The 52,858-nt window shown below is 36.6% G+C and overlaps 6 protein-coding genes across 8 annotated transcripts in view; 1 reads left to right on the forward strand and 5 right to left on the reverse strand.

Annotated features, from left to right (window-relative positions):
• LOC129576235 (serine-rich adhesin for platelets) overlaps positions 1 to 13,649 on the reverse strand; it is a 76,189-nt gene extending 62,540 nt beyond the window's left edge. Inside the window, exons 1-2 of the mRNA XM_055460942.1 lie at positions 13,452 to 13,649; positions 3,607 to 4,195 (exon numbers count right to left, since the gene is read on the reverse strand). Of these exons, the coding sequence (XP_055316917.1) occupies positions 3,607 to 3,952 (346 nt within the window). The 5' untranslated portion in view covers positions 3,953 to 4,195; positions 13,452 to 13,649. The remainder of the gene's footprint in view (positions 1 to 3,606; positions 4,196 to 13,451) is intronic.
• A 5,611-nt stretch (positions 13,650 to 19,260) lies between these two features.
• LOC129576346 (mRNA (2'-O-methyladenosine-N(6)-)-methyltransferase) lies at positions 19,261 to 24,236 on the reverse strand. 2 transcript variants are annotated; one of them, XM_055461296.1, is made up of 7 exons: positions 22,797 to 24,236; positions 21,788 to 22,727; positions 21,583 to 21,685; positions 20,941 to 21,483; positions 20,627 to 20,752; positions 20,307 to 20,450; positions 19,261 to 20,127 (listed from the first exon to the last, which is right to left on the reverse strand). In XM_055461296.1, exons 2-7 carry the CDS (start codon positions 22,689 to 22,691, stop codon positions 19,896 to 19,898), a joined length of 2,052 nt encoding a protein of 683 aa, XP_055317271.1. In that variant the 5' UTR covers positions 22,692 to 22,727; positions 22,797 to 24,236; the 3' UTR covers positions 19,261 to 19,895. The 2 variants fall into 2 exon arrangements, with proteins under 2 accessions (XP_055317271.1, XP_055317270.1); XM_055461295.1 differs by having other exon boundaries at positions 23,958 to 24,214.
• Positions 24,237 to 24,505: 269 nt separating this feature from the next.
• LOC129576348 (uncharacterized) lies at positions 24,506 to 26,331 on the reverse strand. The gene is made up of 3 exons (XM_055461298.1): positions 25,592 to 26,331; positions 25,214 to 25,458; positions 24,506 to 25,116 (listed from the first exon to the last, which is right to left on the reverse strand). The coding sequence occupies exons 1-3, from the start codon at positions 26,130 to 26,132 to the stop codon at positions 24,742 to 24,744; spliced, it is 1,161 nt and encodes a 386-aa protein (XP_055317273.1). The 5' UTR covers positions 26,133 to 26,331; the 3' UTR covers positions 24,506 to 24,741.
• A 57-nt stretch (positions 26,332 to 26,388) lies between these two features.
• On the forward strand, positions 26,389 to 29,630 carry LOC129576347 (trafficking protein particle complex subunit 12). Its single transcript, XM_055461297.1, has 6 exons — positions 26,389 to 26,641; positions 26,739 to 26,800; positions 26,876 to 26,992; positions 27,929 to 28,267; positions 28,351 to 28,596; positions 29,020 to 29,630. Exons 1-6 carry the CDS (start codon positions 26,521 to 26,523, stop codon positions 29,578 to 29,580), a joined length of 1,446 nt encoding a protein of 481 aa, XP_055317272.1. The 5' UTR covers positions 26,389 to 26,520; the 3' UTR covers positions 29,581 to 29,630.
• Positions 29,631 to 34,410: 4,780 nt separating this feature from the next.
• On the reverse strand, positions 34,411 to 35,753 carry LOC129576349 (uncharacterized). Its single transcript, XM_055461299.1, has 4 exons — positions 35,417 to 35,753; positions 35,156 to 35,347; positions 35,007 to 35,093; positions 34,411 to 34,924 (listed from the first exon to the last, which is right to left on the reverse strand). Exons 2-4 carry the CDS (start codon positions 35,257 to 35,259, stop codon positions 34,789 to 34,791), a joined length of 327 nt encoding a protein of 108 aa, XP_055317274.1. The 5' UTR covers positions 35,260 to 35,347; positions 35,417 to 35,753; the 3' UTR covers positions 34,411 to 34,788.
• A 5,542-nt stretch (positions 35,754 to 41,295) lies between these two features.
• LOC129576350 (tubulin beta-1 chain) lies at positions 41,296 to 51,154 on the reverse strand. 2 transcript variants are annotated; one of them, XM_055461301.1, is made up of 3 exons: positions 50,461 to 51,154; positions 41,962 to 43,147; positions 41,296 to 41,742 (listed from the first exon to the last, which is right to left on the reverse strand). In XM_055461301.1, exons 1-3 carry the CDS (start codon positions 50,746 to 50,748, stop codon positions 41,642 to 41,644), a joined length of 1,575 nt encoding a protein of 524 aa, XP_055317276.1. In that variant the 5' UTR covers positions 50,749 to 51,154; the 3' UTR covers positions 41,296 to 41,641. The 2 variants fall into 2 exon arrangements, with proteins under 2 accessions (XP_055317276.1, XP_055317275.1); XM_055461300.1 differs by having other exon boundaries at positions 41,296 to 43,147; positions 50,461 to 50,933.
• Between the last annotated feature and the right edge of the window lie 1,704 nt (positions 51,155 to 52,858).

The raw sequence follows: 52,858 nt of genomic DNA on the forward strand, positions 1-52,858 counted from the left end.
CTCTCTCTCTCTCTCTCTCTCTCTCTCTCTCTCTCTCTCTCTCTCTCTCCCGCTCTCTTCCGATCATTTTTTACATGTTCATTAAACGAGATGGAAATGTTCACACCGACAATGCGAACAAGCGAAGAAAAGTACACACAACCAATCTACAAAGTCCAATTGGAATGGAGCGCCATGGAGTGTGAGTGTTCTCTAGAATACGGGTCACATCGATTTGACTAATGATGTGAAAATACGACGGCGTCAGAGTTTTTTCAATCGCATTCTTTCGTTTTTATGGTTCTCTCTTGCTTTTTATTTTCATTTTATTTCAGTTTTTTGTTGTTGTTCGTTTTTTTTTAATGCCTTTTCCGCTTTTCCAAGTGCACTTGCTATATCGAGCTGTGACATTGTTTGTGACATGCGAACTTGTCAATGTTATCTCAGCCACATGCAAACCTCAGCAGTGCACACTCCGTCAGGAACTGACATGATCATAAAATAATGGCAAATTACTAGAATGTAAATTGTTTCATTCTTTTGTTTCCAGCAGCTCATGGTATAGTGGCACGGTGGCACGGTGGCGCGGTGCCTATAGGCTGTGTACGTCTAATTTACGATGTCGTTTATGTCATCCGCACAACTTCACGTCAACACACATTTCTTTTTCATGTTCTTTTGATTTTTTTTAACAAGACACAAAATATAGATTGGCCTACTTCATTTAGGACCTGTGAAGCAGGGCAAATTGCTGTGGCAAATGCGGAAAATCATAATTTGTTTTCAGATTTTATTGAACATTTAACTTTTTTTGCGATTTTTTTTCACGAAATATGGTCAATTATGGAAAAACGAAGTAAAAAAAAGTGAAAAGTAATGAAAAAATTGAATAAAAAAAAACTGTTGAATAAAATCGAAAAATGCTACGAAATCTCTTGAAGCAGGAAAAATATTTGAATAGAAAATTTCGCTCAAAAAATGATGGAAACGAAGTAGAAAAAAAATCTACGGAAATCACCAGAAATGAATCTAACAAAAATCAAATCCAGAAGACGAAGGAAAAAATTCACGAAGAAATGGGAAACAGATATCGAATGTGAGAATTGAATTGCAAGTGCCAGAAAAAAATTAATCTGAAAACAATCGAAAACCGAAGGAGAAAATTATGCGGAACCATATTGAAAAGTTTTGGGAACGAAATGTGTGCATGGAAAATGGAAGAATATTTCGTGTGAATCCTTTCCCGCCGCATTAAATCGACATTCACTGAACAGAAAATTATAATCGGAATGCATCAGAGATGCAAGCAAATCACCGCATTACATCATATCTCATCGGCTACAATATTGTTAATAGATTTGATTTCGTGTGTGCATTTCAACGACTCTGAATTACCGCTATTATTATTTTAAAATGAAACAAAAATGTTAACGAAAACAACGAAAACCGGAGAAGAAAGAACAGAAGAGAAAAAAAAACGAATCAACAAATCATCAAAAAAGCAACGCTAAAAAGGCAGCTGTAGCAAGTCAGCAGCTTCGACTCTTCACATATTTCCATTACATGTGGCCATAAATTATTACAACTTTATTTATATGCGAATTGTATGCAATTAGATTATTATACTTTTTTCGCGCTCGCGTAGTATGTGTACGTTGTTTGTTTTTTTTTCGTTGTTCGTTGCTATCATGATGTGATAGTGATTGCAAGACACCTCATTTCATACGGCTCATATGCTTAAGATCTTAATGAATACATAATATGCATCGAATGGTATTTTTTTTTTGTTGCTGCACTTCTTCGCCTCTTCGACTGGCGCTGCCGATGTGATGCATAAGTGCAAGACATGTGAATGCAAAGGTGCATTGCTTCTTCTTCAATTCAGATAGATTTATTTCGAATATGAGAACGAACAAAAATCCATCACAACTGGGTGAGTGAGAGATCAAGCGATGGATTCACTTCTGGCACATTGCAAACTCCACTTCAAAAATTCTGTTTCACGGTATGTGTATGATGTGAATTGCTACCGTTCAAGACGAAAAACAACAAAAAAAAGCAGTTCAAAATGAAGAGAAAAAAAAAACCAACAATCTACATTCGGTGTGTTGTCTCTTTCGGTTTGCACACATGCATTTTTTTTCTAGTTGCTGTGTTCAAGCAGATATATGTATAGCGAACAATATCCCGTACAAAAAACGTGCAGTTGAGCACTGACTTCGGCACACTGCACATATTCACGTTGTTATAAAATTTATGAATAAATAAATCGGCATGTTATATGCCATTACGACATTAGGTTGGTGTGTAGGCAATTTTTAGGCAAGGCGAGCGAGCACACGCGCGCTCTCGAGCTCGAAAAATAAGACTTATCAGGCGAAAAACGATTTAATTGAAGCTCACATAGTATTCAACACTCTCTCGTCGCACGGAGAAGCGACCCCGTGCAATGTATGTGTCTATCGAATGCCTTTAAGTTAATTGTGGCGCATTAATGAAAAAAAAAAAAAAATATAATCATTGTAGCCGTTATTAATACGCACTAATCAGCATACATTCGACAAGCTGTCTCGCGCCTATTTTTCATATCCATGTGTAATTGCTTGCGCGGAAGCGAATTTAAAAAATAAAGTAAAATCACTGAAACGACTTCATTTCAATCAACTGGCATTTTGTATTTTCTTTTTATTAGTTTTGCTGCAAAAGTGGAAAACTCACTGAAAAACATGCGAACAACACAACAGCCAGACAGAAGAAAGAAAGAAAAAAGCGCTACATTTGATGACGCAACCTTTTGTTTGCAGATAAATCGATGCATAAGATAAATATATTTATATAGCTAGAAAGTAACACACGCAATCCAATGTCAAATGAAGTCGAATTATAAATTGGAATGGGAGTAAAATTTATGATTACCGTTGCTGTTGTTGTTGTTGTTTTATTCAGCTCGTTAAACATCCTTATTTAAAGCTCACGGAAGCGAAAACTTAAAGTCTAATTTACGATATCGGTAAAACGGAGTTTTTGTTTTTCTTTCTATGTTTAGTAAAATGATCTATTTTAATTGTAAAATGATCTCGTTTAAATATAATTTTGAGCTAAATTTCGGCAAAATGTGAATTAATTTACTTCTAATCTAAATATGGTTGAGAGTTTGGGGCGACAACATTTGTATGGGAATTGAATTGAAGTAGTAGGAAGATTCGTTTGAATCCTAATTCAAATAGTATGTGAAATAGAAAATGCAACTAGTAAATCGTTAGGGTAAATATGTACAAAAACCAAAATCGAAAAAAATGAAAATTGTGCTGGCCAACGACTCAATGCTTGATATTGATTGTGCTCGTGGTATCCAACAGTCATTACCAACAGTTTTAAAACAAAACGCTCTATCTTATTGCAGAAGATGAAATTGTTTTTAAAAATCAATCGAGCAAAAAAAAAAGACCGTAGAAGGTGACAGCACAATATTAACTAGAGAGGGTTGAAGGAGATTGGGTAGGGATTAACTTGTAATACAATAATTGTGTTTTTTGTGTGTGCTCATTTTGAGATACACAAGGAAAAATCGACTAACTAAAAACAAAACACGAAAAATAGAGATGGAAACAAGTTTCATGTACTCACCGGATAATTGGGCCATACATATTGTAGTGCTGTATAATGTAATTGCTAATATTAGAAATGTGGCTAAGTTGTGTAGTGACAACGACGACGACAACGACGTGATATTTAGAGCTGGTGACAAGAGTCGAGCTGATCTGTGTGTCGTTTGCCTTCGTTTAATGTTGATGCCACATTCGCCCGGATTTGTTGCGGTGCTCTGTGTTTTTGTTGTTGTTGTTGTTGTTGTTAAGTGTTCGCTTTGTTCGCACATTTTTGAAGTCTTTTTATAAATTCGCCGATTGATTTTCGTAGTGTGTTGCTGTTGATCGGTTCGATGACTGCCAACCAATATTCTTGGTTGCAGCATTATTGTCTTTATTTTATCCACCGTACCGAACTATATTTCGTCACTGTGTGTCTGTTGTGCTCCAGTCTGTGTAAGTTCACTCTCTTTCTCTACCCAATTCACGCGTTCTCGCCGCTCTTCCTTCCTCTCTTCAAAACTTCTTCTTCTCTCTCGTCTATGCTAAACTTTTTTTTCGCGTAACTATTTTTCTGTATGTTGCATTCCTTTCGCACCAACAATAAAATCGAACGTAAAGACGACAAGCTGCGAAAAAGAACCACTCAATTTGTATTTGCTTCCATCAGAATTAATCCATTTTCAGAATTGCTTTTTTTGCGATTCTAAATCTAATCTATCTATTCAATTTTTAGCTAATGAAAATCTAAAATTAACTTGCTGTTTATTCTTCTCAATTCAAATGAACTGTTTTTCTTCTTCTTCTAAACGAAATTCCAAATTCTCAAATAGAAAAAAGTGATCAAAGATTGAAAAAAAAAAAAATTAAATATTTTTCTTTTTCATTGAAATTACTTTGATCGAAGTATGTTTTTGTGATGTTGATTGGTTTGTGATTTGGATGCATGTGGCACGGAAATGGGATACAGATAACCACAATGTGAATAGCCTATCAAAATACCGATTCGATCAAATCGGTAAAGATCGCATTTTTCGGTCGGTGTTTATGGTTCTCTTTCTCTCCATTTTGTCCGGTGTTTTTTTTCTCTTGTTTTCGGCAATAGCGTTTGAAATCGCATGATTTAGCATATAATTACTTTGTACAAAATCAACAGTTTGTTTTATTCTTTCTTCTCTTTTTCTTGTTCATTTATGTTACGCCGGTCTATCGATTGATTTAATCGATTTTCCTTAGAAAATCCACACGAATAAATCAATTTAGATGGAAGAAAATGGACCGACAGTCACACGCACAAAATGCGCGACGACCTACCGAAAAATGCGATCATATAAAAGCAACAACCGAAGAGTGAAATGAGAGCGCACGCGCACGGGCACGCGGAGAAAAGCAAAAATTCCGTGGTTTTCTTTTTTTTTGCCACAGCAGCAGCTGCATTAATATTTATTGATGTTAATAAGGTGATTTCAAACGAAATTTCGATTTTGTGTCTACAAATGATGTTAATGTATTTTTTTTTTTTGGTTAATCGGCCCGTTTATATGTTCATTTGAGAGTGCGTAAAAAGTGATCGATTGCTGTTGAAAATATACCTATGTGTTTTGGGATGAATGTGTGTTTTTTATTTGTTTCTCTTTTCTTTTATCTTGGCATAGGCGATTTCTCTCTCTCTCTCTCTCTCTCACACTCATTCGCTTTATCGTATCGTTTTGATCATCGGGTGTGATATAAGTCACTTGGTCATTTGAATTCGCTTAATTGGATATTCACAACAGTCGAGATCGCTCGCGCTCTTGCGCATACAGAGAAGCGACGAGATGAGATAAAAATGCGCTGGAAGCAACAGCATTCAAATTCAAAATAGATTTCGGTGTTTTATAAGCCAACAAACAGTTATTAACCAAAACACACATGCCGTGATATACGTAGAAAAAGCGAGAAACAAAAAGTCAGCAACACAAACCAATGTCTTTTCATGAGCTATCATATGTCTTTGGGTTGTCATTGATCGGAATTTTGCTTCAAAACATGTGGTGACGACGTGCCTATTGGAACGGTATACGCCGTGTGTGTGTACGCTATTGATTCAATTGGTTTTGGTGGCTTCTTATTTTGCATTTGCGCACAAGCGCACGCCCCGACTCACGAAGTGAGAGTAGTAAACAAATAAAAATCGACTGGTGAGGCATTTGCAGGCAAAATGGAAAGAAAAACAAAAAAAACGGCAAAAATAATAATATAAACGGCGCAAAGAGAATGAGAATGCCATCGTCGCTTTACAAAGTGTAAGTATTCAATTGATGCCATCGTGCATGTGTGTGCTGCCGCCTCAAATATACTTTTTGCATATATGTATTTTAATATGATAATAAAAACATTCTCGCATCAATGCAATAACATAACTGAAAAATGCCAAAGAAATCTTGTTCTACTTTCTTCTTTGGTGTGCTCGCCTCTTGCGCCGAGATAGAGAGAGCGCACGCTCGCGCTCACCGATCAGCGCGGCTTGCAACAACCTTTCCATTGCAACTCTATGTGCACCTTCTTTTTTTTATTTCGTTCGTGTTATTATCGTTCCCGTAAGCTCGACTGCACTCGCTCCACTCGTTGCATCGTCATATGTTTTGTGTTGTCATCGATTTTTCGTATGGAGTGCAGATGTGTGCGCACGCGCGCGCGCGCATGAATAGGCTATGCGCACAAGCTCTCATCTCTTTTTCTCATATGTGTTACAAAAGGTTGATGCATTTGCGCAATGGCAATGCAACCATTCCTTTTCTGTGGCACTAGTGTGGCGGTGGCAGCAGCAACACCAGCCGCAATTGAATGCAAGGTGAAAGAAGTATGTGCAGTGCTTGGATATAAGCGGTGTCGTAGCATTGCACCCGGAATCGAATTCAAAGCAACTAGTGAACGATCTAGCGAACGCATGCCGCCATTGCGTAAAAGTAAGTGATAGGCAACATCGTTCATGCAAATCAAATTTTTGGACGAATGATGATTTTCGAGTTGACCCTTGGCAGTTGTTTTCTTCGACGGTAAAATGGTCAAAGATTTCAAGAGACGGTGAAATTAGAGCGGCAGTTACAATGGTTTTGAGCATTGCAGGTGTACATTTGACTAAGCGGTACACTTGTTTGCATTTTTTTTTCACTTCACTTTGTTCGAAACGGCTAATTATTTAGGCATAACAACGTATTAAGTGGATTCGTATTTGGAAATGATTAAAATTCAATGGGCTTGTTTTTATCGGCGCCAAAGTGTGTTTTCTATTTGGTTTTATGTCAATCGGACTTATTTCAATTTCCAAACAATTAACTCGGCCCGTGGACAATTGACTCATTTCAGTTAAAGCAATTGACTACGATTGAAGTTGACCAAAAAAAAAAAAACAAACAGCTTTAATTAAGCTGTGTGTATTGGTCGGTCGGTTTCGCTATCTTTCTCTCTTGTTGATCGCATTTAAACAACTTGACTTGCAATCGAAAGGCAAACATACACCGGGGAGTGTATGACATAAAAGGTACTTGAAGCTGTGCTGTGCTGTGCCGCAACGGCAGCGGAAAAATTGAAAACAATTCGGTTTGGAGAAAAAATGATGTTGGGCACAATGCAGACAGGCAGGTTGTGCTTTGTGTGTGCGCGCGCACACTCAGTCACTTTGCTCAAAACCGCCCAAACCGATCTCTTTCTGTATATATTAATTTAATACTTTCATTTCGGTTTTTGAAAGCGGAAATCATGAGCGTATTGGCATGGTATTCATCTATTCCTGGTCGGAACGAAAGTTGTAATTAATACAAATAAACATATAAACAGCGATATGTGCTAGCGATATGATATTGGGAAGCAAAAGCAGCATCGCTTAGTGTTTTGTTTTTTTTTTTTTTTCAATTCACCATCGTCTTAAGTTAGTCTCAATGTGTGACTGCTGCTGGTGGGTTTGTGTCTGTGTGGCTGTTGTGTTCATCCATTTACATTGTATCCGTAAGTGTGAAGTGATTTTTTTGTTTTTTTGTTGACAGCAACACACGATTCTCAAAGCGCGCAAGCACATACACGAACGAACGATCTTTCGCCGAAATACGGCATTAGGAGAAAGATAGATAAGTGGAGAGAGAGAGAGAGAGAGAGAGACTGGTGCACGCTTTCGATATGGAAATCAATATGTAATGTAAATTTACACAACTGTTTAAAATAAACTTGTCCTCATCGAACTTTTTTTTCGCCTCTCAAGCTCTTTTTCTTTCTCTCTCCCGAAAACACCGAAAAATTTCAATAAATTGCAAATCAACACTCTCGATGCTGGAGAAAGAAATGACACCGTGTGATGATAAAGGAGAGAAAAAAAATATTCATATTGATTTATGAATAAATAAATTAACAATTTTTATGATGATTGACCGTTTTCCCTCGTCCGGATCTGTGTCGGTTGTTTTGAATTTTGTGTGTGCTTTTTTTTTTTTTTTGTTCGAGGGCGATACATTCCATGCTGTCGATGACTTTGTTACATTGTCACCGCGTATGTGTGTTGTTCACACAATGCCACTTTTACATATCAATAAGCTGAACAATCATTTATTTTTTTCTGCATATGAAAGCCTTTTCCACACTCTCTTCCATAAACACATACACACTCACCATTTCGCATGCATATCGTGACGATAGCGGAAAGCGATTTTGTGCGCGCTATGAGTAATTTTCGAATACTTGTGCCACATTCTTTAACAGTGACCAATAATAATAATATACATATTGAAAGAAAAGAGAAAAAAAAAACGTTGCCATTCTACTGCTATCAGTGTGTAAGTGCTTTTCATAGCCATGGGAATATATAGATGTATCCCAGCAGCATATAATGTTGTTTGCCTTTGATGTGTGTCATTGTGATGCGATTTTTTTTTTCTTTCTTGCATTGAGTGGATTTTCTGAGGCGCAACACTGGCATTAAGAAATCGAACAAAAAAGCCATACACTATGCCCCGTTAATCGTACGTATGGAGGAATAAACAAGAAACTAATCATTTCTTTGTCACTTCGCCCCATCCCGCTCGCCCCATTTACACCGGAATAATCAACACGTGAGATAAAAGAAACGATCGATTCCAACTAATTTTTATACGCAACGAAAAATTGATTAGAGGTTAAAGATGCCATTAAGGTGATTGTTGAGCTCGAGCGTGAGCGTATGTGCGTACACACACAGCGGGCTTAAAAAAGTGGCTTTCAACGTGGAATGTGTTTTTTTTTCTCGAGCTTGTCTAGTGAAATTTCTTTCTTCCAGTCGGAAGTGTGTTCCCAAGCCCAAAATAATGATATCGTTGACACTTTTTTGTCGTGTATGTGTTGTGTGCGCTTGCATGCTTGATCGTTCGATCGTTTTGTGTTTAGGAAATTAACGGCCAATTTTCGATCAACGACAATTTCGTGTGGTCGTGATACGATTACATTGAAAGCGAACGAGTTCGCGCTTGCGTTCGTTCTCCAAATGAAATGTCGGTCAAATTTACCATTTCGGATTAATTACATATGCATTGAGAAATTCATTCTCGATCTGTATTTTCTCTCTATGCGCGCACCGTGCATTACATTGCACATGCTGTCGTTGGCTGTTGTTATTTGGAATATCGATTCGACTGGGAAAGAAAAAAAAAATCAAAACACGTTTTTATCATAATCGTAAAAATTCAACGCAACGCAATGGCTCTCTCATATATTTTCTTCTGGTTGCGGAGTGAATTCGATTTCTGGTTTTGATGTGTTTTGCTGTTGTTGTTGCTGCTGCTGCTTTTTTTTTGCTTCATTTCAACTCTTTTTCGAAATGCATTTGTGCACAAACAAACTTTTGAAAGATAAAAAAACACACACACATTTTTATATGTATATCGATTCGTAGTCAATTACGGCAACGGCCATTCGAATTCGGTGTGTGCGAGAGTGTGCGCTGTGCACACACACGATGAATGGAAGTGCGAATGTGTAGAGCCTTTCCTCGGGAATGGGAATTTGGAATTGGCGGCTTATCGCCTCTCTTTTCTCTCGAACCATTTTTTCGGCTGCATCACCCTTGCAGGCCCGAATGCGTTGCCGTTTTATTTACGCGTCTACATCATGTTCAACGACTTCAAACACAACACAAAAAATGCAGTCATAACTTCTTTTTTTTTTCATCTCTTTTTCGAATTAGTGTATTTCTTTTCTTTCGCTACATTTTTATCTCTTTCTGTCTCTCTGCCCGATTGAATCACTAAGGTAGGTGCAACAGCGCGGTGGCAACGATTGCATTCGAACCGAATGATTCGGTCGGTCATTTTACCATTTCAACGGCGAAGCAGACGTCGAATTCCGAAGGTACACAAAATATGTATATGCCCAAAAACGAGATCCAAATGACAGTTTTCCGTTTCATTTTACATTTTTCTCTCTCGCTCGCTTTCTCGGTCTGCGTTCTTCGGCTATTTGTGGTCGGTTTAGTGATTGCTTGTTTTTTTTTATCGTTCGTTGTTGTTATTTCGTACGTCTCTGTCTTTGTTTCATTTCGATTCAAGCGTTTTGCCCATCGAGTTCGGGCATGGCCAGGTTTTTTAGACTCTCTGGCCAATTCGATGCTTGTTTTTTTACATAACGCATTTAACAGCAGCATTACGTGCAAAGCAAAACGATCGAAATCAGACGGACGAGATCGAGAAAGAGAGAGAGAGAGAGAGAGATAGACCCATTCCTGATACACCACATTTCATTTGTAATTTCGATTAGCCTTTTCATATCAATTTGTGTCGAATGCACCTCATAAAGCATTCAATGAACAAGAGGCCGTGCTCGGGTGGTAATTGATTTCTGAAAGCGAGATCAAATCATGTTCGAATTTGGGATCGTTTCAACGTGGCCAAAAGCATCATTGACTGAATTTCACTCACATTGAATTAACATTTTCAGGTGATATTTCTTTGATTTGTTGGATTTAGTTTCATTCGATTGGTATGTCGTATTCGAGTGATGCTTTGATATTTTGACCGTTTTGACTTTGCTGTTGCTGTCCATTACACCCGATTTTCTGTTACATTTACCCGTTTTTTTTTTCTTCTCTAAAATGAAATTTTTTGTGCCCAGTTTGATATTTAAAGATTTTTTTTTATCGCAACCAAAATGTATAATGCTTTGCATTGACTCGCATAATGTATGCGCATAAACAATGCTCTCACAATCGTTATATTTCTTCTTTTTCTTTGGTTAAGAAATTAGGAAAAATGCTCTGACATAATAGGTTTGGGGCCCGTAATACGATGGAACTGATAAGAATGAAACGGTGAATGCAAAAAACCCAGCCACACCACCATCCGAAACAAAAACAAAAAAATTATGTCATTGGCCGATTGAATAATTTTATCGCGAGCAGCGGTATGTCGCTGTTTTCCCATCTTCTTCTGCAAACACCAATTTCGATCGCCATTGATTTATTTATCTCTATTAAATTATTTTGTGTGTGTGTGTGTGTGTGTGTGTGTGCTGTTCAGTCGGTTGCTGTGGCACCGTTAGATTTCTTTTATTACGACTCGATTTAAATGCTCTTAACCTGAATATTTTTATCATAAATTGGTGTGCGCAGCGCAAACAGTATTAGCGGATTGTGTAGCCCATGTCGACAACATACTCACACACACACACACACACACACTTCTTTTGTTTCGACACAATAATTTGGTATTCATCGGTGAATAGCCGAAATCGCGTTCTAAGATCACCAATTTAATTTAGATTTAGAAGAACAAAATATCGAAAAAATAACGATTATGAGCATACCACAAAATGAATGGTTTCGGTATCGAATAAAGAAACAGAAGATGAAGAGAGAGAGAGAGAAAAAAACAAGCACATCACATATGACGAAGCCGTAAAAATATCAATTTTTGCTGGAATGATCGAGGCCTCGTGTAACGGATCACTCTCGACAAATGAACATGAGAACAGCAGCCGAATATGTGCGCGCTCGCCGCTTCTTCGATCAATCTCACAAAAGTGCCAAATCATAATAATGCCAGAGCAAAGTGGCGGCCACGATGACGATGATAGCGGTGGCGAAGAGGAACCAGAAGCAAATCCAAATATTATATTAAATGCGATAATAAATTAACAACCGAGAGCGGAACAGCACTGCGATCAGGTGGATTTGGCAAGACAGGGAGAGCGTTGATATTAACGAAAACGGATCTTATATCAAATCTGGGCTCGGTAATGAAAGATGAAAAAAGAAACCAGCAACAACACGATCGGTTTGCATTACACTGGAGCGCACTCCACGATATTTTAGCGATCATTTATCGACAATCTGCAGTTCGTATTATGATCTCTCTTTCTCACTCGCTCGCTCGATTCATAGCTATAAATCCATCGATCATCGGCAATATTATTAGCATCGATAACTATCATGATTTCATGTCGAATTATGAACCCAGTCGAAAAAAAAAACAAATAACAACAAACACCGAGAGAATGAGGAAAAAAAACCAACAGATCAATGAGTTGCATGAACTGTGTGTGTGTGTGTGTGTGTGTGCGTGCATATCGGCCGTGCTATCGCCAAAACACGATGGATTTGGTCGGTTTGCTTGAGAATATGCCGAATATTTGCACAGAGTTTGGCCAAAGCCAATTTATATAAGCGCGCCCCATTGCCTAACGTTAGTTCGTTTCGAAAACGATATCGTGATTATCCCAATTCGAAATGCAGTCTCAACTATTTATTTGTTGTTGTTTTTTCGTAGGTATTTCCTTTGCAAAATCGCCCCAACCGAGAAACTCTCTCTCTCTCTCTCTCTCTCTCTCTCTCTCTGTCAATTGATTTTGTGGCCACTGACAAATTGAAAGAGAAATGTGCGCGCTGCCCGTTCAGAATCATTTAGGCTTCGAATGATTTGTTCAATTTTGGTATATCGACGCGTCTCGTTTCATTTCATTTGGTTTCGTTTTTGTGTCTCGTTGCCTTTCCCACAAAACTCTGTCGTCGTTTCGTACTCGAGATTTATGGCGATGAAACACCATTTCATGTCGCCAATTCTCAAACCTCAAATACCGATCACCAAATTTAAAAACCGAAAAAAAAAATCCCAATCGTTTTCGTCATCATTCATCCAATGTGTATTTATGACTGCATAATCACACATTTCATCAAAACACATCGAGAAAAAAACAACAACCAAATAGATATAGATATATTCACAGATCACTTTGCCGATAATTATAAGCTTTTTCCATTTTTGGGTTGCAATTTTCTTTTTTTGCTTCTGTTGTTGTTTACTCCATCATTTTCAAACTGTTTTTGTCTGTTTCACCATTTTTTTTCTCCTCTTCTGCTTTTGCTATTGCGACAGGTAATTATAAAAAAAAATAGCACTCGAATCAATATATCGCTGAAATTTGCATTTGATTCGGAATATTAGCCTTTCTCTCATTTCTTTTTCGATTTTTTTTTTCTTTTCATTTGCAATCTTTAACTTTCTGAGGAAGCAAATACACTTGAATCGTTTTAGCACTTGTCACTTTATCAGTATTGCAATAAAAAAAAACCAAGTCTTTAGCGATTGATTAACAATGAAGCTCATCAACGGCGGCGTTGAACCAAAGAGTAATCCAATGCAATTTTCCAAACGGGTTGATTAAGTGCCATTATCCACACGTTTTCGCATCATTTTTATTATCGGTTTTCACAATCCATTTTGAATGAAATCGTCGCGCTATTCGACGAGTTTACATCTAACGATCACATATTTTTTTTTATGATACACCATTTTCAGACGGACTTTTATTTTAGACAGAAAACGACGGTTATTCACACAAAAATGACAAAACCACTTAAAAATACGGAGGAAAAATAATTGTTAAATTTACCAATTTGCAAAAAAAAAAAAAAATAAATAAATAAATAAAAAATCGTCGATCAAAAAACCAAACAGAAAAATTTGTGTTTGTTTTTTTGATATCAACGGTAATTTCAACGTTTTTGATTTGAAATGTGCGTTTGTTTCGCTTCAAAACAGAAATAACGAAAAACAGTAAACGTTACTGACACACACGCGAATCGTGAATGAAAATCGAGTAAATGTTTTTGAATGCGGCTGCCGCAATTCATTCCTGATGATTTACCCACTCCACTTGTATCTCACCGTGTGCTTCGACTGCTTTGGCTGGTGTCTCTCTCTCTCTCTCTCTCTCTCTCTCTACTCTTTACCGCTCTCAGTCACTGCTGCTGCCGTTGCTGCTCTTTGCCATTTACTTCCATTTACTCACGATGGGTTTCTTTCGCTGTGGCTCTCTTGCCTTTGTGTATGCTGCTCGGTGTGCCGCTTATTTTTCCTCTTTAATTTTTACTTTGCTTTGCTCTCTTTATTCTCACTTTCTGGCCGCTCTCGGTGCGCGCACTCTTTCTCTTTCTTTTCGAGTTCGCACACTTTTTCTCATACACCAGCACAAACAGGTTATAAACTTTGTGCCAACAATATACGCTCAATCCGATGATATACCTGCTGTCGTCTTTTTGCTATGCAAATCATTTAGACAAAAACAACATAGAGGGGCATTTGCATCACAAATTTATGCACAAATTCAAAATCAGTTGGACGGTTGTGTGGTTTTTTTTCGATTCGTCGTCTTTTCGACGACAAATCATCTCTTTTCACCACAGATTTAACGGAATATTCGATTTTAATTTGGAAGAGAAACATCACATATGAAATTCAATTCATTTGATTGGCATGTTTGGGTGACAGCCAAGCCGTGCCGAGCCGAGTCGAGTCAAGTCGAATCGAGTGAACCCTGGGCAAGCCAATTATTTCGGAAGTTGAAAGGCGGTTTTTGAACGACGATAATGAAACAGATCGAAATAGTCAAGAGCACAATTTCCCACCGGTAATCGTAAATACAGTAAACTCACTCGAAATTTATAGAACGTTAGAACGTTTTTGGTTAATGAACCAATTTTTGCGCTAATGAGTTGAGTTCATTGTTGATGTGCCGAGAATTTGATAGCGTTATTTTCGGTTATGAATCTCAGCTTCTGGTCATCGTTGCGGCTTTTCTCCGCCAAGTTTTATTTTTGAAAATAAAAATATTGTTTAATATTTGAATTTTATTTTTTTCCATCTTTTCCACCTAATTATGAGTTCAAGACCGACAATTTTGCCCAAAAATTGATTCGATCCAATCAAATATGCCTAAATAAAATTAAGACAAAGCCAAAACGAAGCAATAACAACAACAACAACAAAATATGAAAATGTACAACGGCCGAATTTGGAATTTTATGAAATTTGAAATGCGCAAAAGTGTTCATTGTTCAATGAAACGAAAAAAGTCGGAATATTTAATTATTATATTTTGCGTCGGTTTTTCGATCGTTCATCGATAATGTGTTCGAAAAAAAAAACAAATGCAAAAAACAGATATCTATTCATGTGTCGAAAAGCGAAACCTATTTGAAAACGAAATCGATCGAATGAACGTTGCATTCCATTTCGGATTTGGCCACCAGTTCGATATATCGCTATTTGTGTGTGTGTGTGTGTGTGTGTGTGAACTTTGACTAAACGACAATCATTTGTAGAAAGTTTTACATTATATTCTGTTCGTTTTTACATCTGGAATAATCACACGTTCATTATATGTGCCGATCGATAGAAACATCTTAATAAATTGAAATGTGACTGTTTTTTTTTTGACACTCTCGCATATTTCACATATTTTGAATTGCTTACATTAAACATGTGTGCCCCTATAATCCCATTCGTTCCGATGGTTATTTTTTTTCTTCTCGCTTTTGGAAGATTTCTTTCCATTTGAAAGATGATCTTATCACATTTTGGTGATAATATTTTCAGTTTTCATTTCCGATGGGAGGGAAAAAAGTGTCAGATTTCAAGAAATCTTGATTAAAAACATTTTTGAATGAAAAAGAGATTTGCAAATTGATTGATCGACACACGCTCCAGAGTATGCACATTGTCCCAAAGAAGATGGTGTTTCACTCGTGGCCAAGAAGTATGCTTTTAAAGTGTGATATGTTCCACATTCAACAAGTTAACACTGGCATCAACAACACTTTTTTTCTTGATTCTGCAGCTTGGCATTCAAGACGCGTCTTTGTTTATTCAAAGATAAGAATTTTTGTTAAAAAATGTCTCTTTCGAAAAGAAAAGACGTTTTTGACATAAAATTCACTTTTTCTATAGAAAAAGCATTTTTCATCAATCACAGATACCAGATAAGCTCCAATGGAATGAAAAAAAAGACTAAAAAGTAGAATGAATGCATGCAATCAGAGGTAATGGAAGAGAAGGTGTTGTTCACCAAATATTCGGTTTTGTTTGATCAAATGATGGAGAAGACTCATTCCTAACCTAGTAAGTAAGTCAACGAAAAAAAGAACAGATTTCTAATTTAACAAATTCTAATCTAATTTTTTACACTCAATTTATCTTGAGCAGACCTATCAAATTGCGTCAATAATAACGGAGAGTTCGCATCAGTTTTTGAATTTCCATGGTTATGAATTCCAAGGAAAACGTTATTTGTGTTATTTAGTTAGTAAACGTTACAATTTTGTATTCTACTAGAAGAAGAAGAACTCATTTTTTTAATGCTTGTATGCTATTCTTCCAGAAGATCCACGACATCGTATAACGTATATAGATCGTTAGTTCTAAATGATATTTTTACGCATATATTTTTGTTCAAAAAATCGTTCTGAAATAGTAGGATTTGTTCTAGTTGTCGTTAAAGCCGCCGACGAAGTGTTATTATTCCCGAGACTAAACCGCAAAATGATACATTTTAGCATCTTGTTAGAAAAAATAAACCCATCGCACCGTTTTGTTTGTTCAGTAAACCCGTCTGTTTGTCGAATAAAACCATCTAATCATCGTCAATTGCCCAACAATCGAAAGGAGTTGGTGCGGCAAGTAAATTGCTGAGTGTGTGCAATGTAAACATAGATCTGATCTCGATGCAACTATGTTTAAGTGAATTTGTGTCCGCTGTGCAGATCAGATAAGTACATGAGATGCCCATTGCGACGACCTGTGTGCATTGAGTTACAAGGCACATTTAAACGACGTTTCTGAGAGCGAGCGAGTGAACGAAGACAAGAAATAATCTATTCTACTTAGAAATCCAGGCTAGCAGTGCGACACATGAAGCGATGGTTGTGTAAATGGTAAAAAAATGGTTTGTTGTGTGCGAGTGCACTTTTTTTATGTAACAAATTTCCAATAACACACATCGGCCAGTCGCAGCACACTGTGTGTCTTTCTCTCGTGACCATTTATATGATTTATGTTACAATTAATATTATTATTATTGACGCAGACATGTCGTTATTCAATTGAATAAAAATAGTTACATTTCGAATCGTTTTGTTTTGCCAGCAAGAGCTAAGCCTAACTGGTCAACTAGCCAGCCAGCCACAGCGCACCGTCCGAGGCCTTAAAAATTGAAATTATTTATCGAAATGGTTTTCAATAAATCAGCCCATGTGTGTGTCGGTGTAAGTGTGTTCTTTTTTTCGTCATTGAGCGCTGAGCTATTCGTTATGAGAGATTTGCTGTGCCCAAGCTACTTATCGTGTGTAATCTTTTGAAGGTGGTTTCCATTTTCATCATGGTGGATTTGTTTCACAGCCAAATGAAAAACTGTGTCGCACAAGCAATATAAGGAATCAACAGCGCACAGAGATACCGACCAGCCAAACAGTGTCTTACCATGAATCGAATGTAAAATAGGTTTATCGAAATATGCGATAATATTTTTGTGTTTGGAATCGATGATCCCATTTTCTTCGTTCTTCGAAATCACTGCGATATCGCTTGTGGATTTAGAATTTGTGCCGCGATTGATTCCATTGGCGCGCGCATGTACACGGCGCACACTTCTCTCTCGCACTCTCTATCTCTTTCTTCATCTCGCTATGCAGTGTACACTGTGCAGTCCCGGATGCTTCATGCACATGTACATTCTGTGGCGCAAATATTTCTATGGCTTCTCTTTTTGCCACACGGTATATTCGCTGTGTATGCACTTGTTTTGTGTGGACAAGCGTGCACCAAATAATACAATTAAGCACATGGAATGCGCCATCATCACTCGATCGCTGCAAGACAGAACACACTTAAACTATTTCCATTTGTTGTGGTGCTCGTTCGTTCATTTGATGCAGCAGAGAAAGAAAAAACGCGATTAAACTCATTTTTACATTTTATGGATTGGACTCGGGAAATTCCATTGAAAATGCGGACTTTCAAATAGAATAGAAGAGCACCTGATCGAATCATTTGGAAAAAGGCTGGGCAAAATGATTTCTTCTGCACACAAACGATCGAAATGGGAATGAATACGTGGAAATAGTTTTTATATTGTGTGTCATTTTTGCGGTATGGTGAAGTGAAACCATTTTTGCCTATTGAGAAATCAGCACACAATATTGTATGTATACAAACACTTGAAGATAAACTTCAATGATTTTTTTTTGAGAGTTGTTTCCTTGCTTGAAAATTTCTTTTCGTCTATTTTACCTCGAAATTGGTTTTGGTTTACCTCAGTCAGCGTTTGAAGTTTAAAATTCAATTTTTCGTTTGTAAAAGACAATAAATCCTATTTTAGAAACAGAAATTCGTTTGAAAAACCAAATAATAAGCGGAAATACACACAAACCTCAAATTCCAAAACCATGACTTCAACTTCGGTCAATGTAACACAAATTTCGGATAAATTTAAGATTTCTCTCATTGGATGAGTTTTTTTTTCATTATTTGGCTAAGCTTTGATCATTTTTTAGTTAATCCAAATTAAATAGCTGTGTCTAGTGCTTTGCTTTCATTCGTCGGCCTCTTTATCATTCCTTTAGTTTTCAATGATATTATTGCATAAACAAATGACTCAGACGTGTTTTTGTTCTTGATCAAATGCGATCTAGCTCACTCCATCAAAGATTTGAAATCGTTGCTGTGTTTTGAGTCAAAAAGTCAAAACTTTAACTGCGACTCTTTTATATTCCCAATGAGCTGGTTGGTTCTGTTTACGGCACTAGTCCATATTTCTATTTTCGTCAAAATCCAGTTGCATATGGCTTTTGTTTGTCAATTTTAATTTCATTATCTATAAGTTTATTGAGCTAAATTCAAATCGAATTATGAAGCGTGTTAATAATTATGTCAACTCGCAAACTGGTCTTTTCTGAGATTGAAAAGCAATTTGCAGCGGAATCCAAAATGAATTTTTTTTGGAATTATTAAGAGCGATTTCAGGAATATTACGATCGTCGATAAAAATGTTGATATTCATAAAATGAATGGCAGCTATAACATAATCAAAATTTAAATTGTTTGATCTACATCATACTTGATAAGAAACTATGTCATTTTGGTATATACGGCTAGTGGTTGTGCTTTTGCACTTGTTGCTCGCATGAAAATCGCCTGAAAGTTGGCTACCTTCACTTGCTCATGTTGGCTCAATCGGACTTGATATTCAACATCATGCTGAGAATAGATTTGGTTTACGCTAAAAAAAATTCCATGAAAATTTTATCAGAAATTACGGAGAATGCTGAATTTCACCTGTTACAAAAAGAAAATTTAAAGTAAAATCATTCATACGAGCAGGAAAAGAAGTTTTGTGAAGAAAAAAAATTGAATGAAAATTCATAAGCTGCGTTGTCAAATTAACATTGACTATTTGACATAATTTATTTGAATTTACAATTTTTCTTTTAAATTTTTTGTATTTTATTTTTCTTTAATTTCGTCCTTAGAAATGAAAATTCAGCTATGCGAAAATGAAATTGTTCAAATACAATATCTTACAGAGAAAAAAGATTTCGATAATAGCGATAAACTTTTGGATGATTTGAAAGTAACGTTAGTCAACAATAGTTTCTTCTTCATCTTCATCATCTTCTTCATTTGTGTGTGTGTTTTTGCTTTTTTGTTTGTCGATGCACCGGGCGTTGCTAAAATTTACAATTTTTCTTTGTTATATTCTACAATTCTCTTCTGTCCAAACATAGAAATTCTTAATAAGTAAAATTGTTTTAATCGTTTTAGGCTGATTGAGATGTTGCATTGATCATTGTTGAACCGACGATGATTTCGGTTCGTTTGTTGTTGTTGTTGTTGTTGTGGTTAATGTTGCTGTTGTCGTTGCGACGGCTGCGGGGGCTGCTGCAGCTGATGCCACTGACGTTATTGTTAAGGTTGTTGCAATTGTGGTGGCGGTGGTGGTGTTGGTTATTGTTGGTGGTGGTGCTGAGGAAGTGCTTGGCGGTGGCTTAAAAGTATTTGTTGGTCAGTCAGTGGTGCTACTACTACTTCGCCCCGTTGGTTCGGTGGCTGGATTTAGAATGGTTGCGTTTGCCGCATCCTGTTGCGCTTTATCACGTTCTTTGTCTCGAACTGGTCGAAATGCTTCCAATAAGGCTTCGACACGACTCTCCGTTGGGCCCCATCGCGAAAATCCCTCATTATTCTGCAGCCACACCACCATTGTGCCGTGAATATTTTTCATGTAAATTTCACTTCTGCAATTTGGAAAATTAACCAAAATTTCATTTGATTGCATTTATTTTGAGGGAAAATATTCATTTTGATGAGTCAATATTCAAATTCGATGTTTTATTATAATTTAATTCGAAAAATTGGAGATAAAAATTCGAATTTGAAATCAACATTATGGAATCGATCTTGGAAGCCAACTTACTTTGGTAAGACATGCTGATATCCATGACGGTACTCGTGCACCATGCCGGGCACAACGACTAATTTTCGCTTGAAGTGACTCTCTTCGACTCGTGACATAAATGGCAAATTGGATTCTTTCATCTCCGGAAGAAACACGATGAAACTGCAACACACAAATTTGATTGATCAAAATTGAAAAAATAATAAAAAAATAAGTATTATGATTAAGTTTAAACAAAAATAATGAAGATAAGTAGAATCGATCATTTTTCTAGCATTTTTGAAACGATCAATTTCTCGTGAATATAAAAAAGCGCAATGTTCGTGCGATTGATTTACCTCAGAGGTTCTTGTGAGTCAGCCAGCAGTCGTTCTATGTGTTGCAATGTGGCATCAATGATTTCCTCGCACATTGGTGGATTCGCTTGGAAGGATCCAGAGAGCGGTTTGAATTCTAAAAATGGCCTGTGAAATGCACAGATAAGCTGGTTATCGATTTTAAAAATAAAACATTTTTTTTTTATTGAAATAAAATTGAAAATTAAAAGATAAATAGAAATTAAGAAAATTGACAGTTAAAAATGAAACAAAAAAAGTCGAAAAAAGGGACAAAAAAAAATGTTTTTGGAATAATTATTGCAAATGGTAATTACCCTCTCGAGCCAAAGTATGAATCGGTATCACTAAATGCTGAGCAATATTGTCTAAAGTAACTATTCAATGGGCTGGCAAAGCATTCGAATGAGACGCCAAAGTGACGGTGCAGACACTCGAACACGCTGACAGGAAGCGCTGATTGGGTGAGTTCAGCTTCGGTTGTCGAACCGGTGATGTTGCCGAGGAATGTTTGATACCGCCTCAGCAGGCACCAAACTCGTCCGATGAAGAGATCAAATTTCTTATCATCATAACAGTTGTACCTGTACAATTGCTCTAATTTTTGAAGGTGCGTCAAATTAATGTACTGTGTGTCAGGTTGAGGCATGGAAGCATGTGAATATTTAATGACCATATGGTCACGTTCGTGAATGTATTCAATAACAGGCATTCTAAGCGGAGGTATCACAAACTGTATGGGATAGCACCAAACTTTGCGAAGAATTGGTGGCGCTGGCGGTGGCTGCGGTGGTGGAATTCCATTCTCTTTCAACAGTTGCATGTGTCGTTCGCGGATCTTTCGCGCATGTTCGGCCGATCTGAGGTGGAAAATTTCCAAATTATTGACGGAAAATGTAAAGAATGAAAAGTGATTGAAGGTAAAAAGGAGCTGAGAGTCAACATAGGCCTTCACTTACAAATGATAGATCTTCGAGCACAACTGTTCCACGCTGCCTTTGACCGTTGCCACGAGATGTGGTTCACATTGTCGCTTGAGATGGGCAAGTCTGTCTTGGAAATCTACAAGAGAGCAAAATCAAAGCAAATCAAATTAATTTGTTATTTAGAGAAATCACACGAAAAAAGTAATGCGATCGTGCTTTGGTCAACTAGTGTATTTACCTTCGTAGCTAGCACCAACCGTACGTCGAAGCCACTGAAACGTTTCTTCAGCATTCCATTTGACCACTTTCTTGCTCTCAGCCGGTGCCGATCGAATCTCAATCAGATTCTTTGCAGCTTCTGCATACTTCGATAGCTGTTTGCGTGCATCGCCCGTGAATTTGGGCTTAACAATTTTCAATGGGATGTCATTCATGATTTCCCGGTACATCGATGGCGAGATTTCCGGATGACAATGACTCGGTAGCAATGGATCAAAGCCACGATCGATCACCTTTCGTTCCATTAGCCAGCGCATAAACGATTCCCGTGGTGCTTTAATATTTTCCCTGCGACTGCATAAATCCTCGTACGTTTTGATCAGCCGAATTGTGTACGCTGCACGCATCGCTTCGACCTCTGGGTACGGATGTGGGAAGAGTGTGGGCGGTCGTTCGACAATGATCACGTTCGAGCAAACCTCCAAATCCCATGGACCAGCCAAAATGAAACGTTTCATTGGAGGCCCTTGTGTTTCTTCTGACGGCCGTCGCTTTAGCGCAGCATTATGCGGTGATGGCGTTTGGGGTGTACCACCCGAGCAAATGCCAAGCGGATCAGTCAATGGATCAAAATGTCTTGGCATCTCCCACAACGATTCACCCGATGATTTGTTCCAGAAATAATGGCGATTTTCTCGTTTTGACCAACACTTGCGCCATCCCTGCAACACCAAATCCGGATGCAATTCTTCGTTACCACTAAATATTGGTGCCGGCTCATTTGGCGTTGTCTTTGTTGGTGTCGTCGGTGTGACCGATGCATTTGCATCGTTGTTATTCTGTGAATATGCTGGTGTGGTCAATTGATCCCATGCTGATGTTCCAGGCACAGCTATATTATTACTTCCGCCAATGTCATTCATGATGCCACACAATGTTCAGCCATGCAAATTCTTCACCTGTTGAACAAATTGAACGATTTTTTGATTAATTTTCCTTCGCTTTGCACTTGTCGTGCAGAAGAATACTTTTTGATCGATGAAAATAAATAATGAGTTGGTATTTGTTTGACTGGCAAAAAAAATGGCGCCAAATCATCAATCGAAAATTCTATGCAATATTTATTTGGGGCGACGTTTTGCGTTTTTATCATAGCAATAATCGGCGAGTACATTGTCGCGCCGATATGAATTTTTTCAAATAAATAGTACGGTGAAAATCGAATAAACGCAAAAATTGCGGCTCAATATTCGTTATCATCAGACGATGATTGCTCAATAATTAGCTGAAATACGCGAGCACTCTTGCAATATGCACGATTCATATCTCTCTCATTCATTATTGCCAAACGGAACACCACAGGAAAATATATCACAATCTTTCTCTCTCCCTCTCTCTCTCTCTCTCTCTCTTTCTCTCCCTGCTCGAATTTATTGATTGAACACGTCAAGAAAAATCGAAGAATCGCACCGAAATTCCGATGCCCATTCAGAAGCATGAACTTTTGTTTTGTTTTGGTTGTTGTTTTCTTTTTTTTTTTATCAACGACGATTGTAAATTTTATATTTAAAAATGTGGAGGTCGTCGGTACGCAACAAACACAAACCCTCTCAATTTCGCACTCTCTTTCTATCGCACATTGAATGTGTTTAGCTTGTTCACTCTACACTATATATATGAGAAGTGTTTGTTGCTTTTTTTTCTTCTCTGTTTCGATACCGAAAACGCGAGTAGCGTTCAGTTGAGTTCAGTTTAGTTTTGCTTGAGCCACAGAGTCGTTGAGATGATAGAACGCATTATTCGCTTGTTCGTCGTCCAACCGATACGAACGCGAAAGAAATTACGCGCGAAACACTACACTACTCATTCAACAACAGAAAAAAATCGGGAAACTTTTTTATGCCATTAATTTTGGGTAGTTTTCCAAAGCCAAATCATTCCGTTTCTATAAAAAACAAAAATCGCTTTTTTTTTGTCTGAAAATTCAATAATTTTTATTTTCGATATGGTTTTTTTTTTGCAGAGAATTTTTTTCCAGCTCGTTTTCGTTCCGAAAAAAAAATTTGTTAAAATTTTGCATTTTTTTCCATTGGAAATTTATTGGTTTTGCCGTATTCCAACGAAATCGTATTTTTCCCCCCCATTCAAACACCATTTTAAATCAATCAATCACAAATATTTCCATATACCTCGGTTGAAATGCTCGTAATCGAAAACAATTGCACATAAAATTATTGATAAATACGTATTGTTTATCAAAATACACGATTTATTTTAATGGAGACAGCAACGAAGAGCCTCTTGTTTAATACGCCATTTGCAATGCAATGTTTTATAGAAATTTTTGTTTGCGCATGATTGTGTCGACTCACTCGAATATACACGATACGAGAGACGAAAAGTGATACTGAATTCGTATTTGTGTGAGGGGACACACACACACACTAACACAGCATACAGACCAAAGTACTACGACTCAGCACACGCACAACCAATCGCTGGGCTTGTATTTGCTTTGATTGTCTGTGTATTTTGTGATTACGATGATGCTATAGATTGTCTGTTGGCATTTCGATGTGCATAAGTATGAGTGTGTGCGTGTGCTTTCATATGCATGTGCCTGTGGTTGTGTGTTTATGTTCGTTAAGTTTTGACAGTTCGTTTGTCACACGAAACGAAACGCATTTTTAGTTGAATTTTATGTAAACAACTTCTCCAAAAAAAAACAACGCTCCAATTTGATTTCTTGTGAATCTTATTTATATCAAAATGCTTATCCAACATAGTCTGCTTTTAGTTTTTACATTCTCTTAAATTTATGATGATAAGGCCTCGGAATGGCATATTTTTTGGAACTTTCTTTTTGAAAAATTGTGAAAATTTCTCACTTGAGCGAAACTTTTCTGAGATTAACCGAAATCACTTTTGGAAAATTAGCGAAAATAAATTCTAACACTTAAAGGTCTATTAGACTTAGATTTGAATCAAATTCGGATTTTGTATCGGGAGTATTTCTTCATCTTCGGACGATGAGTCTTCAGACACATTGATTTTTTTCGCTAATTTCTGTTCGATTGGTGCTGGTGACTCTGATGTTGATGGTTCTTCCGAGTTTATGTTCATGATGGTTCCATTGGAATGATTTTGATCGTCTGATGGCGGTGGCATTAAATCATCTGGAACATACTGAATGCGCTCTTTTCTCAATCCAAACAAATATATGGCAACGTAGAATATAATCGAAAAGAACACCGATGAACTGGACAATGTTAAGAATTCTTCTTTTGAATATTTTCGGTCTCCGCAGCATTGCAACTCTTTGGACCAACGAATTCGTGTTTTATTCATCTGAAATTTTGAATAGGAGAGATTTAAATATTTATTCTTGTGCAATGATTACACGAAAGATGGAAAAAGAAAGATAGATATAGATATAGATGCTTACCATATCTTTTATGGCGAAGCAAAATTTGTCAGTGGTTTGAACTCGAATGTCATTGTAAATTTTATTCAAATTCTCATAATTCGTTGAACAGTTTTCACAAGGCTTCATTTTGTCGGTGCTGTTTAGCAAGGTTTGATCTATGCAAAGTTCGGTGAGGTAGTTAGTCCGTGTAAAATTGATTGTATGATCGGAAAAATTACAATTCTCCGTTTCATTGGAAAAATCACAATCTGGAACAAAGCAATCTGTGGAAGAAATCAAAATGGAAATTGAAAATTATGGTTTTAACCGGTTTTCACTATGAGTATAATTTGAATGTGAAAAACACATTACGATGACATTATTTCTTTCAAACTTGTATTTAATATATTATCTCACCTGAGCAGAACCCATGGTCCCAAAATTTTTTCGCATTTGAGAAGAGCAATTCCACCAAATTCAATTGGTTGTTGTCAACAAATAGTTCGCGACAGGTCTTGTTAGATTCTATTGTGTCGTAGCTGTTCAGCATTAGTTCATAGTTATGAAACGTTCTTGTATAAAATTCTTTACATTCCAAACAAAACGTTGCATTTTGATTGTAATCCATGACACATCGCAAAAAATCATTGTTCGCCAAAGTCAACTTAGTTTTAAGATGATCGCAATCTTTATGTTTGGGTTTATGTTTTTTCTTAATCATTTCTATGTCGGCTAGACATGCCATCGACAACAGCACAAAAACTACAACTTTCAGCAACATTTTTAAATGTCTTTTCAACGAATCACATTTATGAAAGAAAAACGGTTGAAAATCGGTATTTCGCAAAGGAAAATTAGCAGAAATGATTTGATATTGCGTTAAAAAAGTGAATAGTTGCCCTCGGCTCGAGTTGAACTTTGTTTTGACACATGCAATAGTGAATTTGCAATGAATCATCCATGAAAAACAAAGCAACAAAAATAGCTTTACAGCATCTGTGGAGACTTTGATATCGTCAAATGTTCTTTTTTTTTAATCACAAAAAATGTGTTTATTATTTTTAGTACAAATGTCATTTAACATTGAAAAAAATGCTATTTTTGTCTTTTATTCTCTGATGTCAATCCAAAAGCCATATTCCAATTTTACATTCCTCAAAAACTTGCCTATTTAGTTCAACGGAAAAATCTCTCCACGAACGTTGCTTTGTGACAGTTGACAGTTGATTGTCAACTCACACATACTAATGACAATAGGCGAATAGTCCATTCTTTATCTTCTTTTTTTTTCGTGAACAAAAACATTAGAAACGGATCCAAATTAAAAAAGAAATTGTTGATAAGAAATGAGCGGCCCAAATCTAAGTGAATATTTCCGAAACGATGCGCCCAGTATGTTTGATGAAATCGTCCAAAATACGACGTCAGCAGTGACGGTAGCAACGAGTACCGCCTTCCCTTCAACTGGTAAATACACTAGTTGACCAAAGCACTATCGCATTACTTTTTTCGTGTGATTTCTCTAAATAACAAATTGATTTGCTTTGATTTTGCTCTCTTGTAGATAGTTCAATGACAAATTTAGAAACAAATCTTCAGAAAGATTTCCAAGCATTGTCGGTGCAGGTATGTTCTAAATAAAATCTATGTGTGAAAAGCCTTGATCACAATTAATGGCTTTGGTTCAATTGAATTTCACAGGCGCAAACCGAAGATGATGTGGAGGACAGTATCCGGGATATGTGGAAAACGATACAAACAGACTCCAATATTCCGCCATTACTCACAATGCCCGGTCTACAAAGTTCAACAGAATTGGTAAAACACCTGACAAAATTTTTTTCTCTCTTGTTTATCTTTGTTGATTAAGTGACATCACTTTATACATCACTGTACTTTTATTCTATCCAAAGTTCATTTTTTAACGCAAAAGATTCATCTTTTTTATGTCAATTTGTTATCGCTTCTATCGTTATTTGATATAGTTTAGAAAAAGATTGATTTAACCAACAAGGTCAAGTGGAACTAACTCAATTTTGATTTGACGTTCCATGCAAGAGTTTCATATCGTTCACATCCAGTGAGAAAATTTGATTCAATTTTCAAAATCTTACACATGTTTGTTTAGTTTGGTCAGTAAAAGAGGTCATTGGCTAATGCAAATGATCAATTGATTTCGATAATTTGGAAGTATTTTGGCACAATTTAAAATTCTTGGACAAATTCAAGATGTTATTCAAAAAATTCCGAAAGTAGAACGAAGGCTACAGAAAAAATCATTCGAAATTTCAACTATGAAAGAAAGTTTAATGAAAAAAAGACAACGAAAATCCGTTCAAAAACAGAACGAACGGAGAATGTGGTTATTTTCAGTACAAAAATAAAAAAAAATTGATTTTTGGTTTTTTTTTTTTAATAATCTAGGTCAATATTGGGATTTTCTTTAGCAAAAATAGATAAGAACTCAATTTAGACAATACAATTTACGAAAGTTTCGTAAAATTTGTAATTCAAATCGGGTAAATTTCACACCAAGACAGAAAGTAAAATATAAAAAAGTACAATTATTTAAAATAATTCCATTTAGTAATGTTCTCCTTTCCCAAATAGAAATCGCTTCGAAATTACCTTTGAAATGTGTAAAATTTTTCTAAAATTTCGTTTCGCACTGAAAAAAAAACTCCCATTAATTGGACAAAATCCAAATTAAATTTCGTAATTATTATCAATAAATTCCTCTTTTTTCATTTGTAGAGCGATCCGATAAAAGCAGCTGTAACATATCTACTAGGCGAAACGGAGGCGAATGAACGGCAATCGTTGACCATAAATGATGTGTCAGAAGATGTGGCTGGTGTGAAACAATTGATAGCAGCTGGATCATTTCGAGCGGCTGCGAATTTAACATTTCGTTGTCTAACGACGTACGGGCAAGGTTTTGGCCGTGCCGGTCAACCAACAAGACATACTCCACATTCCTTGCAACTTTGGTTCACCCGATTGTCGCTTCTAATCAAACTCGGCGAATATGATTTGTGTAAAAGAGAAGCCGAAGCATTTGGTCTACTGGAACGGCCGGATATGTACTATGATGTCAGTGATATTTCTTCAACTTTTTTTTCATTTCCTCGTTTTTATACTAAAGAAAACCTCATTTAATTTTTTTGTCGTTACAGTTCTATCCTGAAGCCTATAACAATCGCAAGGGATCGATGGCCACATTTTCATTTCGTTTACTAATCGCTAAGCTACCTTCGTATTTGGGTTTGCACAAAGTGGCACTAGATCGACTCACCGATATGCTTCTTGTGTCGAAAGAAATTCGCGAGCATTTTGCAGCCGAATCCAATGAAAAAGCCGAACAATTCTGGACAAAACGTGAACAAACCATTTTGCAAGCACTCATTAACTGCGCTCTCACGGTACGGCCTCCCTGTCAAACGTAAAACCTGTTGATTTCTTATTAAACATGAATGAGCGACTAATTAACAAATTTCATATGGTAGTAATTTCAATTGACATCGTGCGATTGAATCGAAGCAAAAGAGAATTTTCAAAACTCGTTCATTTTTAATAAGATTTTATAATTTTTTTTTAGTCTTTTCGGAAGATATTCATTAAAATTGTCCTAGATAGACTTTGAACTCGGAAGATATTCATTCACTTTTCCTATTTAAAGAGTTTTTTTTCATTATTTATTGATAGATTATAATTTCAAAGTCTTCTGAAGGAAAGACACTTCCAAATTCATCGATAAAAACGAAAATCAAGATACAAAACCAGAAAAAATCAATTTAATTTTTTTGGATAAAAATCTAATGAGTTTCCCTTGTCAAATCTTGCAGATAAAAGACTTCAGTTTGGCTGATTTCCTGATGGAACGGTTGACAACGATGAAAGAGATCGATCCGGACACGATGCGTTCGCTGTACTCGTCATGGGGTCGAATCTATTTGCAATGTGGTGACGTATTTGGTGCTGAGCGAAAATTCTCTGAAGCGCGACGGATTCGCGTGACAAATACGGCCGAATCGGATTCACGTGACTTTATCGATCGTGGCTTGATAGCGGTGGCCCAAAATGATTTCAAAGAGGCCTACTCATTCTTTCAAAAATCATTAGCTATCGATTCAACAAATGCGCTGGTTCTGAACAATATGGCCGTGTGTCTATTGTATTTGGGCAAGCAAAAGGATGCGATTGGCATATTTGAGCGAGCAATAACGGCGAACGAACAGAAAGACCTTAGCGAAAGTCTTATCTTGAATTTATGTACGTTATACGAATTAGAATCATCAAATGATGTTAGCAAAAAATTGGCACTACTCAAAAAGATAAATCGGCAAAAGTCCGAGCTAAATATCAATATTGAGTATTGTTTGAAGCTACCAACGGGAAACAAATAAAATATTTATGAAAATAAAACGAGGAAATCTTTTGTTTGGTGATAAATCCATGGCCCTGAGTTTTTTTATTTTCCATGAGTAGGACGACGATTTCGGAATAAGATGAAAATGATGTAGGAAAGAAAATTTGAAAAACCATTTTTGTTTTGTTTCGGTTCGGTTCGGCTTCTTCGGATCAATTCGCAAAATTTATATTTACACCATCAAAAAAATTCATATCCGGGACCGAGTACCAGTTTATACCATTGTTAATACAATGGAACAGCGTTCCACAAAAAATATAGGTAAACTGATATTTTGCCTACAATGGCAAAAAACAGTGGGTAATTTGATGTTTTACACTATGGGTCTAAATATTTCTTTTACTTTAACACGTGTTAATTTGATTTTTGTGATAACTTCGGTACTAGTTTAACACTGGAAATGTAAATATGTCTATGCATTTAATACGTGTTATCTCCGTATTTTGGTGCTAATGGTGGAAATTCGTGTTAAAACGGAAAAATGACGTCAAATTGTGTTTTAACATAGATGATTGCAAATTCCAATTATATTTTATTGTTTAATAACATTGTTTATTTGTTTGAAATGCTTTCAGCTATTTATATCTAGAAAAAATTTCTTGGATATTTTGGAATTATTCTTAAAACAAGATCAAATTAAGAAATAAAATTTCGATTTTTTCCAAGCCTAATTCATTTCTATTCAAAACTTCTGGAAGGTTTTAGAACTTAGATTTCTAACGTGGACAAATTTTGAACGCATTGAATGATTAATTTGTGAAAAATGAATGAAACTTCTAGCAGACTTAAAATTTAGACTTCAAACCTGAATAATAATTCTAAGCTAAATTAAAAATTTCATTTATTTGTTCTGAAAATTGATATTGTTTTAAAAGGCTTGAAATTATTATTCAGGTTTGAAGTCTAAGTTTTAAGTCTGCTAGAAGTTTCATTTATTTTTCTCAAAATTATCATTCAATGCGTTCAAAATTTTGTTCAGGTTAAAAATCTAACTTCTCAAACCTTTTGGAAGTTTTGAAGAAAAATCGGGAAATTTCGAGTTATTTTCAAGCCTAAGAAACTAATCCACGAAAAAATCTTATAAATTGGAAAAATATCAATTTTGGATCTGTATCAATAAGAATGCAGACTCCAGAGATAGGAAAATTGTTGTTTAATTTTTTTTAAATTTGATGATCTTTGATCCAACAATGTCTTTCGGAAACATGTGTATGAACTCACTGAACAAAAAAATTTGACTGAACAAAAAAAATTGAAGTGTGAACTAAATAAAATTAATCACTGAGAATTATTATCGAAATTGCATCTAATAATATATATTGGCAACACATATAACCAGAACTGGTGATATTCCTAATACTAGTAAATAGTGGGTACAACTATAACACGAAATTATGGGATAACTCAATAGAAATTACATTAGAATATTCTTTTTCGTGATAACTTTTTTCGTACTGTGGCTAACTCCAAAGTAAGAGCGTATTTACAATAGTACGAAAATCTGTGTTAGTGGCAAATCGGCATATTTGATACCGATATTGGTGGTATTTCCAACGGAAATATTTACGTTTGGTGTTAAATACATCCGTTAGTACCAATTTCCGGTGATAAGTTAAAACCCGAAATAGTGGTAAATGTAGGAATAGTACTTCAGAAAAGGTAGTGCTATTTTATCACTAAAATCGACTTAACATGTGTTAAAGTAAAAGAAATATTTAGACCCTATATGTTTTTTAGTGGATGCAATCAAAAAACGGCCAACAATGGGAAAATGACTAGAATGACGTTTGGTTTGGCGCCATCTGCAAGTAGGAAGTATTTTGCCATACAAATACCTTCAATTGTAGGTGTCATTGGTTGCTTTCATTGATTGTTGACAGTATATTAGACTGCTCCAAAAAAAAAAGTTGCCCCTCATCCAAAAGGCCCGGGCAGTTTCGAAAAATATACCTAAAAAAAATAGGTTTTGTCTAAAAAAATCATATGGGTACCATATAAAAACCCATGGCAAGCCCCATATCAAAATTTTCATGACAGTGTTTTCGGAAGCCAATTCATATCGCAACATTTCGACCTAAATCATTTTTCCAGCCAATTATTGCCAAAAACTGATGATAAGGTTTTGTTTGGCTCGTCAATATCTACAACTTTTACCAAGACATCAGGCCTTGAAAAGGCATTCTGGGCCAGTTACAGTGTAAAATGACCAAAAAAAATGGCAATTTTTCGGCATTTTTTGCATTTTTCGCTCTACTGGTCACCCAGGTGGTAGACTTTTGTTCAGTTTTTGAGTTGTGTCATGTAGCCAGAACCTGTACAAACATTTTGGTACTTGTCAGATTGTGATTTGCATGAATTTCGGTGTCAATTGATTTACATATAAAAGACAAATTTCAGGTCAAAATGAGCAAATCACAAAAATGAGCTTCGATTTGACAGATAAAAGCAAACGATTTCTACCTCTTCTGCCTTTGAACATCTAGTATGATCCCTTACGAACATTTTAAGTACCAACACGACCAAATCGAGTGATGTTTTCACATATTTCTGGCCTCATATTCGATTTCAACTCCCAAAAAATCGACTTTCGACCGAAAAATCCCTAAATATAGACTTTTTAGGGATGGTGTCTTGACGTAAAGTTATTTTTTCTCAAAAATAAGGGGAGTCTCCCCAGACAAAAACTCTCAAAATTGACTTTTTAAGGTACCTCCCGTACAAAAGTTACGTTTTTCATGCATTTTACTATGAAAATATCAATTTTTGTTCGGGAGGTACCTCAAAAATCATTCACAAGAGCTTCTATATGAGAAGATTCCCAATATTTCTCGAAAAAAATAACTTTTTACTAAGAAACTCATCTAAAAAGTGTATTTTTGAGGTACCTCCCGAACAAAAATTGATATTTTCATAGCAAAATGCATGAAAAACGTAACTTTTGTTCGGGAGGTGCCGCAAAAAGCCAATTTTAAGAGTTTTTGTCTGGGGAGACTCGCCTAATTTTTGAGAAACATTTGGTGAAATAGGCTACAGGGTTCGATTCCGTGAGCAGACCAATTTTTTTTTTTCATTTTCTTTCTTCTTCTTCTTTTTTGATCATTCGCGGAATAATTAGTATTTTTCATTTTAAGATGAGTACATTTAATTTCAATACATCACACTTAATTCCATCGCAGTCAAAATTGTTGGTACAATTATTGTTACGAAAATCCGTAAGAGATATATGCTAGGGGAATTTATCATCCGAAAATTCATATATTCCGGTGTGTTTTAAGCCATATTCAGAATATTCACTCATATTCACAGATATTCAGTCTTTCTTATTTGACAGTTCTGGCGTTCTCATCAGCCGTCATCTTGAATTCGTCGTCATCTTGAAAATTTTTATTCAAAATATTCACAAAATTCACAACATTCACATAAAATCGAAATATTGACGATGATTCAATGAGAAAAATATCCACAATATTCACATTTTTCAAGCCTTGAATGAAACCCCTAGGATATATGTACCTCGAACTAATTCTTGGTTTCTTACACAAACTGCCAAACCAGGAAGGTACAGCTGTTATACTGATTGGTTTTGTTAATTTCCAGAGTAGTACAATTCATATCAATTGACTTACCTTAATTTCATACCTGTTGCCACGGTCTGGTATGCATTTCGTTAAGAAAAATCATAAAACGGATTTGTACTTTGAGCCAAATCTTGGTTCGAGCGATAACTCGCCAAATAAGGCCGATATTGCTATCATTTATATTTGTAATTTATAGTACACATTTGGTACAATAACACTAATCCTATTTCGACCGTGGCTTTGTTCAAATTGCATACTTTACCGTATACCTCGTAATTTTGAAAATGCTCAAATCTAGACCCTCCAATTATTCGAAATCTTGAATAGTACACTTTTTTTGAAATGCGGTACGTTTTAGTACACATTAAGTACAATCGATTTAGTTTGGTTTACCCCCCATTACGAGGTCATCGTAATTTTGAGTATGCATCCTTTTTAGTTTGCCTCCTTTGAATTCTGAGAGTAGGAAGATTGAAAATGAAATGGCAGTAAATAAACAATCGAAATTGCAACTACAAATATTGCAGACATGAGTGCGTGGGCAAAGAACCAAATTGCAGAATGATTGACGAGAGATCTTCAGAGTTCACATCACAAAGAGGAGAAGAAAAAAACTCTTGTCTCTCAATAATTTTAATCACGAATGACATTTTAACTGTCTTGTCTCTCATTTGGCTGACATAAATCTACATGATTTCGTTGAAGTACCCAGTAAAAGCTTAAACGAGAAACAAATTAGTTTTTCGAGAGGATTCTGCGTCATCGTTAATTCGGAGCACACCAGACCGTTCGTCGACCAGTCGATGGAAATCATTCGACACCTCCACTGACAACGCCGTGAACTCCAGCCACTCGAGCAAACGAAAATCCTTTCACATGACTGATGAGCGATCGTCTGAATCAAATGACACGGTGAATTTTTCCTATGACGACGAAATGTAATTGTCGTACGGGTTGCAGAAGCACCCACAAACGCCCACCATGAACAAAAGCAAGCGACGATGCAGCTCAGTTAATCGAAAGAATCTGTCGCGTTCATTCAATCAAATTGAAGAGCACGAACATTCAGCTCTACCGCTTGACCGCACCGACAGCGGGTTCAACGATATTCATCTTGATTATACCTCAGCTCAGCATCAATTGAAACTCGAACAGAACTTCCCCTTTCATGATCTAATGAAGTGTAATAATTTTTCTGATGAAAACACTGACATTTCCATGGTTAGCATCAATTAACTGCCCAATTTATTTCTCATTTATTGTATTATTGTATCTACCGAAATTGCATTAAATTTTATAACGAATGTAAAATGATTTTCTTGGAAGTTTTTTATTTGTTTCTATTTTGTTTCTTTCTTTTCTCCTGGCTGATCGAATTGCCCCAATGTGAACTCGTCCGTCACATCTTGTTCCGTATCATCCAATGAACGTGGTTCCGAAAAAGCAATAGAAACACTATCACTGCTTGTTGGAGATGTGTTTAGAGCATCGCCATCGCCAGCGGACCCCTTACCGGCGGCTGTAGAAGCGTTTGCGTTGGAATCAATGGTTTCGGCAACAGTCGTAACGTTTGCATTGGAATGAATGGTCACATCATTTGGGTTTGTTCAAACGCTAACAGCCGGAGGAGTTTTACTGCGGTGTTCAACGACGATTTGGTTAACAGTCGAATCTTTCGGGTTTTCAGCATCTTCACCGGTTTCGTGAGTTTGGTTTGTTGCACGGTTTCTTTCGACAGCTTCCCTGAAATTGAAAAAAAATTGAATCCATTTAGATTGGCAACAGAACACATGAGTTAATCACAATTTCACAAAATTTCACTCACCTCATGATATTAAGTTGCTTTCTGTAAGCTTTGCATTTTCTTGAGATATCATACAACATTCTGGGCAAAGGGTCAGTCGAGTCTCCACTGGAAACAAAGAATTATTCAAAACAACCATTTGTTCATAGTATATTCTGAAATTCACTCACAATGTTTTTCGTCGTATTTTGAATGTGAAGTCAAAAGCAGCGTGGTTGAAACCATCGCATAGCTTGTCCATCGGATATTTTGGATATTTACCCTTTGGTGACATCTTACGAACTAAATGCGATATTTTTTTTGCCGCTGAGATATTTTCAATATTGAAGCCTAACTCCTCGAATACTCCATCTACTATTGAACTAATGAAAAGGAAAACGAAATAACGAAATTAGATTTAAAATTAAAATTCACTCTTACACACAATTTACATTGTATCATTGAAATATCCGATGGCATCGACCAATTTTCCGATGACCAAACGGACATCTTTTTCTGCAACCCTGCAAAAAATGAATAATAAAATTAGTTGTGTACTGATTTTTCGTCCAAAGCGTGACCAGACAAGATGTCGCAGACGTCTGTATGTTTGAAACGATCGTCAATTTTCGCTTGATTGTCCTCAAATTCGGATATGTTCAGCGCACAGTTTGGCGTTATTGCTATTTTTACGCGCATTCCACATGGAGTTGATAACTTGCCGTTACTCTTCTTTCGAAGAATTAAATATGCTTCTTTCAAATTCCTTGCACTGAAATAAAATACTTTTTATTTGCACAACGATATGCAACTTCGTATAAAAAATGCTTCAAATTCAATCGTTGCATTAGATGTAGGAGAAATTGATGATGGTTTTGATGGTGTCGATGGTGTTGATGGTATTTTTGGTATTTTTGCCCGCGGCTGTCCGTCAATAGAAGATTCGCTGTCAGTTTCGGCCGCTGATCTTCTGAGATCGACACCACTTGTATCCTTACTCGTACTGGCCATCGATCGTGATCTTGTTATACATTGCTTAATCAGGCATTCAATTGAAAATCGGTTGCAGTGCATAAGCAGGAACGTGCATAATTTATGGGCTTGTTGTTTTTGCGATGGATATGGCGTAGCGGCCAAAAATAAACGACAAATGAAACCAAGTGAAAATTAAATGGAAACCGTTGAATGTAAACAATGGGATCGTCGGCCAGGTTTTGTTTTGCTTAGTCTATACACAAAATGAGCGATTGTTGCCAACGTCGAATATCAATTCAATGCAATTTTCGGTATGAAATCTCTCGTTCTCTATTTATCTCACTCTCCCTCTTGTCTCATCGACATGGCCAAAATGCCTGAACACGCTCGTACATAAAGGTGTCAAACGGACACTCGTTAGTCCGTCCGTCCGTCCTTTTACAAATTTAGGACGGACACAATTTTTTGTCCGTCCGTTTGATTGTTTTATTAAAAATATCGTCAGGAGTCAAACGAACATATACTTTTGTCCGTCCTTCTGTAAGAAATGCCCGTCCGTCCGTCCTAAATTTTCAAACGGACGGACAAAAAAATTTGTCCGTCCAAAATTTTCAAACGGACAGACAAAAAAATTTGTCCGTCCTAAATTTGTAAAAGGACGGACGGACAGCAAATGTCCGTCCGTTGTCCGTCCGTTTGACACCTTTACTCGTACACAAATCCATATTGTCCGCATGCACCGTAAACTAATATACAGAAATTATTCATACAATGCTGAGTGTGCATATCATTCTATCGAGAAAACGCACACACTTTTGTTCTGCGTTCAAGGATATCGCAGGCGAAAAAAGGAACACACACACAGAGAGAGAGACATAGCAGAAACAACGAAACTCATCAAATGTTACAGTCCAAGCGTTTGTTGGTTCTGTTTTTTGTTTCGTTCACAACCCATCCTTGTCTGTGTGTCACTCGCTCTCGTTCCCTCTCTCTCTCTCTCTCAGACTACAAACACACACCGCGCAAATTCTACATAAAATATGTAACACACAATCGACAGTAGTTTGAACTAGAGAGCTGAATAAATGTAAAACCACGCTCGAAAAGGGCAACGGCAAATGAAATGACTTGTTGTTGTCGTTTGTGTGAGTGAGAGGGAAAACGGTAAAAAAAATACGTGCCAATGCAATATCGGTGAAATATGGTTTGTGTTGTCTTCCGAGGGCAGTTTTGCATTTGTGCGTGCAATGAATACGAAGATGACGAACGGGGGGAAACGATGGCAATACTTACAGGTCAATCAATTGCAACAGCTCGAATTTTCTCTTTACAAATACTCAACATATTTATCTTTTGGAAGGAAACCAGAAGAACTGTTGTTTCAATGGAAAGTAAATGAAATGCAGATGTTTCCCATTTCTCGGTCGACGGCAAGAACGATGATGTTGTTCAGGTTTCTTTCTTTTCAAAAAGAAGAAGAAGAACCGAAGCAATGATTGAAAAGTAGTTTTGTGTGGTACCAAATGTTGTGTACAGGTGTCGCTACTAGAAAGGAAAGAGACGAACACAACAAAAAAAAAGAAACGTAACAAATTTGAGTATAAAAAAAACTATATGCCATCACATGAACAATTTATTGATATTAATGCAGTGGATTTTTGTTTACTTTGTTGTCAATGCGATTGATGTCGCAACTTATTTGGACAATTTACAACTGCGGTATTCAATGATATTCGCATTCGAACGAGGAAATTTGGCGTTACCGTGAATTATTTCAACTGTTGACGAATTATTTGAATTTTCCAAAGAATTACGTTCTTTTCTCGCACTCTCAAATTAATTCAACAAAAACTAGTACTAATCACACAGAAATCATATGCAAAATGCGGCTCTCAATTTGTATTTGTTGCAATGATTTTGGAACAAATTACCGCACACACAAAGAAAAATCAAATGAAATAATTGGGAATTGGTACCGTTTTCTACGCCAAAACAAACAATTCGCCGAAACACTCTTCGCTTAGAGGCACTCAATTGGGTTTTTATGAACATTAACCGAAGATTCAAATCACTTTGACGAAATTAGTGCCAAAAGTTATGGAATATATGAAATGTTGCACTCAACCTATGCTTTTGGCCGGCGCAAGATAGCGGTGGCGCCTAAATAAGATGTATTAGCAATTTGCGGCGTTTTTAAGAACTATCAATACTTTTTGTTGTTGTCACGAATTTTTGCAACAACAAGAAGTATTGATAGTTCCTAAAGTTGCCGCAGATTCTATTTAGACGCCACCGCTATTCACTGTCACGTCAAATTCATTGGTTCTTATGGCAGAGAAGCACACGTTGGTTGCACTTGAACAATGAACATGGTGTCGAATCGGTTCGGCAGTAACATGATAACAACCAATACACCAACACAACGCAGTACTGTCACTTGATGACACTTTGTACGGACGCGTGTGTGTGTGTGTGTATTTGATGAGCTGTGTTCGACGAACTGTCAGTCAGTCAGTTGTGTATGTGTGTCGATATTTGACGATGCAGCAAGGGTCGTACTTTGTACAATGTCCATCCGATGTTTTTTTCTCGTTGCATTGGAACGATTTTAACGGAATGAATTTGAAGTGACGACCAAAAAAAAAAAAAAATGATGCATCCAACCGTAAGAAAATGTGTCAAGGACGTTGCATTACCCTATTGAAATGTACATGAATGCTATTTCCTCGTATTTTACCAAATCAAATGAAACATGTCACTATTTTGAGATAATATACCCATACCTCTTTAGGCCTGCAATAATAAGGCGCATATTTTTATTTCTCAAATATATCATTTCTATACAGAAAACATACTAATTTCTCATCATATCTAACTAACAACAACAAATGAACGTATTTATTTTTGTTTTGGATTTTTAACCGTACATCTTCTTTTTTTTCTCTTTCAAATATTTGTTGATATCTCTACAATTTTTTTTTACATAGATCATAATAATATATAAGCATTTTGGCAAAAAAAGGCTCGCTATATCTTTTGTGTGACTCTTTCATAATGGTGTCGATTTGTCTTCTTTTCGTTTTAAATTTTTGTTTTTTTTTTTTTTCATCAGTTCAGGTTATTTAAAAAAAACACACACATAGTAAACATATATGAGGCTGTGAGAATGAAAATGGCAATACAGGAATAAACATTCTGAAGCACATCAAGAAAAAAAAAATATAAACAGCCTCATATATAGGTCAGTTTGTGATTCATGAAAGATTGATACGCGAAAATGTTAAACTGATTTTGTTTAGTGATTAATTACATTTAAACTAACATTTTTTTGTCAATCGTTTCTCATTTTCATCTTAAAATTTAAGCGATTCTTCTTGTTGAACGTTATTATTCAATGACATGAATGCATATCGTTAGCTAGCTCTGAAATTCGTCATCCTAACCAATTCTTAAACCTTATAATTCGTTTATTTTACTTCTATACGTATGATTATCGCGTCCTAATATAAATGACTTGGCTGATTGGCGTCGACAATATCCAAAGTGGTTCCGTTGAGCCGACCGAGAGCGAAAGAGCACGTACCGCCTGGAAAAAAAAGAAAACGCACGAAATATTCCCTTATTCGAATGAGTCATCGAGTGTGTATTTGGTGGACCGAAAATCGTGGTGTGAGACTCTAACATAATCGAAAAACTTTGTACCCAAGCAAATTCGTGTGTTGTATATATGCCGAAGAAGGCACTATCCACAATTTTTTTTCATTCTTTTTCCTTATTTCTATGTCGAAACAGAACGACTTTCCGACCCCCACATTTAGTTTACTTCATACAAACGCCGTTTCCATGCATATAAAACACCATGCAAACATGCAGCAATAAATGGCAAAAACGGCTGTTTACGGTCTGCTCTTGCGTGCTTTCAACCGCGTGATTCATTCTCGCTTGTTTCAATCGCGCTGTACTGTTGCATGAGTCATCCTCTGCTGTTTGAATATTGTAGGCTTTGCTTTGGTGCTGCTTCGCATATCAACAAACGACGACAATGAGAAAATTACGGATATTTATCGTGATGAATGTTTAAACGCTTGAAAATGTTTATCATTTTGGGGGGAGGATGAGCGAACATAACCGAATATTAAATGCGAAATTAAATTTGCTGGAATGGCTCCAAAAAAATGCTCAATTGAAGACTGGAAATTAAATTACATAAAGTAGCGAGATGAACAAAGCGCATTAAGAAAGAGAAACCGCAGTAAATGTGCTATGGTTTTTTTTTCCTGACGTAGACTGGGTCAATATTTGTTATTTGCACCTGTTTCTTCTATGTCTTATTACATCGAAACGGAGCTTCGAATCCCGCAGGAAACTAGACTATTCGATTAGAATGTGGAAAAATTTTGTATTCCGTTCACAATTTCGGTCAAACATACAAACCACTTTCAAATAATTACATTTCTTCATTTTTCGGTGTGGTACACACTTCACTTGTTTACATTTTTGTATGAAAATTACCAAAGGTGGGGCAAAAATATGACATGATTCACAACCATATGAGATCATGAATTATGCAGTCACTTCTCCGGAAAAAAAGAGATAAATATATATGCTACTTTAAGCGCACAGCTCTTATTTATGTTTTGGCCAAAAAAATTAGCATTTTTCTTTTTCTTCTTTTTTTCGCTTCGACTTTTAGCATATTTTTTTTTTGTCTTTTGATGATAAATACCCAACTGCAAAAAAAATCATGGTTTTTTTTTCAGATGCATGAGATTCAAACTCGCCTTGCACTTTCCATTAAAGAAACAAAGAGAAGAAAAAAAAATGAAAGATGAGCATGCAACGGATGGATAATGAAATGGATGAAGAAAAGAAAAACACAGCCAAAATGCGAATAAAAACCAGGTTCCATTTAAAACAGTTGACATTGTTATTTATTAAGCGAATTGTTTCTTTCAATTTTCATTCAATATTTTCTTTCCCTTTCATTAACTCTATATTCTATTTAGCTTAATTTAAACGGAACAAAAACATGTCTGCTGTTGCTGTTGTTGGGTTAAGATTGAACAAAGAATACAGAGAATTAAATTTAAAAAAGAAGAGAAAAAAAATGAAGAAAATTGTGCTTGGGAATTATGATTATTTCGTTTGCATGCTGCCAATTGTTTTTTTTTTATTTCAATATTTTTTTTTTCTTGTTGTTCTTGTTGTTTAATTGTAAAAATTTGTCTTTTAAATTGCTTTTGTTTTGTTGTTACATGTTTGCTGAGAGTGTCTCACACACACACTACCTCTGAACCAAAGAGATTTTCTAATTTTAGTTACCGGGAGAGTGAGAAAATATTAAACAAAACGTTGGTTTTAGGTGTACGGTATCGTTTTTATTGTTTAATTTTGATCAGCAATAGATTTGTTTGGTTGAGTAGCAAAAAGGAATTTTTTTTTTGTAAATTAATATAAATTGTTTTTTTTTGTTGTTTTTGATTTTGTTTTGTGATTTTTTTTCATGCGATGATGAAAAAAATTAAAACGAAAATCTTTTAATACCGGGCGTTGCATTGTTTGTTTATAATGACGACAACTGTTAATATATTCACACAAAATACATAGAGATTTTTGTTTATGCTGTTTTGCTGCTGCTGTTGATGTTGATGTTTGTTTCGTAATTGAATCGAAACTCTGAGAGTGGCGCACGGTTAGGGCGCTTAGTTTTCATCAACTTCGGCTTCTTGTTCTTCATCGAACTCAGCATCCTCATCAGCGGTGGCTTCTTGGTATTGTTGGTATTCCGACACAAGATCGTTCACTGGTGAGCAAAAAGAAAGAGAAGAAAAATGTGTGGGTAAGTAACAGGGCATTGGGATAAAAAGCTGTGCATCGAAACAAAAAAAATGAAAATAAAAAATGAACGTTTTCCAATGAAAGAAAACAACAAAGGAGTGAATCGATTGGAATGTAAATCGAAACTGAATGTTTGAGAGTTGAAAAAAAAAGAAGAGAAATGAATAGTAAATTGAAAACTTACTGTTGCTCTCGGCTTCGGTGAATTCCATTTCATCCATACCCTCGCCAGTGTACCAATGCAAGAAAGCCTTACGACGGAACATAGCAGTGAATTGTTCGGAGATACGTTTGAACAATTCTTGGATGGCGGTCGAGTTGCCAATGAAAGTGGCCGACATTTTCAAGCCACGTGGTGGAATATCACAAACGGCGGTCTTCACGTTGTTTGGAATCCATTCAACGAAGTAGCTGCTGTTCTTGTTTTGGATGTTCAACATTTGTTCGTCGACTTCCTTCATTGACATACGACCACGGAAGATGGCGGCAACGGTGAGATAGCGACCGTGTCGTGGATCGCAGGCAGCCATCATGTTCTTGGCATCGAACATTTGTTGTGTCAATTCTGGTACGGTGAGGGCACGGTATTGTTGTGAGCCACGTGATGTGAGTGGTGCAAAACCAGGCATGAAGAAATGAAGACGTGGAAATGGTACCATGTTGACGGCCAATTTACGTAAATCAGCATTCAATTGACCAGGGAATCGAAGACAGGTGGTGACACCCGACATCGTCAACGATACCAAGTGATTCAAGTCTCCGTACGTTGGTGTTGTGAGCTTAAGCGTTCTAAAGCAGATATCGTACAAGGCTTCGTTATCGATACAGTACGTTTCGTCGGTGTTTTCAACCAATTGATGAACGGACAATGTGGCATTGTATGGTTCAACAACGGTGTCTGATACTTTTGGTGATGGTACGACTGAGTATGTGTTCATAATTCTGTCTGGGTATTCTTCGCGGATTTTCGAAATGAGAAGGGTACCCATACCGGAACCGGTACCACCTCCCAAGGAATGCGTCAATTGGAAACCTTGCAAGCAATCGCATGATTCGGCTTCTTTACGTACAACATCTAATACTGAATCGACCAATTCAGCACCTTCGGTGTAATGTCCCTTGGCCCAGTTGTTACCGGCACCCGATTGACCGAACACGAAGTTGTCGGGACGGAAGATTTGCCCGAATGGTCCTGAACGCACTGAATCCATTGTACCTGGTTCCAAATCGACGAGCACGGCGCGTGGCACGTATTTGCCACCGGATGCTTCGTTGTAGTACACATTGATGCGCTCCAACTGCAAGTCACTGTCACCGTGGTAGGCGCCGGTAGCATCGATGCCATGTTCATCGGAGATGATTTCCCAGAACTATACAATTGCAACGGAAGAAAAAAGAAAAATGCAAATCCAAAATTAGATCAAATATTCGAAAAAAAAAAAAGAAACAACTCCGCTTGAAACGGTCCGACATGTCGATTTTAATTCCGAAAAGGCTAATGCTTTGCACAAGTGACAATTGTTCCCATACTATGAAATTGACTATACATCGAAAAGTAAATAGCCAAAGATTAACTGATGGGTTTTTTTGAAAAGTTGCTCTAGCCGCAAATGGTTGGACGGAAAGAGTCATTTGGACTCTTCCAAAAGCAAGTATCTGCGGCACGAATGCATGGAATGAATGAATGTCGTTTCATGTTGGGCGTATGTCATAATTAAATTTTCAAAGTTTTAATTGAGCATTCGTTTTGTTGTTGGCACAGGCTAGTAATGGCTTTCATCAACGACAACACATGTCATTCGAAATGAAGTGAATGGGCGTTTTTATAGGTTTTTTTTCTTCTGTTTTATTACTTTTTTTTTCTATTCAACAAACAACTACACATTGAAACACACCTATGCAATTGAGATTCAAAGTTTTCGTGCTTGTTTCGCTATGCATGGATTTTTGCGTTTAGTTGTTTTTTTTTTACTCTGTATCTTGTTGATTCTACAATAAACGTCAATTTCAACAGTTCATTAACCAAATGAAATTGAATATGAATCTCATTATCTGCGCATTCATCATCATCATAAAATTCATTGAAAAATATTCAACATCGATGTCGTCGTCATCTACAGCTACTTTGATTAGATTTAATGGAAAAGAATCTGTGTGGTTAATGTGTAACAATTGGCGGGCATTGAAACAATTTTGTCTATGGACGAGTAGCAAATCTCAAATTGATTGAAACGAATTTCGCTCGTTTATTGCCGTTCAGCAAGCAGGATGAGTGCTGTAGTTGTGAATGTAATACAAAAATTACACATTGTTTGTGTATTAAATAATTATTTATTGATGAAATTCCGTACCCGCCGAGCGCATGGTACAGGGTTAGAGCTAGTTGGTACACACAGTAGGGGAGTGCCAAGCAAATTGCAAATACTCCTTTACTTTCGGCCACCAAACAACTAATTTTATACACAACAACGAAAATTTCCTTCCCAAACAACATACACACACACACTACACGACCTCTTTTCTCTGTCTCTCTTCATTTTGTGTGTGTCGGTTTTGGTTTTTGTTTTAAATGACAATGAATGAATCGATTTATTTTATCCGCAATGGAAAAGCCAAAAGGCAACAGAAGGCAAACTACTCTTCAGACATGAAATAATATTGTTGTTAAACGATATGTAATGCAGTAGAGAGAGAGAGAGAGAGAGAGCGAGAGAGAGAGAGAGAGAGAGAGAGAGAGAGAGAGAGAGAGTTACGTGAAAAATATAATAATAATGGAACGGAATGTGTTTGGTGTTTGTTTTTTTTTTGTATGGCTTTTGTCATAGTAACGTCGTCGTCGTCGTTAAGTTTGGTTTCCGATTGTAACTCAATGAAATCGCCCGCGCCGAAATTGGAAGCGTTAGCGAGTGCGCTCGCTCGCGCACACGGGCATGGGTAAAAATTTATAAAAAGAAATAAGCATTATAATGACATAAATGTATCGATTCTGGCGTCATACTTTCGAGTTCTAGGTCTCACTCTCTTTTTTAGGCTCGGTAATTCGTTGTTTGTGGGCTCGAAAATGGGAATTGATTGCTACTAACGAATTGGAGGACGGATTCGATTTTATTGCAGCATTTTTTTTTCTCCTTCGATTGCACATTAATTGGTTGTGAGAGTCATTTCAATTAATTCTTGATTAAATGATTTTTCGATGTCAAATTAAAATCAATAAAATGGTTAAAATGGTGTTCAAGTATGGGAATAAAATGCGAAACGTAGATGTGAAAGCCGAATGCGACTGAATTGGGAGAAGAAGAGAAAACCGGGTTGAACCAATTTATGGGCCAATGATGAATGAAATTTCCTGATAAGGACATGTAGTACACGCCACTTTATCCATGTTGATTTTTATTCGCATTTATTTTCATATTTCCTTGAAAACAAATGGTATAGCTGTTTATTGGATGGCCTTTGATGGGCCACATATCATCAATTGCTGTTGCCTTTTTTCCACATTGATCGAGTTGTCGGACAGATGTACAATGTTGTTTTGATTTTCTTGACTCATATTGTGTGTGTGTTTTTTCTCGCTATCTCCATATATTTTTTTTTCGGTTCTTCATTCATTATTCATAATTTTGTGTATCAGAAACCCAATTTCGGGTATCCTTGACTGAACATAATTGAGCATTGGGCGTGGAACGGAAATTTGAACACATCATCCATTTCTAATTGACAATTTTTGAAATGTATGGATTATTTTTAGTATGTGTATGCCGCTATATTTTTTTTTTTATTGTCAGAAAATATCGGCTTGAACTCACTCTCATATACTCTTCTTTTAATTGTTTTTGTTTTTCTTTCGCAATGAGCAGAAAAACCAAACGAGCAAATAATACATACAACTTGATCTAAATTCAATAAGTGCCCACCGAAATAACATAATAATCGGCTTTGAGTGCGGCTTTGAAAAACTGTTGCCGATATCGGTTTAGGTGTGGTTCGAGTTCGTTTATTAATTTTTAACTCTAGCAACAATGCTCATTATTATATTGTCTCTTAGCGCTCATTTTCGTTTCTTTTCTCGGTGTTTTGGTTCTTATTTGTTCTTCTCATGTTTGGGCGCACTGATAAACTGCCAATCGCATTGTGTATGGCTTGTAGATGATGAAAACTTTCCTAGTCTAATTTCTTAATTAGTGCGAATGATCTGCTTCTTCTTTTTTCATTCGACTGAAGAACAACAACAACAACAGTTAGCTTACGACAAAGACAACGTGTTACTTTTTTTTTTGTTCATTGATTCAAGCGAAAGATGAAGCGAACGAACAAAAAAAAAACACCAAGAATGGACATAATGATACGCATACTCATAAAATGATGTTTGATGAGAAGAAACACAGGAAGGTGATAATTTGTTTGAGCTTCGCTCAGAAGTCACCACCAGCAACAGCGACGGTAACGACAATAGCGCACAAATTAAGGTGAACATCTATAAAAATGAAAGGCGAATGCTTCTTTTTGTTAGAAAATAATTGCAGCAGCGGTTTTGAAACAGATCAACACAGAGCAAATGCATAAAAAGGTACAAACTCTCTCTCTCTCCTGGCCGGTTGGTCAGAAAAAAATGCGATAAAACAATAGATAAAAAAAAGAGAGTAGCGAAGAATATAAATCATAGAGACCAAAAAATGTCGGCACAAATAGACGAAGGAAAAATATGATAAAATTATTGGTGCGCGCTAGCCAACTTGCCGCCGCCGAGAGTGTTTGTTGCTGACGTGTCGTGCTCGTGTTATGCTGGATTTTTTTCATTCGTTCATTCTCTTACTTTCACATTGTGTTTCTTTCCATTTTGGCATTGGTCGTTGTGATTTTCTTGATTTTAAATATCCGGTTCTTGTAATTTGATTTTCCGTATGTGGGCAAGTGCCTAAAAATGGCACAAAAGTCACAAAAAACCAATCTCTTAACACACGGCAAATGAAAGCGGCAGCTTGTTCGCCGGCTCCCTCTCAGGCACACTTAACAAGCCGCTTTTTACAATCGACATTGTAAAAATTAATTCATTTCGAATATTTATTTTTTTTTGTGCCATGGCTCTGTTTTGAGTGTGAGTGTGTTTTTTTCTTCCATGTCGTTTCGTTTTTTTCTTTAGATATTCTTCATTTTTTTTCTCCATTCTTTTCGGAGTCTGGTTTACCCACGTTGAAATGTGTGTTGTGTGAAACGCCAAATGCACAACCAAAATCACAGTCGTATTCATTACATCACATTTCGAAGTGGATTGAAATGCGAGAGCAAAGCAGTGAAGAGAAACAACAACAGCGAAGAAAAAAGAAAATCGAATTTCAATGATTAGATTCTGGCTGTTGTACTTTTTGTACATTTTCCATGATCATGTCACTCATACCATAATCTCCTCTTGAAGAAAAAAAAAATTTTGTTTTCTGTTTTTTTCTGCTGCTTTCCAAGGCAAAAGGCTCTTAAATGGAGATCTTCAAATTCAAGACGGCTAAGTACATACACATATTTCTGTTCGTGGTGAGCAGCAAATTGCTTTTCATCACACAAACACATCGAGCTAGCTAGCGAGCAATCAACGACGCTCAATCTTTCAACGACTATGAATTTTGCGATACGCATCGCATCATACGCTATTAATAAGTAAAAAATGGAACGTTGCCGTTGTATTGGTCTCTCTCGCTATGTGTGTGTGTATGTGTTTGTGGCATACCGGTAAATTGTTCATACATTTTTACACTGCTTCTCATTCTCTCTCTCTCTCTCTTGAGCCGTGTTGCTCTTAAAATTCAAATTTGTCTCATATATATATAAATTGATGGTGTTGTTTTTTTTTTGCTCGATTCTGTGTCGACCCAAAAGGAAAAACAGGGCGATGAAGTCACATTTGTCGTTTTTATACACCAAAGGAAAAAAAGAATTAAATTTCGTTGTCTAAATGTGTCCGCTGTGTATTTCGTTACAAGGAATTATTCATTTATTTCCATATTTGGCCATACACAAATAGACAAAACAACAAGTATGGCGTGAATGGTTGTGCCTATGTGTTGTGGTGTACACGAAGCAAGAATGAGAACAACGACACATAGAGAGGAAGAAAATGAAGTGTGTACACGAATCACGGACGTTTATAATTCGCGTGTCAGAATCTATTTCATTCCTTCGAGAAGTAGTCGAATGAAAAAAAAAAACAAAAACAAAATAAAGAAGAAGAAGCAGCAACGATTGCAACAACAATAACAGCCGCCGTAGAAGCAATGACGAACGAAAGAAGAATCGAAGCAACGAACAACGTACAAACGTTGGCGACACTTGATTATTTGGCCAAGACGACAACTACACATGCAAAACATACCGAACAATTATGGATTGGGCATGAAAGGAGCGCGCGCGATAGAACAAACTCGACCAACCGAACCAAATATCACGCAAGACCATACGCTCAATACATTGCAATATATATATTGCATGAATATATAATATTTTTTTTTTCTCGTTCGTTTGTTCGTTTCCGAATTGTTGTGTATGCCATTTCGACTATACTATTTCCCTCCATAGCTCTCTATCGTGTAACTAACTGAACGAGTGAACGAGTGATTGACATATACATAAAGTGTGCTTGCTGGCAACACTATTGTCTGCTGTGTGCAAACGACCAGCCGCTTTTCATTGCATCGATTTTTCTCGTTCTTCGTTGTGCGGTGTGTGAGTGAGTGTGTGTGTGTGTTCGTTCGTTTTCCGCTTTTAGTTTCGAGCACATTTTTCTTCTTCGTTCCAACGTTTCGATTCATGATGCGGCTTGAATATGCTTGATTTGAAGTGCATATGAACATCACCACTTATGCTAAAACCAATAATTTTCGGCAAATGATATGCTTTTCGTTCTATTGGTAAAAATGAGGCTTCTGCAGGCAACAGCAGTAATAAAAATATCAATTGAGCGGAGAGAGAGAGAGAGAGAGAGAGAGAGAGAGAGATAAATGGGCAGCAGGCGAAAAAAGAGAATGCTTGATAATGTGCATTGACTTTCGTTTTGAAATGAAATTACATTTCAAATTGAAAGATATATAAATGAATGGAGAAGGAGAGAGATAGAGAGGGAGACGGGGCCCATTTGAGTGAAGTTTCCAAATGCATTGCATTTCAATGCAGACGTCGTTTTTCATTCGTTGCGCCTCGTCGGTGTGTCACTTTTGAGCCAATTCCAAATGCGGCGCACTTTTCTATTCGACCATATTTTTTTCTTTTCTCGCAGCGTTTTTTCTCTCTTTCTCTCTCTTCGCTTGATTCGTGAATGCAACTCAAAAATATTACAGAAAGTTAATGACCGAGAAATATAAATCAAATTGCAAGCCGCATTTCACTTCACTTTAGAAGACAAGAGCAATAAAATGGGAGAGCGAGAGAGAGAGATAGAGAGAAAGAGAAAAAACGAATGAGAAAAGCGCCGAAGAAAAACTGCCGACGAGGCGAGAAAAAGATTGCTCTCGCCACTTCCAAAGAGACTTTGTAGCGGCATCCGCTTAAAACGTGTTGAACAAACGAAAGAAGAATTGTATGCTGTTGCTGCTTTTTTGCTGTTGTGTATTTCATTTCGACCGTTGCGGTATTTTGAAATTCGCATTTGAATTTTTTGGGCACGAGAGACATGACAATGTATGCGTACATGAATGTGTGTGTGTGTGTGTGTGAGTGTGTGAGTGTTTGAGCCGAGAGCAGAGTGCACAACAACTGCTATGGTCGTGTGTTACGTGAGTGAGAAATGAATGTAGGATTAAGCGCTACGGAATCTAATTTATTTGTTGGAAATGTTGGCGGCATTCGAATAGCGTCACTTTTTTTTCGTTTGTTCGTTTGAATTTGCTCTCACTTCGCATTCGGTACATGTTTGACTGTACGATGTGGTGTTGTTTAACGTGCAAGAGCGTATGTGTGTGTGAATGTGTGAGTGAACATGATCTCAGCAAGAGTCGGTCGACTCAATGTGTGTGTGTGTATATGCTGAAGCCCCGAACGAACATAATGAACATCTGCCATTTTAACAAATAAATAGAAAATTAAGCCGCCATTGTATCAGAATGTTGTTTCTCCCGTCGCATGGAAAACAGTGGAAAAAAATATGTACGAATTGACGACCTCAATTTGCCAATGGATAATGCGTCATTGTGATTTGCGAAAAAAAATTCTACCGAAAATTGCCCGGATCATTATTCATTTCGGTCGTAATGGAAAATTCTGATTTTATCGGTTTAACACACGTCGAGATTCACAATTGGAAATTTCGATGGGCACAATCTTTTTTCTTTTGTCACATTTACACACATATACACATGCTTAACCATTTTTTTTCGGTTTAACCAGGCATTTCGTTTTGTTAACGGTCATGTTTTCACAGAACATAGAAGAAAATTGGTTAAAAAAAATTTCTATTTCATTTTTTTTTTTGCAAATAAAACGAGAAAAAGAACAACTAAAGTGAAAAGAAGAATCAATGAAAATGTTTTTTTTTTTTTTGGTGTCATTTTGTGCAAAGCAACGGACTTTTCTTCAATGTTCAACATGATTTTACATGTTGCTTGCAATGTGTTTTTTTCTTGGAAACGAGGAAAAAAGCCGTAAAACTGATGGAAAAAAAATTGACGAACAAAAAAAAAAAAAGGTTTTGTTTGAAACTCACCTTAGCACCAATTTGGTTACCGCATTGACCAGCTTGAATATGAACGATTTCTCTCATTTTGAATTGGTTTTTTTTTTCTTTTAAATAGAACACTTGGTAAAATAAAAAATTACTGTAAAATGCAAAAACTGCAAAACTGATTTTTTTCTTCTCGACTTGGAAAACTCGACTTATCTCTTCAAATGCCGCACACGAATTGAAGACTGCGATGAATTTCCAACGTTCAACTGCTTTTGAGGTAGCGACAACGCCCAATGCGCAACGTTGATTGGTTGAAATTATGTGCATGTATTGGGATGGTTGACGTCACTTTTTCGATTGCCGGCGTCAGTGTATGCGTCGGAAAGCGAAGAAGCGCGAAATAGCGGCAGACACAGACACGAACTCTTGCTCACGTTCACACACGCACATCGATACTTCTCGTTCCGAATGTTCGGCACACTAGAATTGTGTTCAGCTTCGGGATTCGATGTTCTTCTTCTATACACGACGTGAAACGTGCGATGATGCAAACCGAAACACCAACCGAATGTAGTTGTGGAATCGATAATATCGCACCATACGAACCGTTTCAAATGTATTAGAATAAAACGAAAATATTCGTTCAGAGAATAGAATCAATATACGTACACTGCCGAGCCGCGTAGTTTATTTTTCTCTTGTTTCTTTTCATATGTCGATGTAGTTGTGTGTTTTTCGGTTTTTGGTTTCGGCCCGAACAGAAATTCAATTGCATTGAAGATGTAGAGTAAAAAAAAGCACATACACACAACATTTATGTACCGCACAAAAACCGAACCGAATGACTCAGATTTTGTGTCTTTTTTCGGAGCACCTCTGAACATTCATGTTGATACAATGGCTTCATTGTTGGCTACAATTTTTGTTAGTCGAAATATATGGAGAATGATAGAAAAAAAATTCAATCCATACAAGACAAATTTGGCTATTAAACTTGGTCATTTTAAGCAGCAAATACGGGTACTAGCACCTTATGTGTTGTGCCGGTATGTCGCTTATTTGGTTGCTGTTTTTTTCCTCTCTCACTCTGTCTCTCGCCAGTTCTTCAGCAAATAGATGTACGCACACACACAATCTGTCGCATTTGCTTTTTTCGTATTCATCGAACAGCAACAACAGCAACAACAACAACGGTTCAATCGAGCGTGAATAATTGATTGGGCGAAATTAATCATGCTTGCGAATCAAAATCGGTTCCTATCTTCTATTACTGATCATCAATTCCGTATTTACGGATATTTTTATCGATTTTAAATCATTGGCAGCAACTCATTTCCATCGGATGTCAAGCAAACGCAGTGATATCGCACTTCAAAATTGCATGTGCATCATTGTAAATTTTAATTGAATTACAACGCGGTCGGGGAGACGACCAACTAAAATGCTACAGCTACTTTGGTCCAATGTCCCGTAATGGTGCACGCATACACAAGTGCACACATACACAGTCGGCCTGTGGCTACTTTGAGTGAGGCTTGTCTTCACTGTGCCTTATGTAATTGCAACCGCAATTCGTAACTTATGTGCGACATGTCTCTCATTATACCATACAACATCATCATATTTCCATTTGTTGGCACCGCATTTCAATTTACATTTAAACAATGATTGTCCATTTGATAGAGTAAAGCAATGGAGCATTTCAATTTTGTTGATGGAAATGTTGTGATAAACAGAAAATCTCTGGTTTCTGTTCAAATGGATTTCTTCGTTTTTCATCGTGCATTTTCTGTTGCGTCTACAATTTAAAGGGAATGTTGAAGTAAGAAGTATTTTCTGCTTTTTCATAAAAATACATTTTTTGGTACTGTTTTTGTTTCAAGTACTTTAATTTCCAATCGAGAGCTGCTATTCCTTAGAACCGAATGGATTTTTCATTTTAATATGATTCGAATCGATTTTTTTTTGCTTTCAACTTGAACAGTCATACTGTTTTCTCAATTTTGGAAATTAAATTTTCTGAATTTTGTGTGCATTGCATTGTTTATGACAAAATTGATGAGCATATGTTCAATAATTCAGTTGGAGAATCATCGAATTTAGCGACAATCAATTTGATTGTTTTGCTACGATTCGATCGAAGTAGACTGACCTTCGTTTCAGTTGTTCTCTCTCTCTCTCTCAGAGACTCTCTCTCTCTCTCTCTCGTACGTATCGTATATCTCGCAACCGAGAGCAAACTCACTTCAATTTATTAACTCATACTTCCAAAATGTCATTTTATTGGGGACATTGCCAAATGAAAACCACACGCAACTTATGCGATTCTTATTTATTTACCGTCGTGAAAAGAATTAGAAGTGTTTAGCGGTGAGAAGGAAAGAGCCATCGAGAGAGAGAGAGAGAGAGAGAGAGAGAGAGAGAGAGAGAGAGAGAG

Source organism: Sitodiplosis mosellana, unplaced genomic scaffold (genome assembly GCF_009176505.1).
Source record: "Sitodiplosis mosellana isolate CC-2019 unplaced genomic scaffold, AAFC_SMos_1.0 Smas_scaffold_6181, whole genome shotgun sequence".
NCBI lineage: Eukaryota > Metazoa > Arthropoda > Insecta > Diptera > Cecidomyiidae > Sitodiplosis > Sitodiplosis mosellana.

Excerpts from the sequence above, each read along its gene's own strand:
- LOC129576346 (XM_055461296.1), bottom strand. The coding sequence starts at position 22,691 with ATGAATGACATTGGCGGAAGTAATAATATAGCTGTGCCTGGAACATCA. Across the intron at positions 21,484-21,582 it reads TGCTCGAAGATCTATCATTT|ATCGGCCGAACATGCGCGAA; the intron begins GTAAGTGAAGGC and ends TTTCCACCTCAG. Across the intron at positions 20,451-20,626 it reads GACTCACAAGAACCTCTGAG|TTTCATCGTGTTTCTTCCGG; the intron begins GTAAATCAATCG and ends TGTGTGTTGCAG.
- LOC129576348 (XM_055461298.1), bottom strand. The coding sequence starts at position 26,132 with ATGATTCATTGCAAATTCACTATTGCATGTGTCAAAACAAAGTTCAAC. Across the intron at positions 25,459-25,591 it reads GGACCATGGGTTCTGCTCAG|ATTGCTTTGTTCCAGATTGT; the intron begins GTGAGATAATAT and ends TTTCTTCCACAG. Across the intron at positions 25,117-25,213 it reads GCTTCGCCATAAAAGATATG|ATGAATAAAACACGAATTCG; the intron begins GTAAGCATCTAT and ends TCAAAATTTCAG.
- LOC129576347 (XM_055461297.1), top strand. The coding sequence starts at position 26,521 with ATGAGCGGCCCAAATCTAAGTGAATATTTCCGAAACGATGCGCCCAGT. Across the intron at positions 26,801-26,875 it reads TCCAAGCATTGTCGGTGCAG|GCGCAAACCGAAGATGATGT; the intron begins GTATGTTCTAAA and ends TGAATTTCACAG. Across the intron at positions 28,597-29,019 it reads TCATTAACTGCGCTCTCACG|ATAAAAGACTTCAGTTTGGC; the intron begins GTACGGCCTCCC and ends CAAATCTTGCAG.
- LOC129576349 (XM_055461299.1), bottom strand. The coding sequence starts at position 35,259 with ATGTCACCAAAGGGTAAATATCCAAAATATCCGATGGACAAGCTATGC. Across the intron at positions 35,094-35,155 it reads AAAATACGACGAAAAACATT|TGGAGACTCGACTGACCCTT; the intron begins GTGAGTGAATTT and ends CTTTGTTTCCAG. Across the intron at positions 34,925-35,006 it reads AAGCAACTTAATATCATGAG|GGAAGCTGTCGAAAGAAACC; the intron begins GTGAGTGAAATT and ends TTTCAATTTCAG.
- LOC129576350 (XM_055461300.1), bottom strand. The coding sequence starts at position 50,748 with ATGCACATAATTTCAACCAATCAACGTTGCGCATTGGGCGTTGTCGCT. Across the intron at positions 43,148-50,460 it reads GTAACCAAATTGGTGCTAAG|TTCTGGGAAATCATCTCCGA; the intron begins GTGAGTTTCAAA and ends GCAATTGTATAG.